This window comes from Tenrec ecaudatus, chromosome 8 (assembly GCF_050624435.1).
Source record: "Tenrec ecaudatus isolate mTenEca1 chromosome 8, mTenEca1.hap1, whole genome shotgun sequence".
NCBI lineage: Eukaryota > Metazoa > Chordata > Mammalia > Afrosoricida > Tenrecidae > Tenrec > Tenrec ecaudatus.
In genome coordinates, this window is record NC_134537.1 from 155,937,043 (window position 1) to 156,008,951 (window position 71,909).

General features: G+C 47.6%; 1 protein-coding gene across 1 annotated transcript; it reads right to left on the reverse strand.

Annotated features, from left to right (window-relative positions):
- Window positions 1-29,485: 29,485 nt before the first annotated feature.
- MYCN (MYCN proto-oncogene, bHLH transcription factor) lies at window positions 29,486-32,949 on the reverse strand. Its single transcript, XM_075555820.1, has 2 exons — window positions 32,160-32,949; window positions 29,486-30,090 (listed from the first exon to the last, which is right to left on the reverse strand). The coding sequence occupies exons 1-2, from the start codon at window positions 32,932-32,934 to the stop codon at window positions 29,486-29,488; spliced, it is 1,380 nt and encodes a 459-aa protein (XP_075411935.1). The 5' UTR covers window positions 32,935-32,949.
- Window positions 32,950-71,909: the final 38,960 nt, after the last annotated feature.

The following is a 71,909-nucleotide window of genomic DNA, read 5'->3' on the forward strand; positions in this document are numbered from 1 at the left end:
TCCTGGGGGGTTAACAACAGAAACCATGGAGGAGGGAGACAGTGATTGTGGTAAGATATGAAGGGGGAAGTGCAGAGTGGAGACCCAAGGCCCAAGTGTCGACCAATGGAGATCCCCTCATAGAGGGGCTTAGGAGAGGAGATGGGTTAATTAGGGTGCGAGGTAGTACCAATGAAGAACACAGCTTTCCCCCAGATCCTGGATGCTTCCTCCCCCCAACTACCATGATCCGAATTCTACCTTGCAGGACTGGATAGTGCAGAGGTTGTACACTGGTACATATGAGGGTTGGAGGCACAGGGAATCCAGGGTGGATGATACCTTCAGGACCAAGGGTGTGAGGGGCGATGCTGGGAGAGTGGAGGGTGAGTGGGTTGGAAAGGGGGAACTGATTACAAGGATCCACATGTGACCTCCTCCCTGGGAGAGAGACGGCAGAGAAGGGGTGGAAGGGAGACTCCGGATAGGGCAAGATATGACAAAATAACGATGTATAATTTACCAAGGGCACATGAGGGAGGGGGAGCAGCGAGGGAGTGAGGGGGGAAAAAAAAGAGGACCTGATGCAAAGGGCTTAAGTGGAAAGCAAATGCTTTGAGAATGATTGGGGCAGGGAATGTATGGATGTGCTTTATACAATTGATATATGTATATGTATGGATTGTGATAAGAGTTGTATGAGTCCCTAATAAAATGTAAAAAAAGAAAAGAGGAGAAAAAAAAGAAAATGATTAGGACAAAGAATGTACAGATGTGCTTTATACAATTGATGTATGTATATGTATGGACTGTGATAAGAGTTGTATGAGCCCCTAATAAATTGTTTAAAAAATCATTTATAATTTATCAAGGAGTCATGAGGGGACGGATGGAGGGAAAAATAGGAGCTGAGACAAAGGGCTCAATAGAAAGTAAATGTCTAGAAAAGAATGATGGCAACATACATGCAAATATGCTTGATATAGCTGATGATAAAGGTTGTAAGAGCCCCCAATAACATTTTTAAATAGAAAGACCATGAGACCCTTCGTCTTCCACCTCGCTGGGACTTTGTGTCTGCCTCCTGTGGGCTGCCTGACCTTGGTAGTTGTTGCCCTGCTGTCTTCCCATTGACCTTGGATCCACACAGCTCTGCACTCACTGGCTATGGTCTCTGTGCATCCTGCTTCCCCTTGCTGCAACATTGCCTGCAGCTGCCGGAGTCTGAAGAGTGCTTTGACTAGCACCAGGCCCATGGACTTGAGTTGAACTGAACTGGGATGCCTTCTCGATATGAAATTACTCTTTGATATAAAGTTCCTACTTATACATATATTAGTGTCACTGGTTTCATTTCTCTAGACAACTCAGTCTAACACAAATTTGAAGGTTTAATTATTAAGATATCAATTCTTCCCAGTTTGTTTCGTAGATTCAACACAATCCCAATCAAAATCCCAGCCAAATATTCTATGAGTATAGACAAACTCATTCTGAAGTTCAAATGGACAATAGACCTAAATGTAAAAGCAAATTCACACAATGTCTATGAGGAAAATCTACGGATCCTTGGGTTTGGTGATGACTTTCAGCTACAACCACAAAACGTGATCCATGAAAGAAAAAATTGATATGACAATGCATTCAAATGAAAAACGTATGCTCCGCAAAAGACATTGCTATGAGAATAAAAAGGCAAGCCATATACTAGTAGATAATAGTTGTAAACACATATCTGTGTTTAATAAACAGAAAAGCCCTAAGACTCAGCCATAAGAAAACAAACAACCCAACTGAAAAGTAGGTAAAACAGATGAACAGACTCCTTGTCAAAGAAAATATATGCATAGCAAATCCACAGGAGAAGATACTCAGCAACATGACATTAAAAAAAACAACAACCAACAAGTCGATTCCAGCTCACGGTGGCCCACGGCGCTTCTACTGGTTGTCACTGGCTCATTTTCTTAGCTGTTGATGGCTTTTCTTCTGAGGCCCTTCTAGTTCTGAAAAGGACTTGAACTAGCAGCCAAGTACCATATATACTTGAGTATAAGCCCAGTTTTTCAGCACATTTTTAATGCAGTTTTGTGGTAAAATTAGGTGCCTCGACTGATATTTGGGTCACCTTATACTCGCGTATGTATGCTGTGTATCAATCAATGCAACCCCGGAATTCCACGCACCTTGGAGAATAGGTAAAATCCACAACCCTGACAAAGCCAAATGCCGACAAGGAGGGGGAGCTGATAGAAATGCCAAAACGAGTTAGCCACCTTGGGAAAAACAGTCGGTTGGTTCCTTACAAACTGACACCGGAGCTCACCATACTCCTAGGCGCTCCCCAAAGTGATTTGAAAACGTTTGTCCACACGAAAGCACGATCGCAAATATTCCAACAGTTTCAACCATAATTGCCCCAATCAGACACCACCAAAATGTCCTTCAACAGGTCAGTGGAATCCTATGTATATAAATTACTAAGCAAAAAAGCTACATACTCTTATTATATGATTCCAACCGTAGAATATTCTGAAAATGGCAAACGTATAACCAACTGAAACCACAATAGAGTCTTTCTTGACTCGTGGTGATCCTCAAACCCTAGATTTACTCCCTGCTGTTGAGTTGGTGCCAGCTCACAGGGACTCAAGAGAAGAGGCAAAGTGCCCCAGTAGGCTTCCAAGACTGCAATTCTTTGTGGAATTAGGAAGGCTCGTCTTTCTCCCACAGAGTGGTTGGTGCTTCGAAACTGCTGCTCTTGAGGCTGGCAACTCAATCCATAATCCATATGCCACCGGAGTTTCCATAGAGACCTAGAGATAGGGAAAAGGTCAGCAGGTGCCAAGGGTTCCGGGGAGGATGGGAGACATAAATAGGTAAAGCCTAAATTTTTAGGATGGTAAAATGATTCTCTGCGTTTGTTAAAAATCCATAGAACTGTATCACTCAGAAGAATAAACTCTAATATAAACTATGGACTTTAATCTGTAGTAATGTATCAATACAAAAGGGCTTCAAAAAGTTCATAGAAAAAATCCACTATTTTTTTTCATTCCATTTTTTCCTGAGCCTTATGAAGCCCCATCATATCAGTTTATCAATTGTAACAAATACGTTACAATCATGCAAGAGGTAAGAGGAGAAACTGATTTGTAATCTCTGCGTATTTTTTTCTGCAAACCTAAAACTGTGCCAAAATTTATATAATCTACTTTTAAAATACACTGATAGAAATAATCATTTGGACCGAAGGAAGCAGTGTTTTATTAAAACCCCAATTAGATAAAACATGGTCAGATGAAAGAGAAGAGCCATAAGAGATCAAGGAAAGACTTCCATTGAGCCCAGATACAGAAGTCTGGAAGGGCTGGGGGAGACCTGGAAACAAGATACGGAACGGTGAAGGTCAAGACCTGGACAATGGTAGTGGGGACGGGGAGGAGGAGAGGCACAGGCAAGACAAAGAGAAAAATAAAAGGGAAGAGTTTCAACATTCGTCAGAGGAAACAGAATGATCTCCTCTCCGCCCTATAACTTTGTTCCTCAAAGTAAAACAAAAGGATCGGAAAGAAAGGAAATTATTGGTCGCAGCCGAGTCTCTCCCAGAAGAAGCAGAAGCTTTTTCATGAAGTTATTGAACCTGAAGCAGCTGAAGCCCTACCAGTTCTGCTAAGACACGACCGATGGGTTCACCTGCTGAATATCATCCATCAGTGTACAGAGGGAGAAAACTGAGGCCCAAAACACTACGTAGCATTTAAAAGTTTGAATTCAGAATATATGGACCTATCAATGGCTATCTTCCAGTGCTGGATCGAGTGCTAAACATTCAGAGAATAAAACAGAGTCCGGGGGGAGAAGTAAAGGTGTTTGCCAGGGAAACTAGCATGTGAAGAGAGAGTAATTCTAACACAAAGTAATTCTAACACAAAGAACCTCGATCTCCTGCTTCTACCAAGGCCATTTCATGTTCATGGTGAAAGACCCATCAGCTGAGGAACTCCTAGCTTTCTCCCAAGTCAATCAGTGACTATTGATCATTAACAGGACCAGGCGCCCATGGGTCTTCACAGTTGCCCAGGTGCTAGGAATTGTCCTATGGAATCCACATAAATTAACTACCTTAACTTTTTTTCTCTCTCATGTTCATAATTACAGGCAGCATTGATAGTTTTTTGGTGTGTTTTTTTCATGAGTCATTTTATTGGGGGGCTCTTACAGCTCTTATAACAATCCATACATCAATTGGATCAAGCACATGTGTATAGAGGTTGCCATCATTATTTTCTTTCTTTTTCTTTTAAATCACTTTATTGGGGGCTCATCCAACTCTTATCACAACCCATCCATCCATCCATCCATCGTGTCAGCACATTTGTACATTTGTTGCCATCATCATTCTCAAGACACTTCCTTTCTACTTGAGCTCTTGGTATCAGCTCCTCATTTTTCCCTGCCCCCCCCACCATGAACCCTTGATAATTTATAAATTATTATTATTATTTTGTCATGTCTTACCCTGTCTGATGTCTCCCTTTACCCACTTTCCTGTTTTCCATCCACCAGGGAGGCGGTTATATGTAGATATAACCTTGTTATTGGTTCCCCCTTCCACTCCACCTTCCTTCAACCCTCCAGTATCGCCACTCTCCTCACTGGCCCAGAGGGGTTTATCTGTCCTGGATTCCCTGTGTTTCCAGTTCCTATCTGTACCGGTGTACATCCTCTGGTCTAGCCAGATTTGTAAGGTAGAATTGGGATCATGATAGATGGAGGGTGGGGGCAGAAGTCTTAAAGAACTAGAGGAAAGTTGTATGTTTCATTATTACTACACTGCACACTGACTGGCTCATCTCCTCCCCACAACCCTTCTGTAAGAGGATGTCCTGTTGCCTATAGATGGTCTTTGGGTCTCCACTCTGCACTCTGCCTCATTCACAATGATATGATTTTTTTTTATTCCTTGATACCTAATACCATCAACACTTCGTGATCACAAAGGCTGGTGTGCTTCTTCCATGTGGGCTTTGTTGCTTCTCAGCTAGATGGCCACTTGTTTACCTTCAAGCCGTTAAGACCCCAGATGCTATATCTTTTGAAAGCTGGGCACCATCAGTTTTCTGCACCACATTTGCTTATGCACTTGATTTGTCTTCAGAGATTGTGTTGGGAAGGTGAGTATCGTGGAATGCCAGTTTAATAGAACAAAGTGTTCTTGCATTGAGGGAGTACTTGAGTGGAGGCCCAATGTCCATCTGCTACCTTAATACTAAACCTATAAATATATGCACATAGATCTATTTCCCCATCATCATATATAAATATATTTACATATGTACATGCCTGTATAAATGACCTTTGCCTCCTAGTCCTTTCCTTTATTTCCTTTTACTTTTCTCTTGTTCCATTATCATGCTCAGCCTTCATTTGGTTTTCAGTAATTCCTCTCGGTTACATTGCCCTTGATCAAGCCCTACCAGGACTCTTACACCCTCCTTGCCACTGATTTTGAGTCACTTGTTGTTCCCTTGTCCCTGGGTTTGTTAACACCACTTCCTTTTCCCCCACCTCCCCCTCTCCCATGTCCCCCTGGAACCGTAGGTCCCGTTGTTTTCTCCTCCAGATTGTTTATCCAGCCTGCCTTGTCTAGATAGACCTGCAGAGATAATAATATGCACAAAAACAAGACAGAGCAAAACAAAGCAACAAAAGAAAACAAAACAACCAAACCAATGACACACAAAAAAGAAAAGCCTGTAAATAGTTCAAGGTCTGTTTGTTGACCTTTAGGAGTGTTTTCTGGTGAGTCTGGGTGCCACGCTCTGGACCCAAAGGCTGTCCTAGATTTGGTGTGTCAAGAGCTCTTATCTGTACCCATGCACATGCTCTGGTCTAGCTATATTTGTAAGGTAGTACTGGGGTCATGATAGTGGAGGGGAGGAAGCATTAAAGAACTAGAGAAATGCTGTGTTTTGTTGGTGATATACTGCGCCCTGGCTGGCTCATGCCTTCCTTGTGATCCTTCTGTGAGGGATGTCCAATTGTCTAGAGATGGACTTTCGGTCTCCACTCTGACTCCCTTTGTTCACATCTATATGATTGTTTTTCGTCTTCTGATGCCTGATACCGGATCCCATGGACACCTCGTGATCACCCAGACTGGTGTGCTTCTTCCATGTGGGCTTTGTTGTTTCCCTGCTAAGTGGCAGTTTGTTTAATTTTTATTGTCTGGATCAGAGTTCTGAAAAGGATCAGAACCACTAAGGGAGAGAGAGACATACTCACTTTAAGAAACTGGTTCCACAATTGAGAAGAGGGATAGTAGTAATTCCAAGATTCTACAGTCAACTGACAGAACAGAGATTTCTGAAATCGTGTGTCTCAAAATCTGTAGTCAAGTTCCATGAAGATAGTTCTGCCATCTATTTCTAATGTGGAGACAGATATCAAACTAAACCAAACTCACTGCCAGCAAGTTGATGTCCATTCAAGAGCAACCTTCTAGAGCAGAGTAAAATTGTCTCTGTGAGCTTAGGAGACTGTAACACTTTATATGAGTAGAAAGCCCAGCCTTTCTCCCACAGAGTGGCTGATGGTTTCAAACTGCTGACCTCATAGTTTATTCTTAAGGTCTTCAAGAGGTTGTGCGAGGCCCTCTTGCATTGTCAATAGCAATCGGCTTTACTGAAGGACAACTGGTTTAATCACATATAAGTACTTCATAACAGCATCTGGACTAGTGTTTGACCTTACAACTGGCGCTATAACCTAGCCAGGTTGACACACACAACTAATCATCATACTCGTACAATGCTAGATGTAGGTGTTATTGATAGTTCCCCCTAACAGATAAAGAAATAGAATCTTGGAGAGATTACTTGGTCATAATCATGCATATAGTAAGAGCTAGAAGAGGGGCCCAGAGCTTGTAATTCTAAGCAACAGAAATATTGCTGTAGACCAGAGTTCCTGACAATCAACTTCCATGTAGAAGCCTGGTTGGATTCCTCTCCAGTGCACCTCATGTACAGCCACAACCTCTCTGGGTGCAGAGGCGTGTGGGTTGCTTTCATACTTAGCAGGTTTCCACAAAGCTTCCAGACTCAAATGGACTAGAAGAAAAGCCTGGCCACTGACTTCCCAAACCACTCCATGAAAGCCCTGGGGATCCCTTTACACATGGGGTCTCCGTGAGTCAAAGCTGAGTCAGTGGTCTCTAACCACCACCACGGCAAGGCAGGGAGTAGGGGGCTGAATCTCTCATCCAATACCAGCAGCGCAGGTGAACTTTCACCAGTGTGAGGACGGGACTCTCTCTGGGAAGCTGACCTGCCGCTCCCCTCCTGACAAGCCACGTGACCTATCTGCTCCTGACCTTCCTCCCTGGTGAAATAAACAGGGTCAAGATCTCATCCACGAATTACCGAGGTAAGGATAAGATACCATTTCATCTTCGAAAACCCTGTGCAATAGGGAAACGCTACAAATTCAAGTGGGTGTTCACCCAGGAAAAGAGAAAAAGTAGAATCTAAGCCAAGACCTTCTCTAACCCACCCCCCTTGTAGGTATCTGATGATTGTGTCCACGAAACCCACACTTTGGGGTTAGAAAAAAACCCACACTTTTGGAAGGGGGCGTTCGTAGTTCACATTCAAAGGTGGAAAAGGTACAATCGCATTTAACAATGTTTGAAAAAGGCCAAGCCGAACACACACTCCACTGAACACATTAAAGTTGTTTAAATTCCATATCCAGCTTCTTGGATGTTGGTGTGGGAGTGTCTGCTGGTTTCTTTTCTTTCACCTGAGGACGTAGGTGACTGAGGATCTAAGAAAAGACCTAAACACAAGCCAATTAGCCATTCTCTATAGGCTCAAGGATGGGAGAATTCGGGTGTAGGCAAGTTGCCGGGGTGATGAAGAGATAAAATTTTAGTGGGAAATCATCCCTAATCCAAAGTATCCCTTAGAAACCTCACATCCCTAGTTTTTAATTATTTCCTGCTTTCTTTTCATTTGATGTTTTTTCTACGCTTTCTTTTGTTATTGTTTGGGAATATTTATTTAATTCATTTTTGGTATATTTTTTCTGGACATGAAATTGGGGATAGATGAAACTATAGAGACCACAGTTGGATGTGTAGTTTCTAAGGATGCTGGCAGAGGGCCGTGGGGCATAATGGAGAGCTAATAATCCTGAGTACAAGACGGGAGAAAATGTTCTAAAATTGATTGTGGTGGTGAGTGCACAACTCTTTTTAATATGTTCCAACCACCGGATATTGCATAATGTGTGCATTATAAGTCGATAAAGCTTCCTTGGGCCTTCTGAGGTTCTCCTGCGCCTGTCTTCCAGGATGACATATTCTTATACTGTGTTATCAGAACCTGAGTGGGAACCTCTCATCCTGTTCCTTTCACTCTTAGCATCCTGGCCTCTTCAGACAGAGGCTGTCCCCTCTTTCAGGAATCCTGAAAAAAATAAAATAAAGTAAGCAGAAGCCTACCTAACCCCCAAACGGTTTAAACGCCCCCCTCTGAGAGCCCTGGTCGTAGTAATCACACTGTAGCACAGCATTTACTCCGTTCTGTGGTGGCTTGTATGTTGCTATGAGACTGGAAGCGACACGGCCAGTATCTCAAATACTAGCCGGGCCACCACTGCGAATGTGTTTCAGTGGGGCTCACAGACTCAAAGTAGGCAGGAAGGCTTAGAGAGAGATCGCCTTTGTAAAATCGGAAGAGGAAACACCCTATGGATTGCCACAGAATAGTGTCCAGTACAGTGTCTGAAGAGGAGGCTTGAAAGCCCTTCAGAGACCCATGTCTGCCCCCTTGGACTCAGGCACACCGATGACTGCGAAGCCGCGCTCCGCTCTGTTGTGAATGCAGTCCCCAAGAATTGCGGCCAGTTCATTGGCAACTCACAACCCACATTTGCTGCCGTGGAGTTGACTCGAATCCATGGTGTCTCTGTAGCACAGGGTAGAGCTACCCTTGTGGGGTTGGGGGACTGTAACTCTGTAAGGGAGTACAAAGCTTTGCTTTGCTCCCAAGGAGCAGCTGGTGGTATCGTGGGCTACGCAGGCGCGGCTAACCATAAGGTGAGCAGTTCAAAACCTCCAGCCATGGCACAGGAGAAACGTGAGGCGCTCTACTGCCATCAAGGCTCAGTCTCCAAAGCCCACAGAGGAAGTTCTACGCTGCCCTACAGGGTCCCTGTGCATCAGAATCAACCAGAGAGCAGCAAAATCCTTAGCTTGTTTGTAGAACAACAAAATCTCGTTGCTTGGCTATCGTTTCTTCAGTAGACTCTGAGCTCCTTGTCTACCTGTAATCCAAAACTGAGCCACGGCCTACCTAACCCAGCCCAGAGCAGATGCCGCATTAAAGTTCACCTCCCTAAATCATTCATCCTTCTTCATGAAGCACATCCAATCCCCCTTCGCTCCTAGCTCTCCCTTGAAAGCCGCCTTCTCCCAGAAAGCTTTCCCAGTTCTTAACTCCTGTCTGCTACCGGGGCCCGATGACTCATGCTTTCTTAGAGCACCTTCCCCCATGGAATCTGGCCTAGGAACACGGTGAAGGAGATTGGCATCAACTGGGTATTATTCCATGAGGATGGTAAAGATTTTTAACCTACCATCTTCCAAATGACCTTCAAGATGCTACCGGAATTTAAACCTCACCAAAAGCCGTGGTCAATCACGAGAACACCCAGAGAAGAACTGAGCTGTCAGAGAGCAGCCCCTCCCCACGTGTGCCTGACAGGGGGTGGGGGGGGGGGCATGGAAAGGCAGATTCTCCCTCTCCGCCTCCAAAGAGGATTCTCTGGTCTCCCAGCACGGATTGGCGCCAGGGAGGGAGAGCCCCGGTGCTGAGATGACAGGAAGCTGGGTGGTTTAATCTGTCCTCCACCCCACAAAAGACAGGAAATCCAGAGCCGAAGGTGGAAAATCTGACCCTGGGTCAGCCCTGCATTGTGTTCAGCCCAGAAGGAAAGAATGCACCACACAAAGGCCCCTAAAGAAAGCGATTTAGGCCCTGGCCTCATGGCAGGCAAGGGAGAAGGAGACCCAGCCGGCCCAAGCTGCTCGCTGCACAGGGCTGGAGGAGCCTGGTCCACAGGGAAGCAGTCTTCCAAGACTTCCAAGCCCTGCCTTCCCGGAGAGCGCCGTGACAGGGACACCACCAGCCACTCAGAGGGACCCTATAGCTGCCTTCAACCGCAACAGGCTCCTCAAGTACAATGGGTAGATTCCAGCTCCAACCTTTGCCCTCAGCTCAGCAGGCCCCAAAGGGGACAGGGCAGTGAAGTGGAAAAAGTGGAGGCAGCGCAGCCAGAGACCTCCACGCTATTCCCAGCTGGGCCGTCTGAAGGTAGCCTCCTTCATTTCTCCACTTGTGCTGTGAGACGAATCAGACCTCGGACTCACTGCCATGGAGTTCACTCTGACCCAGGGTGACGCTATAGGGCAGACTGGAACCGCCCCGGTGGAGTTCCAACACTGGAGCTTTTGGGGGGAGTGGAAAGTCTCCTCTTTCTCCCGAGGAGAGGCTGGTGGTTTCAAACTCTTGACCTTGTGGTTCACAGCCCAACATGTAAGCGCAATACCACCAGAGCACCTGTAAAAGAGGTGCCCGGCGACTGGCTGCTCACCTCAGGGTTAGCGGTTCAAACTCATCCGGAGACTCCTCTGGAGTCCAGCATCCATTAAGATTACTTGATGGAAAACTCTAGAAAATTCTAGAAAAGCCTGTGGAGTCACAGTGCGTCGAAGTGGACTCAGCACACCGCGACACCCCACCGCACACGAATGAGCAGTGGATAACCAGCCTCCCTAATCCTGCAAGGTGCTGTGCCTTGTACATAATCCTCTGAGGATTGGCATCTCCTCCAGTCCTCCTCACAGCGTTGTTAGGTGAATATTTCCACTTCCTTTTGCAGGTGGCAGCATTGACTTCAGAGAAGCCAGATGCGGATACAATCCAGAGGGGAGGCCTGGCAAGACCTGTGCACACTACTGTAGCCACCTCCATGAACTGGGGTGTAGTCCTAGGCCTGCCTGGTCCCCCAGGCTCTCAGTCCGGTGCATGTTTGAGATTAGGGACCCTTTCTGAGTCCTCTTCCTGGGTCTCCGTGCCACACACAAGTCTCACCCTCACCCACTGGACGCTTTGACAAAAGGGCTGTCAGTCACAGATGGAGCTGGTGACGTACGGCTTACCCGTTGGGCCTGCTCCCTGCAAGGCCAGCAGTTTGACACCACCCGCTGCTCCACAGGAGACAGATGGGGTTTCCTACTCCCATAAAGAGCTCCAGTCTCGGAAACCCACAGAGACAGTTCTTTCCTGTCTTATAGGGTCATCATGAGTCTGAATCGAATGCACGACAGTGAGTTGAAAAGAGATGGAAAACCTTGTAAGATAAAGCACAGGCTCCTCTCGGCAGAGTCAGAGACCTCCTTGCCAGAATGGGGGAGTGGGGAGGCAATGAACAAAGCCTGGAGTCCTAAACTGAGTCTGCGGAGTCATTATGTGCTAGTGGTCCTGTACGAGAAATACCACAAGGGGGTGGTTTTAAAGAACAGAAGTTTATTTTCTCACAGTCCCGGAGTCTTGCCATGCTCTGATCAGAGCCCTGGCCTCCCTTGGGAATACGTAGCCCCGTGCGCCTGGGCTCCTGGGCTTGTCAGCAGTCCTCACAGGACATGTTGTCCCCGCGTGTGCCTGCCTCTGGGTCTAACCTGTCCCTATTATAGGTCAGAAGTTTTAACACCACAGAGAAAGACCTGTTTTTAAAAGGGACCACGTTCACAAGCAGAGGGGTTAGGATTTCAGTGCATCTTGAGGAGGGAGGTGGCGACACAACCCGAGGGGCTATGAGGCATACACGGAGTGGCTGGAAACGGACCGGTCAGAATGTGGGAGCACACTCTTTCCTCCCAAGGAGCCCTGGTGGTGCACAGGTTGAGGGCTCAGCTGCTAAGCTCAGCCGTTTAAAACTTCCAGCTACTTTGCGGGCAAAAGATGGGGCATTCTCCCTCCATAAAGACTGCAGCCCTGGGAAGCCTATGGGGCAGGTCTCCTCTGCCCCATAGGGGTGACTATGAGGCAGAATCCATTCGATGCAATGGGTGCAGGCTCTTTGCCCTCCCTTCCTGAATACTTCGATGCTCTTTGCTGCAGCCTTCGAATGAATTCCCTTTAAGACGCAATCCATGTGTTGCAGGCTAGAAACATGCAGAAACTCTAGGACAAGCTTCACGATTTTGAATTGCATGGACTCTACTCACAAGACAGTCAACTGTCACAGCCGCGATGAACGTCTTGGTTAGCAGATATCCTTTTGGGGGGGGGGGGTTGTTTGATTTTCATATTTTAAGCCAGAAGTCGGCAGCCATTCTCTGCAGATGTTTTCTTCCATGGAGGAGCAGGAAATCGAGGTGTGGGAGTAGGAAAAAGAGGGGGTGACAGAATTTAACCTGACCCCCACCTAAACCCCTGGCTATGAAGCAAAAGTTGGGTCGCAGGTGAAAGAACTTCTCCTGTGGGCGGTTTCTGGTGAAAACAGCACACGCCACGCTCTAAAGCTCTGGAAAAGACCATCGTTACCTCTCCGTCCTGGGAGACTCCACTGGGAGGACACAAAAGGAAGGAGCGTGTCCCTCTTCTGATGGCAAATCAGACTCGTGGATCAGTAACGACAACCATGACTCACACGTTGCAAGCCTTTGCAGACTGGAAAGAATGCTCCACGGGTGCTATGTGGCCGTGTTTAGAAAGTACCGAACCCTGGACTCTGAAAACAGAAGTCCCGAGTTCAAATCCTCCTCCCACCACTTTCTAGGTATAGGCACTAGAGACTTGTGTTCTCTGCACCTGTGACGTAGAGGTAATGATGCCTAATCTATAGAGTGACCGCACTGGTGGCACAAAAGGTTACGCGTTCGTGTGCTTCTACTTAGAGGTGCTTTGGGAGTAAGTATGGCTGCCTGCTTCCAAAACGTCAAGCATGGAGATCCTAGGGGATGCGATGCCACCGGTACCTACAGGGGAACGGTGAAGCTCCGTGAACCACACAGACTTACAGAAACACAGGGGAACAATGACTAAGGCATGAAAACAGCTGACACAATGAACTTGGAATGCTGGTAAAGGGAATATATGTACAGGAAATATCCCAACATCTACCCCCCACCCCCACCCAATTGTTCCAAATAAACTCTAGGAACACCAAGTGCCACGTATTCACCACCATGTGGAGAGACTGGACCCAGAGATTAAATGGCAGAGCGAACCTGGAGATTGAGTCAAACCATGCCTCTTTTATGGAAGTTTCAGGGACAATAGAAGGTATATCATATAATTCCAATAGTCTAAGCATTATGATCATGTTTTGAGAACCCTGGGAAGGCATCTTTTACCATCTCTATAGGGTGACGTTAAGAAGCCCTGGTGGTATAGTGAGTATGTGTTGTGCTGCTGACCTCAAGGTCAGCAGTTCGAAACCACCAGCTGCTCCACAGATGGGAGAAAGTGAGCTTTCTACTCCTCTGAAGACCTACAGTCTCAGAACGCTACAGGGGAAGTACTTCCCTGTCCTAGAGGGTCACTATGCGCCGGCAGGGTGACACTATATGGCAGTGTGTGAGTTAGCCTTCTAGGGCCAGAAGGAATGTGAATCAACCTGAAGGCAATAATGGGTTTGGTGTTTCTAGTTTCAGTGAAGACACATTGGAGGCTTCGAAGGTTGCACGGCTGGGATGTGAACCCTCGACCAAACACACAAAGCCAACACGGGATGCACACTATAAGGAGGGTCAGATATGTACTGGGGAGGGCATAAGGAGGTCTGGACTCATCCTAGCAAGGAGAGTCGTGCATGTCTCTATGGGAGAGACGGCTTTTGAGCTGAGCCATGAACAACAGATGATACAGAAAAGAGTTGATGGGGCGAGCATAACATTGGGGAGAGGGGGAGGGGAGAACAGCACAAGACAAAACACAGACACTGAGGAGGATCTGACTTATCGTGGGATTGCTGCGAGCATTCACCAATGCTGCCTTGTTTTAGTATTTATAACTCATTTCTTGCTACTTTCTTTAAAGTAGACTCCTGAAAACAAACACTACCAAGCCCTGGGAAAGAGAAGCTCTCAGGTACATAGAGTACCTATGGGAGAGTCATGACCTAGGTGGGTACCGCTGTCTCCTACCCCCGTGGCTGCTGCTCTCCTGGGAGGGCGAGTGGTGGGTGCTGAGAGCCAGCAGGCACTCCGTTTGCCAAGCCTGGGAGACCAGAAAGCCTTGTTCGAATCCATGCAGAGATGTCCTTTAGTCTACTAGATGCAATAAGGAAGCCACAGGATTTCCAACAATTGGTGTTTCCCAGTTTTTAAGTGTCAACTGCTATCACAGGATGGGTCCACTGCAGAGAAGAAGGCAAACTGAAAAGAAAACAAAAAACTAGTCCACTCTGAACCCGAGCATTGGTAGGTTTTGTGTGGGTACAGCCTTGGGGGATTAAACTATTTATTTTTAATTTCTATTTTCACTTGGGCACAGAAGGACGTGGCTGAAGTCGTCGAACTTATAGGAAGTTCTGTTTTGGGAGGAAAGAAAGACTTGATGTAGACAGGTTGCAATAATAGCAGCTGCTAGCCATTTCAGGGTGCTTCAGGACACCAACCAGGAATCGCTTCCCATTGATTCGGAAGTTCTTTAAAAAAATTTTTTTTTATCTGAGCTGTGGTTTTAATGATCAGAAGTCCTGGATTGTTGGAACTGGAAGGATCCGAGTCAAAAACTATCCCAAGTGCTTATTTTACAGAGAGGCTGTGTGAGACCCATTGTGCCGTTCATGCACCACATGCTGTTTGCATGCAATGTGCGAAGCCTACGCTAGCCGGTGGAGAACACACAAAGATGAGGGGGCCCGTGCCCCTCCCACGAGAGATGAGACCCACAGACAATCCCTTACAATGCACAGTAGGACGTCACCAGCAACATAGCAAATCGGTGTACTGTGTGTACTCCTGAGCATCTGCGGAAACCGAGAAAGACCAAGAGCGGCATTCCAATGGGCCCGATCTCTGAGAAGTGAGTTACTACAGTAAGCTTCTCCTTTAAATGCTTCTTTCAGGTCTATTTTTAATTTTGTTTATAGTGATCGAGTAGAAGAGACTAGCATTTTCATTCTGCGGGTATGAAATAGGGTAGAGGAGAGGCAGAGGAGACACCATTCTGCACACGAGGATGTGAAGTTCTTAGAAAGGAGGTGCTCTGAGACTATGCAGATGGGCCTCAGCTGTGCGAGGCTGGGAGCTATGGCGAAAGTCACAGGACCAGCCAAGGAAAGTTTAAGGGGTGGCCTTGCCCAGGGCCTTCAAAAACCCAGGTCTGGACCCTCCCTAACGGGTCCCAGAGCAGCCCACATGCACCGCTGGAGAGCAAGCCCGTAACTACAGGTGACGGAGGCTGGGAGCATCGCCCAGGCCAGCACTGCAGGGCTAAGCATGTCCAAACGGGAGCGACTTCTGTCAAAGCCTCCGCGGACTGAATCAGGTGCTTCTCCTTCCAGACACCTGACCTGCTGCCTTTTACGAGACCCATCTTTCCACCTACCCGGCCAGTCTCTGCAGCTCAGGACACACTTCTGCGCCGCTCCTCCTCTCTCTTCTTCCTACCTCCATCCTGGGTGCCCTCACCTGGGCCTGTCTTTCTCTACCAGGCCGGCCTCACTCTTCCTCTCAGCAACGGCACACCCACGCTCAGCCCGCTTCCCCCGCCAAGTGGTTCTCAACCTTCCTAAGGCCGCTGCCCTTTCATACAGTTCCTCCTGTGGTGGTGACCCCTCAGCCATAACATTTTGTTGCTACTTCATCACTGTCACTTTACTACTGTTATGAATCGGCGACCCCTGTGAAAGGATTGTTCGACACCCCCCCCAGGGGTCGCGACCCACAGGTTGAGAACCGTTGCCCCAGCACTTGTGGCACTTCTTTGTGTTTCCATCTTCCCAGGTAAAAGTCAGGATAATCGCTCTTTGAATCTCCTCAAAAACCATCCTCCCACTCTCCAGAGGCTGCACTCCAGGGAGAACATGAAGAGACGAGGCAGATAGAGGTATGGGTTAGGCACTGAGCTGCCACCCAAAAGGTCAGTAGTTCAAACTCACCAGCAATTCTGCGTGGGCAAGAGGAAGCTGTCTGCTCTGCTAAAGACTTAGTCTTAGAATCCCTCTGCAGCAGTGGTCCGGAACCTTCTAAAGGCTGCGACCCTTTCATACAGTTCCTCTTGCTATGGTGACCCCCAACCATAAAAATTACATTCGTTGCTACTTCATAAGTCTACAAGGTCTCAACTCATTGGCAGTAGGTTTGGTTTTTCACGCTGAACTGAAATGGACTTGGCCGTGGGTTTGGTTTCTTAAGCTCGACCCTCCATGAAAAAGAGGAGCTTTGTGGTACAGTCATGAAAGTGGTCAGCTACTACCTAAAGGTTGTTCGTTCAAACCCACCAGCAGACGAACGATGGGTCCGTCTGCTCCTGTAAAGACTTACAGCATTGCAAGCCCCATTCTCCACAAAAAACAGCCATTTTCGATGAAGCAAATCAAATCAAATCAAATCAAAACAAAACAAGAAAGCATTTGATCATTCAGTGGGCTACCATTTTATTGGCGGATTGAGAGCAAGGAGTACTTGGAAAATTTGTCCTCCTATGAAGAGGGTACCCCCCCCAAAACTGCAGCCATTCTCTGCCAGGATAACTTTCTGGGGTTGACTCTCCCAGGGGTGTCTGGTATCTGATGTATAATAAGGGCAGCCATTGCATATTGAAGAGTCCCCCCAGAAAGGACTCTCATTTCTGAGCTCCTGGTCCTTTGTCCCTTCTTTTAATACTACGCACATCTCGTTACCGTGACAGACCCTAGCCCCTTCAGGGCTCAGGGGGCCTGGAAGGATCTTCAGCTGGGCACTTACTTCATGACCCTAAAAACAAGTTGGAAACCAAGAGCAGATTTTTCAAATGAGCTTCTCTAAGTAAACACAGACCTCTTTTAAAATTTCCTAAAAGGGATACGTAGAGTCCTGGGTGCTGCAAATAGTTAAACACTAGACTGCTAACCCACAGGTCAGGAGTTCAAGCCTCCTCCCCGGGGCCATCTGTATCTGGAAGGAGCAGTTCAACTCCGCATCCATGGGGTCCCTGTGAGTTGGAATGAAGTTGACAGCCACTAACAACAACAACATCAGGCACATTTGTCTCTCCATCCTGCTCCTTTAATGAAAAAAGTACACCTTTCCTTCATACCTCCACCTCCAGTAAGCATAGCATACACCCAAATCATTTCACAACTATCGATAAAAAGGAAAAATCCAACCAAGCCAAAGCCAGAGGTTACACAGTAGAACTGTATTCCATCCGGATTTCACGGTCTGAGTTTTCAGAGGTCAACCAACAGGCCTTTCTTCCGTGGTGCCTCTTGAAGGACCACCAACCTTCCGTGGGCGGCTGAGCATATTGTTGGTTGGTACCACCCGGCGTCACCAAAACACACACAGCACAGTCAACACAGAACTCCAATCTGATGCACTCCAATCAGGTGCAGCCTCAAAGCGAAGGCCTTGGTTCCACTTTAAAAGTAACTCACACCTGTAGGTCTCAGGTTCAAATGTTTGGTACGGAGCTGTGTGTTTTACTTCGGACTTACTTAGTCTTCCTTAAACTGACTTTAGTCTTGTTTGAACTCACCAACCGTTGATGCTCATTACATTGGGATGAGGTCTCAATTTCTAGTTTTATAAAAGAGGCCAAAAAGGGGAAATCCACCATGGGGAGTAGTTCCCCTACCTCACAGGGTGTGGGAGTTACATCATCTGGTGCCAACTTGAGCTATTAAGAGCGAAGGGGTGGAGTTTAGCCTATCTGACAGGTCGCAGCTTGATGACCTCATTTGGAGGCCCTACGGAGATAAATAGCTTGCTGGAGGCGGGACACACTCACTCTCTGTTTGGTATTCCTAATGACAAGACACATGGGGCTAGACTCGAGCCCTGGAGCTGGAGGAGCCATGTGGAGACCCTGCCAGTGCTGAGGTGCTTACACCCCCACTGGATCCACAAGACTTTCCACCCACTGGCCTGTGATCTTCCTGCATTTGGCGTTATTACATGTGTTGCATGAGTCTGAAGAGGAGTTTTTAGATTTGTATTGGACATATGGGCTAATATCAGATTTATAGGCTTGATCTGTCCTGGGCTGAGATGTTTTCTCAATATTCAATTGTTCTTGTATATAAAGCTCTTTCTTATACACATATGAGTGTCTATTACTTTGTTTCTCTAGTCAACTCAGACCAACACACAGGGTGTGTTAAGGGGGACAGCACCGGGCCTTCCACCCAGAGAGTGAAAGTCCAAATCCATTCCTAGGTACCTGAACTTGCAGCTTCTCAAATGAAATGCAGCGCAGAATCAAATGGGAGGAAGCTTTTATTCTGTGTGCTTCATTGTCTTTTCCCTGAGACAAGCCCATGTGCAGAAAGTTCAAGAGAGAAGAATTCCCCAGGCTTAAGATTGTTTTATAATTTGAAAAGAATTCCTTCCGGCTCCTTGCAAAGAAAAGTGGCCTCAAGAATACTTGATGAATGGTGCCCGGCAATCAAAAGAGATAGCATCTGGGGCCTTAAAGGTTTGAAGATAAACAAGAGGCCATCTAGCTCAGAAGCAACAAAGCCCACATGGAAGAACACACCAGCCTGTGTGATCATGTGGTTCCGAAGGGATCAGTTATCAGGCATCAAAGAACAAAAAATCATATCATTGGGTGCACAACTTGATTATACGATCACTGAGGACAAACGGGTGCATAAGCAAATGTGGCGAAGAAAGCTGATGGTGCCCTGCTATCAAAAGAGATAGTGTCTGGGGTCTTAAAGGCTTGAAGACAAACAAGCGGCCGTCTAGCTCAGAAGCAACAAAGCCCACATGGAAGAAGCACACCAGCCTGTACGATCACGAGGTGTCGAAAGGATCAGGTATAAGGCATGATCAGAACAAAAAAATCTTACCATAGTGAATGAAGGGGGAAGTGCAGAGTGGAGACCCAAAGACCATTTGTAGACCACTGGAGATCCCCTCACAGAGGGGTCTAGGGGAGGAGATGAGTCAGTCAGGGTGTGATGTAGCACCAATGAAGAATACAGCTTTCCTGTAGTTCCTAAATGCTTCCCCCCACCCACTCCACCCCCACTATCATGATCCAAATTCTACCTTGCAAGTTTGGATAGAGCAGAGGATGTACACTGGTGCAGATAGGAGCTGGAGGCACAGGGAATCCAGGGCAGATGATACCTTCAGGACCAGGGGTGTGAGTAGCGATGCTGGGAGGGTAGAGAGAAAGTGAGTTGGAAAGAGGGAACCGATTACAAGGATCTACATGTGACCTCCTCCCTGGGGGACGGACGGCAGAAAAGGGGGTGAAGGGAGATGTCAGACAGTGCAAGATATGACAAAATAATAATTTATAAATTATCAAGGGCTCATGAGGGAGCGAGGAGTGGGGAAGGAGGGGAAAAAAAGAGGACCTGATGCAAAGGGCTTAAGTGGAGAGCAAATGTTTTGAAAATGATGAGGGCAAAGCATGTACAGATGTGCTTTATACAATTGATGTATGTATGGATTGTGATAAGAGGTGTATGAGCCCCTAATAAAAAGTTGTCTGATTGTTTTTTAAATACTGGATGCGAAGTCCAAGGTTAGCTTCCCCGATCATACAACCTGAGCACGCAGGTGACATTATCATGCAGAAGGAAACCCAGAGACTGGGAGGATGTGTCATGTTGGTCCCTGACATTTGCGGGCCACCTTCAGCCTCACTGTCAACTGTGGTGCTGACGGCATCCCAGAAGGAAAACAGAGCTGTCTCCTTACAGTGCTTTTCAGGGCGCTTTGCTTGAATGGTCTTTCCAAAGATCAAATCCCTGTATTCAACATCAGAAGGATGTTTCATTTGCCACAACCCTCCCACGAGGGAAGAGGGACAGGATGTTATGCACTATGGTACATGTGTCCTCCCTGAAATCCTGGTGGAGAGTTTTGCACGGCTGTGTTTAGAGCGTTTTCAGCCTCCAACTCCGCGCTGGCCAGAGAGAGCCTTGTTAGTCTTGTAAAACTGCACTGGGGAAAAAGCAAACACGGAAGAGAAAAAATAATAGGGTTGTCATAGCACAGATTTTCCAGGGACCCAGGACACGGGAATTTTCGTTTTAAAAGTAGGACAAACGGTCACAGGCAGGCAGGCAAACTACGACGACTCGCTCGCTCTAGGTAAGAGGGAAAAAGAAACGCCGTCTCGCCTAAAGAGCTTCTTCCCCTTCAAATGAAAACATTGCGGTGAGAGCGGCCCCGGCCTGTCAGTGCACAGCGTCATCAGCATTCGGTGGAGGTTTACACTTCACTCGGCCCCCAGCACCCCGTGCCTCCACAGAAACCAGGGTGTAATTTGCACTTGGGCTAAATGCTGTTTCTTTTCTCCAACATGATCACGTTTGTGGTTTGTCACAGTGGGCAAGAAAGACAGCCTATTGAGGTTTCCCAGGCGGCAGACCCAGCGATGGCATCCTCCACCCGCAGCCAACCCCAGGTGATGGAGGCTGTAATGTCAGCGACACATTGACATCTGCACATTTATTACCCAGGGGAATTACCAAGTGAGGTGACCCTGCAGGAGAAACAACCTCCTCCAAGTGTCAAACAAAACGCATTCCCAGCCGTCCCGGAAGTTTGCGGTCCGAGACATCCAAGAAAACCTCCACACTCATTATGCCAGTGAGCTATCTTGGGGCGGGGGTGGGGGGGGGCCTTCGGAAATACTAGAAAGTAGTTCAGTAGATTCTGCAGAAACACCACGTCAGGACAGAAAAGATTTCTTCTCAAACCCGCAGGCAGCTAACGAAGTGATCGAAATAGTAAACTCGGATCTTGCCTCCAGCGCATGGGACTCTATCTACAGCTTGAGCGGTCTCAAATCTCCAGTCTCTGTCTAAATTCTTCCTGGCTGTAAGCCAAAGAAAAGTGACAAAACCCAAAAGAAAATTCAAAGTGTTCAAAGTCTCTGTTACATCTTCTGTTTTCATTTGGGTAACCTCATTAAAAACGGGACCCCAGTCTTCTCTAGCTCCAGAGACGAGCCTGTGCACCCAATCAGTTTGCACAGCTTGAGCTTCGCCGTCTGGTTTTGAGAGGAGCCCGGATGGCACAACGGGTTGTGTGCTGGTCCGCTAACCACAACATCAGCAGTTCAAAACCACCAGCCGTGAAAGCCCAGGCTCTCTATTCTGATAAGGCGTGACCGTCTCAGAAGGGACAGTTCTACTCCATGTCATAGGGTTGGCTGTGAATTTGATGCCACTCAAGGGCAATGAATGGAGTGCTTCTGGTTTGGAACAATTAGCCAAGTAGTTTTCATTGGGAACAATGGTTTCATAAACACGCTAGAGCAGCTCGTAAGCAGTTCTACACACTGTGGGGCAACCAGAGGTCTGCCTGTTGTCTTTAAAAGACTGGGAATATACCCACTGGAAGACTAATCCAGAATAATCCAGAAAAGAAACAGTGCTTGGAAGAGACAAGCTTACCGGGTGTTGGTTTTGGTAATGTTAGTAGAATAAGAATTCTTAGCTGTCTTCCCCATTTCCAAAGTGCTCCCACCTCGCTTATAGGTAGGCTTTTTTCCATCCTTCCAAGTTCCTTGGGACATGGTGTTTTAGAGGTTAAGAAACGAACGTGCAGAGGGAAGCGGGTGAATGGCAGTCAGATTTTGCACCCAACGCTTCTGACTGTAGAGGAAAAAGCTATCTGTCCGCCAAAGACCTACAGCCTCCAAACAGCGACGAAGGCTCCCTGTGAATCAGAGTAGACACCAAGACAGGGCGTGCAGGGGGGGTGACAGACATCTGCAGTGATCGCTTGTGCTCCCCCTGATTACAGATCCTTGGAAAGGAAAGGGGGCTTTGGCTAGCCCCAGTGCTGACCCATTCCATGTATGGACGGGGAAAACTGACCAAAAGGAGTTTCCCTCTCTCATCCAAGGTTGACAACAGTGAGTAACAGCTTAGAAGCCACCCAAGGCAGGGCCAACTGTCTCTACTGCCCTGCACGGGGCCTGCCAGGCCACTTAGAGCGCCAGAGCCCCAGAGGGCAGAGGGACTGTTAGTATGTACACCCTTGCGAGTGGGTGGAGGATTGCCTTAAATTTAGAAAACACACACACACACAACTACAGAGAACAGGGGAGTTGGTGGCAAGGATTTGTGAAGAATAGGTTTATTTTCCCACCCTACCCTACCTCCCCAAAGGCTCCTGAAAATCTTGGGCCTGACCTTCCTGATATGATCATTGAAGACAAATGGGTGCATAACCAAAGGTGGTGAAGAAATATGATGGTGCCTGGCTATCAAAAGATATTGCGCCTGGGGTCTTAAAGGCCTGAAGGCAAACAAGTGGCCATCTACTTCAGAAGCAACAAAGCCCACATGGAAGAAGCACACTGGCCTGTGTGACCACAAGGTGTTGAAGGGATCAGGTATCGACATCAAAGAGCAAAAAATCATATCATTGTAAATGAGGGTGAGTGCCGAGTAGAAACCCAAAGCCCATCTGTAGGCAACTGGACACCCCTTACTGTAGGGTTGTGGGGAAGAGATGAGCCAATCAGGGTGCAGTGTAGCAACGATGAAACACAACTTTCCTCTGGTTCTTAAATGCTTCCTCCCCCTACTATCATGATTCCAATTCTACCTTACAAATCTGGCTAGACTGGAGGATGTGCACTGGTACAGATAGGAACTAGAAACAAAGGGAATCCAAGACAGACGAACCCCTCAGGAGCAGTGGTGTGAGTGGAGATGCTGGGAAGGTGGGGGGAAGGTGGGGTAGATAAGGGGAAACTTATTACAAGGATCTCCATATGACCTTCTCCCTGGGGGATGGACAACAGAAAAGTTGGTGAAGGGAGACGTTGGGCAGTGTAAGATATGACAAAATAATAATGATTTATGGATTAGAAAGGGTTCATGAAGGTGGGGTGGAAAGACCAAAATGAAATCTCGGGCCTGCCAGGGAGCATGCTGAGTCGGTCCTGCACTGCCTCCCCAGAGCACACCCCACTGCAGATCATGTATAGTTCCTACAGGAGGACGTGCTGTGTGTGTGCGTCCTCCAACTGTGCATTGCGCCGATGGCTCTGGGTGCTTAGACCATAAAAAGGCTCTGTTACTTCTCCTGGTCAAAGGTTTCAGGATGAATGTCTTGTAGCATGATATGTCAATATCAAAAGGGATCAGGTAACCCTGGGCAGTGGCCTATGAAGAGATTTCCTTTACAAGTAAGGAAAACTAATAAACCATTGTAGAAGGCGGAGACGTTCGGCAACACTCACATTCCCTGGATCCGTCTTAAAATAGGCTTCAAAGCTCACATTCCCTTGTTTCCAAGGTACCCGTCTTCAGGTTTTGTAAGGCCTCTTTGGAGGAACAAAAGTCCACAAAGTGCTTGTTAAACTCAGGCTTGCAAATTTGTTCTACTGGTAAAGGCTTTATTTTTTGAGGTTCTTTGCTCTAGTAACATTTTGAGGAAATAGAGAGAGGAGGGAGCCTGTCAGCACCAAATGGGACGAGTGAACACAGACTTGACTCGCACCTACCCTGTGCCAGGCACTCTTATGTGCTTGCTGTAAAATCCTCTGTGTGATCCCCACAATAATCCCGTGAAGTACCAAGTACCAGTGGAAAAACTGAGGGTCCCAGAGCTCGTGCGTGTGGGAGTGGGATTCAAACCAGCAAGGGTCTAACTTCAGGGGCATCCTCTGAGTATGCGCTACACACTGTCTAGAGACACGAGGACAATGTGTTGGGGAGGCTTGACCAGAGGGGACTGAAGGAAGCTGAGGCCTGAACCAGGAAGGTTGAGACCTGAGTTCTGGTCTCTGAGCAGCCACAGCAAGGCTAGGGCCCCTCCCTCCATCCACCTTCAACATCCCCACCTTCCCCGACCAGGCCATTAAAATAGGGACCCCCTTCTCTCTTTCTGAGACATCCCCGAATGTCTTCCCCATTCTAACTTAGGTTCCTTAGCGCTCACCACTTCACTGAAAGCTATTTAATGTATTTGCTTGTTATGCTTATTTTTATTGGAACTCTCGTAGACGATACACTTTATTGAAGCAAGGGCTTGGGGGATTTTTGTCTCTTTTGTTCACCAAGGTCTCCCGAGCACCTGGAACAGTGCCTGGCCCATGGTAGGTACCCCACTAATACTTGTTGAAACAAAGGCAGGCAAGGCAAGAAGGAGGACCCAGAGAGAGAGACAGAGAGAGAGAAAGAGACAGAGAGAACTCCTGCACTCGGCTTTCCAACCCCTGAGATGGGAGGTTGAGCTAGGTGGTTTCAAAACCTCTCCCAACAAAAAAAAAACAACAAAACAAATTAGACAGTCATCACAGAAACAAATGGAAGTTAAGCTCAGATGAACTGGTCAAGGCTCCCAAGAGGTAGTGAGACTCCATCAGGAAAAGCAAGAAGAGAAAAGGAAAATGTTGGTAAGCCCCAAAGAGTGATTCACGAATGTCAGGGGGTTACAGCCTTGTCCCTGCGAAGCCTGGCAATCAGCAGTCTCAGGAGAGCGGAAGAGCCTCTTCCAGCCAGCCACCCCAGTGACCCAAGGCAGAGGCAAAAAAAACAAAAGGTCTTCCCCAGCCCCGAACTCTAAACTGGGAGCCTGGAGGCTCAGAAACCCACTAGCTCAGCCTTTGGACCATTCACAAGCATCCCCTCCCACCCCTTCCCTCCTCTCCCCACTCTGTGCCTTCGGCACAAGCCTCCAGACCTACACTCCTTTCCACGTTTAGCTTTTCCTGAAGACGGACGGGCCTTTCCTCGTGTCTCTCCAGAGCTTCGAGCATCGTCACAGCCTAGATACTTTTGGGAACCTAAGGAATGCCTATTTGGATTAGCCAGAGAGCCGTGGACCTAGGTTGGCCGGAGACACGCGGGATGGAACGTTGCCCGGCCAGTCCTCGCCTCTCTCCTCTCCCGCTGCCTACTCAGTCGCGCATCCATTCGGCCACTGTCTGCGGAAGCCCTCTCATGGGTCAGGCACCAGACCAGGGGCTGAAGGATCAGAGGTGAATGAGACTCAGCTCCTGCCCTTGAGGAAGGGATGATGAGGGCACCTCTCAAGTGACAGCAAGTAAGTGCTTTGGAACCAAGTGTTGGAAAAGCTCAGGATCCACCCATCCACCTGGGGCCACCAGGAAGACATCCTGAACGAGATGACTGCATTTGTCATTCAAGACTTGAATTTGTCATTCAAGGACTGCCAAAAAACAGAGGCCAGGTGGTCATACAGGAGGAAGGAAAGGGGGACGACAGGGCTGCAATGGAAAAGGACGGCTTCTGTCTAACGCGGCTAGGACGAAGCGCCCTTTAAGGGGCAGCGATGGTGGAGCCGGTGGCCCAGCGGAGTCAGCCTGTGTGCAAGCTGACCTGACTTGGTCCTGCCGGTCAGTGGTACAGAGCTCTTGGAAGTGCGGATGCAAACAATGAAAACCAAACTCAATTCCATCGAGTCCACTGCAGCTCCGCTGCCCCAAAGAACAGGGTGAACAACCCCTGTGTTTCCAAGAGTTTCCAAGACCGTAACTCCTGACAGGCGGAGAAGGCCCTTTCTTGTACAAATGCTTCAGCAGGATTGGGTATTTAGAAATATTAACATGGGCAGGTGGTTGGGTGGCAGCCTCCTTACCTTCAATACAGGACACCCAGGCTCAATTCCGGGCCAGTCTACCTTCTACGCAGCGACTGCCTGCCAATGGGAGCTTGCAGGTTGCTATCCATGACGCTGAGGGGGATTTGCAGAGTTCCCAGCCTAAGAGAGACTAGAAAGAAAGACCTGGCTCTCTACTTCTGAAAACCAGCAAAGGAAATATCTATGATGGACCACAACAGTCAGATCCACCACTGGTCATGGGGATGGTGCAGGTGTTTCCTTCCACTATGAGTGAGGATTGCTAAGTCTAGGCTGGCTAGGTGACAGCTAACAGCAGCCTGGAAGTTTGGTGAATGCATGGGTACCGGAGAGCAAGCAGGTAGGGTGATGGGCTCTCAAAGGAGAAGGAAGCGAAGCAGGGACCACGGCAAACAACACAGGACTATAATCCTGGTTCGGTATGGGGGTCCCTACACCCCCATTCTGTACAACGAAGCCATTTAATGAACTCCATGCTCCATCTAAGCTTCATCATCGACTGACTTAACTCAAAACTGCCCTTGGAATGCAGGATGGTTTCGCACGCCCTGACAGCAGTCATTCGTTTAGAAGTAATTGCAGAGCTAAATTGGGTGGCATTTTCCCCTCAGCTTGGTTGGTAAAGACAAATGTGTGATTTTTCACCTTGGTTTTAGGGTTTTTTAAATTTCTATAAAGAACATTTGTAGGATTTTTAAGGACATATTTAGGTCCCCCAACTTCTAAACAGCGCTTGCTGGAGTAGAAAATAAAGAGCATTTACAAGACGTTAACTACCAAGGAAAACAAGAAATCAGGAATACTCACTTAGAAGGGGGTTGCCGGGAATGACACTGATGGACAGAATGAAAGCGTGGAATTTGGTCCTGAGCTTCCCAGCAGCCGAAGCAAAATAGAGCACGTTAGAGATCAGAGTTTCATTGCTTCTTGGCCTTTTGGCTAAGATCAAGTGAGATCAGCGTTTCTCATATTGCCACAGAGTCCGTTCTGGCTCATAGAGACCCTTTAGGCTAAAGAACTGCCTCTGTGGGTTTCTGGTTCTGAGACAGAAACTTACCAGCACATCTTCCTTGATGGGAGGGCTGGTGGCCTCAGAACGCGAACCAATAACCCACTTTGCCCCCAGAGCTCTGAGGCACTCTAGTTTGGGTCAAGTTATTCTCAAGTTAGACTATAGTTTGGGTCCAAGTTAGTCAAATGGCTACTTGCTGAGGTCCCACCAACAAGACAAATTGCAACGATGGAACTAGGCTCGGTCCCTCCCAGGGGCTCAGTGAGCATGAGGTCCCTTAACTGTAAGCATCCTGGTAGCACAATGGTTTAAGCATTTAACCACCAACCAAAAGGCTCGAATAAAAAAGGATTGAACCCAGCAGCCATGCCATAGGAGACCATGGCTTTGGAAACCCTGCGGGGCAGTTCTAACCTGTCCCAGAAAGGTGACCCCCAGAGTTTCCGTGTTACTCTCTTGCTTTCCGATGACACAGGCTAGGAGAGGCCGCTGAAGTGTTTGGGGAGGGGGGAGGAGGACACAGACCGACGGGAAGTCCCTTAAAATGTGAGGGTGGCCCTGTCCTTCCAAAGTTTCCAGGGAGAGGTCAGGTCAGAGACTTCAGAAAGACATTATCACCCACCTCACAGCTCTGAGCTTTGGAACTATAAACCAGCACGAGGACTCCCAAGCGCTTGCCTCCCCCCCCTTGCCTTTGTAAAAGGGCCTGAGCCCGACAGGGTCTGGGATCTCTCACCTCTGCCCCTTCATCAGCTACGGCCTGCTAAGCAGACCCTTTTCCTCCACGGAGCTGTTTTCTTTTCTGTAAATCCAAAGGTCTTCTTTAGCTCAGGGTTGTAAAGAGATGAAGGCTCTAGACAAATGAACCCAGTACATACAGCCCTTCAACCCGTAACCCGCGGCTGTGCGCTTCATCCAGAGAGCAGAGTGCCTGACACGGGTGTTGGCTGGTATCACGACAACTCTCAGAACTTGCTTCCTAACCTGCAGCTGAACTCTGCCTCCCTCCTGCCCAATCATCCTGACCCTGGGCTCGAGGCCTGCAATCGGAGTCTGCTTCCTTCTTTCAAGTCAGAACTACAAGTATTCAAAAGACCAACTGGGGTGTAGACAAAGCTTTACTATGCCCAACACACGGCAGTGGTCCCTTCTCCGAAGGCATGGCACTTGACCTCCACGACTGTCACTTCAAACCATGGACTAATTAATTGCGTGTTTGTGAATCAAGATTGTGAGTGCTGGGGGGGAGCCCAACCTCAGAGCTCTACATGCAGCCCCGCATAGGTGCTGGTACATCCTCAAGGACTCCCTATTTTTCAAAGACAAACTAGGCTCTCCATTAAACAAAGGTGTCTGCCAGGGACCCCAGGAGTGACTTAACATTCTTAAAACTGGGCATCTGTCGGTTTAGCATAATTCCATTAATTGGCCAACAGACTCGCGGGTGCTTTATAAACTGCTGTGAACTACTGCTACCATACAAAGTTGTTCACTCAAGAGTCAACTAGTTCGATGTCATTTTGGAGACTTGCCTTAATGTCCCTAAGCCCAGCCTCCTAACGGCCAAGTGAGGAAAATGACCTCCCCACACAGGACTGCTCGAACGGAATGATAACCCGGTTGGCTGTCCCCATCTACATAGGGAATCTACAACTGAGTGGACTTCTTAAAGCCACGCCGTGTTTATGGCTGTTGCTGAAGCGGTAAAAGTGTGACGAGGACGATGAGTGGAATAAAACAGTTCAGAGGATCATTTAATTGCTATTTATTTTCATAAACATGAGGTATTTCAAAGTGCTATAAGATGCAGCACTAATATATACATTTTGAAGAAATTAAACACAGAACTTTGCATTTACCCAGTTCTATGCACCAAACATGAACAAATACATTAACAGGAAGAGACAGGCTAGGAAAAAAGGCATATATATATATAGTAAATTTCTTTACAAAAGTTTCTTAGTTCAAAAAGTGATAAAGTAATATCTACTCAAAACTTTCACAACTCATTTTCATACGAAAATATAAGTATCAAATTTAGTTATGTATCAGCATCATACTAAAGTATACAGGCAGTGTAAGAATTAGTACAGTACATAACAGAGATTAACAATATATTTGTATACAAAACATGCTCCTCAAACATTGAGGTATTACAGTACTTAGGTATGGACTTCCAGTCTAATACTGGCCCAGAAAGCCACCTCTCATTACCCAAGACATGTACAAAAGGCAGTATTGTCAATGGTATTTACAGAGATCTCCCCCAGGGGTATCAAATGGCAAACCCCTTTAAGTGACATCTGCTGGGACGTAAGCACCATTTAAAAAAAAAAAAAAGAAGGAATGACTTTGTTGTTTGGAAACTTGGAACAAGGTGACTTCAACAGCCCCAAAGGACCTCAACTTCTCACGACCTTCTCCCACATCTCAGATGGGAGGTGGAGGAGGTTAACTGCAACAGGGCCGCCATGCAGGGCCCGGCAAGCCCAGTCCTAAGATCCTGGCAGAATCCCCATTCGTCCTGCTTCCCCCACCCAGACCCAAACTCGCCAACAGGAGACTGATTTGAAAGTAAACCAACATTCTTAATGTCAACACAATATTTGTCCTTAAAAAAAAACAACAAAAAATCAAAATGTGCAAAGTGGCAGTGACCGTCCAGTTTTGAGAACCGTTTAGCAAGTCCGAGCGTGTTCGATTTTCTTTAGCAGCTGCTGCTGTCGTGCCTGCAACTTCTCCTTCTCCACCAGGAGCTGGTGCTCCTCCGCCTGGAGGGCGTGGACGTACTCGGTGGCCTTTTTCAAAATGACCACCTTGGCGGCCTTCTCGTTCTTCACCAGCTCTGGCACGTGGTCCCTGAGCGTGAGGAAGCTGGAGCGCAGGTCGTTGCGTCGTTGGCGCTCCAGGATGTTGTGGTTGCGGCGGCGCTCACTGTCCTCCGAGTCAGAGTTGCGGGGGCTCAAGCTCTTAGCCTTTGGGGGGACGACGCTCTTGAGGGGGCGCGGGGACACCTCGCTCTTGATCTTCTTCTGGGGGGGCGCCTCCTCGCTCTCCACGAACGGGGAGGGGGCGGCGTAGTTGTGCTGCTGGTGGATGGGCACGCAGCGTTTGAGGATCAGCTCAGCTGCCTGAGCCCGCCCCGGGCCCAGCGCTGCGCTCTTGGGGCGCACCGTGATGGTGAACGTGGTGACAGCCTTGTTGTTGTTGGAGGACCGACGCTTCTCCACGGTGACCACGTCGATTTCTTCCTCGTCGTCTTCCTCTTCGTCGTCCTCATCGTCTTAGAGGGAAAGGGGACAGGTTATTAGTGAGGTGGGAATTACCAACGCTTTGGGAAGGGGGGTGGAGGGTGACACACCGTTGGCTATTTTTTATGGGCCTATCACCGTAAATATGGGCATTTTAGGGCTTCCTTAAAATCAAATGATCTGGAAATGCTTTTCTCCTCCTCCTCCTCAGGACCTATCTGAATTTCCCCGCCCCTCCTCTGATCTCAGCAGGCGGCAGAAATAGAAAAAACCTGGGCTTTCAGGTTCCTCTGGCCCCAGTTGCATGACCCTCCAAAAGCAAGTTCTGTAACTTTTCTAAGCCTCAGTTTCCCTCAGCTATGAAGGGGGAGAGATGGCTCAATTCAACCAATAGCAGCCTATTACCATAATCAGCAGTCAGCTTTCATAGACCTATGTGCATTCCTGGTTTCTCATTTAGGAGATGCACAGATTAACCCAGGGTGGAGGACAACTTCTGAATTCTTAACAGAAAAAAACGAAGGAACACTTCATTTAATTAAGCATAAAACCCCATTTAGTTCCGCGAATATGAATCCTATGTAGAAACCATTTTTGCCCTGTAAGGACGAGCAAGTTTCGACTGCAAAGCTGTAAGTCCCAGTAGCTGGGAACCCAAACAATGCTCGCAGCTCCTCTGAAAGTCGCCAGTAATAACAGGAGCGAGCAGAACGCGTCCCATCCTGCCCGCCCTGTTCCCTCGCCTCCTGCCCCAGCCATCTCAGGCCGGGATAGAAAATGATGGCTTGCAACGCAGGCATGGAAATCAAAACACATCTTCTGCTGCATCTAAAGGAGACCGGAAAGCTGAACAATTGCTGGATTTGTTCTAAAGCCGAAATGTGAGGCTGTTCCAGTCTGTGGGTCCCTTTAAGCCAATGTTTTGGTTTTCTGCCAAGAACACAGCTGTTGGAAGGAAGTGCTCCCTCACCGAAAGCTGTCATGGCTCAGACATTAAAGGGACAGAGAGCTTTTTCAACCCGGAGGCTTATCACTAAGTTTTCCTCCCAGGAGCCTCAGATGGAACCACAGTGAAGGAAACGCAGGCTTTTCAGACACCTTACCTACACTCTGGATTTTGAAAACATTGGTTTTTAAGGCCCAAGAGAGGGGCCCCGCTCCAAGGAGGAGGGCAGGATCCTCTGACCCCCCGGGGCCCAGGACAAAGTCCTGATTTGAATCGTTCCCTTTGGTTTTAGGCAGACAAGTGCACACAATAAAATCCCTATCCTGGGAGCATTCCCGAGGAGCCTGCTCAAGGCAGCTCCTCGATGTGAAGGGCGCCGGGTTGGTACAGGCCACTAATCGGATCTCCGATGAGCCCAGAGATGCCGGCCAAGGGAAGGTCCGGCCATCGGCACCCGGTCTGCAGGGAACTGCACAGGGGGGCTCCTTCCGAGGAGTGTATACAACCGCGGCGGTGCTGGCCGCCAGCTGCTGCGTGGCGGGAGGGGTGCCCCCCACCCCCAGTTTCTCAGGGGCTCGGCCGGCCCTCCACACCGCCGCCTGCTGGCCACACACCAGGGACAAACAGCCCACCGCCCTCCGAGGGGAGGTGGGGAGCAGAAGGGAGGTTTGAAAAAACACAAAACCATGGTTACTAGTAGCCATGTGTACAATCTCACGCCAACTTCCTGCGCCCCGAACAGGATTGTGCAAAGTCCGTGCGTTTTCTAGGGGTCCTTTCTTTCCGGTGCCCTGGGGGGCCGCGTCCTTCTCCAGCCTTGTCTAACAGGTTTCTGTCCAGCCCACTGACCCGGCGCTCCCCCCTTGGCTTTGGCCATTAACTCTTTGTCAGTGTTATCGCTCCGACTTGGCTGGCAAGAGGCGCGGGCCAGGTGAGCGCTTCCACTCATGGCCTTTCCAAGGAGGCCGTGGGAGGGCCTTGGGGGACCGTGAAGCTTTAGAGAACGCTGGGGGTGGGGTGGGGTGGGGGGCCTGGGGCGGAGGGGGCTTGGAAGGAGCGGGGCCTCTCCGCCATTCAAAATAAAAACACCACAAGCACCAGCGCCCCTAGCTCCGGTATTCCCGCGAGGCCGTCGGGGCGGGGCATGGTCATTACCTGAGTCGCTCAGGGTGTCCTCGCCAGAGGTGCTGAGAGCCTTCTGGTCGCCGCCGGCAGCCGGGCGACCTCCAGCGCGCGGGGGAGCGGCGGCCGGGGGGACACTGCCCGGGGCTGCAACATTCGCCCCGGAGGGGGCGGCGGCCCCCGCCGCGGGGACACCGGCCGGGGCCGCAGGCACAGGCGCGGGCTCCCGTTTGTTGACCGGAAAGGGGAAGACCACCGCGGGATCCACGCACTCGGCCGCCGGGTGGGCGAGCTCGGCCGGTAGGGCGGCCCCGGCGCGGCCCGCGGCCCCGGACGCGCTGTGCCCGCGGCCCGGCGGGCTGGCCGTGGCCGCTCCCGGGGCCGGGGCTGCGGTGCCGGCGGCCGCGGGCGCCCCACGGCCGTGCTGCAGCTTCTCGCTCACGGCGCGCTCCAGCTTCTCCCGGGCAGAGAAGCCGCTCCACATGCAGTCCTGGAGGATGACCGGGTTGGGGGTGAGGCCGCCTAGTCCCCCCAAGCCGAACGCGTCCTCCTCGGCCGGGTTCCCCCACAGGTCGGCCTCGGGCAGCAGCATCTCCGTAGCCCAGTTCGGGGGCTCCGGGCTGTGCTCCGGGAAGGCACGGCTGGGCGACAGTGGGGGCGTGGGCAGCAGCTCAAACTTCTTCCAGATGTCCTCCCCCGGGGGTGTGGCGTCGGGGCCGCCGAAATAGAAGTCATCTTCGTCCGGGTAGAAGCAGGGCTGCAGCGAGTCGAACTCGAGGTCCGGGTTTTTGCAGATCATCCCTGGCATGGTGGCCGCGGTGCAGCTCGGCCGTCGGCTCGCCTCGGGACTGCGCTCTTTTCAATCGGCGGGGAGCTTCCTTCCCGTGGGGGGCCCCCCGCTCCGACCTCCGACGCTGCAACCAACAGATACAACCGGAGAGAGTTGGCAAGCGGAGCCGAGTGGGGTGCGGGCGGGGAGCGCCCCCCTCGAGCCGCAAGCTGGGCTGCAGAGCTCGCCCGGGGCTTCAAGCCGCCCTGCAAGCCCTGCGCTCGGCCCCGCGCCGCCGAAGGTGGAGGAAGTTCTGTCTCTCGCCCGCTCCCTCCCTCCTTTTGTGTACAAGCTGTCTACGACAGGGGTGGGAGGGGGCATGCAGATGTGGGGGGGGGGGGCATGGCGTGGCTCGGCAACTTTGGAAACTGCCGTTTCATTCACACCAGGCACTGGCGTGGGGGAGGGGGCTGGCAGAGGCTGCAGAACGCCCGTTCGCACCCACACACCAACCCCCCGTGGCACCCGTGCACCTCAACTCCCAAGGGCGCCTGCCGCCCGTGCAACCCAGGTACCTGGCGGAGCATTCGGAGTGCCCCTTCCCTTCCCCTTGGAGGGTCGAAAGACATTTTAAAAAACTGTTTTTTAATGCAACCTCGGGAGTTCATAAGACAGTCGAGGATTCAGGAAACTTTGCAAATGAAAAGCTATCCTTTCTCTAGATAGGCCAACAGGCGCCCAAATGGACGAACCTATCACCCCCACCCCCACCCCCCAATTATTTTTTTGAACAGCCGCCCCCCCCCCGGCATTCAACCGCTACCGGGATATTCTTGCCAGTAGCTCCTTTGCAAGCTCCCTAACCCCCATCTAAGCCTCGAACAATATCCTCCGATTAGGGGGTGGTCTGAACCCCTAATTCCTGAGAATCCTGCAGGGGCGCAGCGCGCAGGGGAGGGAAGAGTCGGGAGAGCCGCGTCTCCAAGCTGGAACAGCCGTGACCCAGATTACGACCGCGGCGGCCTCGCCCTGCCTAACCCCTTCTCCTGCCTCCGGGGCGCCCTTGGGGCACCCCAGCGCCGGGGTGGGGACGCACCGGCTCCTGTCAGCGAGTCCTGTGGAGAACGAATTGCCCCCTCCGAGGAAGCCCTTCACCCCGCAAGCAAGGGCAGTCCAAGGATTAGGGTGGGTCTCTTCCAGCCGCCGACATTGGCTTCCCCGGGGAAAACCCCGCAATCATTTTGTTTCGGAAGCGTCAACAGTCCCCGGGGCACAGCCGGGCGCCCAGGGCGCTGGCCCGAATCCCGTCCAGGCTTTGCCTTCCTGCGCGCTCGCCGCTCCCGGGGCGCCGGGCGGCGGCAACCCCCCTCTCCTTACCTCCCACCGGCTGCCGGGGGTCCAGCGGCGATCCTGCGCTGGGGTCTCCGGGTGCACTGGGGGGCGGGGGGGTCCTCGGACGGCTCCCGGTGCGCGCTTGCGCCTGGCTAGCGCGAGCTCGGCTCCAGCCCAGTTCCCAGGAGCCCCCCGCATCCACCCAGCGCGTCCAGACAGATGACAGTCACTGGCTACGCTTTGAAGCTCGGGGATATTATTAACTGAAAAATCTGACACACCCGGGGGGCGGAGAGAGAAGGGGGCTGCGGCGCAGACGAGGGGGAGGGAGAACGGCGGAGGAAAGCGGATTTACCCCGCCCCCTTGATTTCCATAAAAATCAGGGGAGGCGCCAAGGCTTTCGCGCCAAAAGCCACTTGCTTTTCTTCTTTTGCAGAGAGCAGGCTGCAAAGCTGGGAAGCCTGGGGTGCGCGCCTCCCGCCCTTTTGGACCCCCGGGCTTGCACCCGCTGCACTCTGCTAAGCAGCTGCGCGCCGAGCGGTGCAGGGCAGCACCCACCCAGCGGGCCTGGCAAGTGCTTGGCACAGGGGAAGAAAAAAAAAAATTTCCGGACGGCCCCGGGAGTGGGGGGAGGGCGTCGCGGCTCGGGCTCCGGCCCCAGCCCCCGCCTTGCCTGCGTTTGTCTGCAGCTGAGCGCGGGGCCACCGAGGAGCCCGCGATCTCCGAGGAAGGCTAGACCCGGGGAGCAGAAGGGGAGGGAGAGGACGCGCCCATTGAAGAATAGATGTTTCCAGTTGTAAATTAAAAGGAGAGGGGCGCCCCCCTTGTTTGAAAATAAATAACTGTGGGCGACGAGGGTGGCGCCGCGGAGGTTTCCTCGGCCGAAGGCGACACCTCGCGGAGACCGGGCAGAACGCGGAGCTGCTGGGCTTCGACGCCCCGCCGCCGGGCCAGCCCCGCACGGCACTCGCTGCCCTCCGCCTGCGAAGGAGCCGGCGCCTCCCCGGCTCAGGAAGCCAACGACCCCGTGGGCCGTCGGCACGGCTGCCAAGTTTGCCTTTCGAAATCCGGGCGGGGGATTCCCCCCCCAATGGTGGGGTGGGGTGGGGGTCGGGCAGATAGAGGCTCACTTAGGAGGTATGGTCGCCACCCCCATAAAGACCGATGCACCGAACAGAAACACCGCAACCCCAAATGTTTGGAGGCAAAAAGCAAAACGACTGCCACTACTTGAATCTCTGCGCCACGGTGTCCTTAATTTTCCAAGGGCGTTCATGATGGTGCCTACTTGCGTCTAGAACGGTGCCCAGGACACCGTCAACTTCCTCTAAAGTGTCAGCGCTTACGATGGCTGTCAGGACCTGATCTTGATGGATTCTTCCAGGGAAGTGAGCCTCCGCCCTCTCCCAGCCCACCACCACCAACAACCTCGCTCCGTGAGCTGAGGAGGCCCGCCCTGAGACCACCGCCCGAACCGCTTTCCTTTCCCGGGGACATCGCATTCACAGTGAAATGTTGTGCCGGGAAAAGCCTTCCTTCCGATTATTAGGGGGAGGGAAAGCTAGCCCCTGGATGGGGTGGAAAAGACTTCCTCACCAACCCCCTTTTCTCTCCAAATTGGAAATGCCGCTCAGGCCCCCCATTCACCTCTGCATTCAAACAAGTTAAAGATGAGGATGCAAAGGGTCAGGGGGGCAGCTCATAAAATGCTCAAATATTAGCATTTGTGAAGGCCGTGGCAGCCCTGGCCTTGGGTGCCTACTAGATACTGGGGAGCAAGGCAAGGCGGGTTCCCATGGATGGAGGAAGTGGCCCTTGAAAGAAAGAGCTGCCCTTTATTATTAGTTATTTCCCTCACATATGCAAAACACTTCACCCTGGCAAAAGCCTTTAACACTCCCTCTCCTGCTTTTGCCTAACCCCCAAACTATCCCAGGCCTTCCCACCGCATCCTCTGCAAGCATGCTGGATTTCCTTCAAAACATTTACCTCCATTTGTAATGATAAATGCCTGAGAATACTTGCTTAATGCCTGTGTTCCCGTGAGACTGTGCGGAAACAGGCTTTGTCTTCCTCCCCAGGCTCTGGGGTTCCCCTTAGGAGAGAGTTCATGTCTCTTTCGCCCAGGATGGAATCAGTCACGCAGCAGGGAGCTTGAACGCAGGAAGCACACCCGCACAGTGGTGGAAGGCGGAGAGCTCAGAAGGAATCCTTCCAAGGTGGCCCCTCTACAGACTCTCTAGTTCTGCAGATTACCAATACAGGCAGAGGCAATTGTCACTTCTGAACTGACTTCAAGCCCAAGAGGCCACTCCGAACGGCTGGCCCTGCCAGGTTGCCACAATGGTACCGTGATTGTTAAAACGGGCCAAGATGGGCCTGGTGGCTGCATTTTAAAATCCTGTCCTGGCTGACCCTCACCAGCCCTCATCCGGCACCTTACCATTTGTGCTTGGTCAAGGACCACAATGCAGCAGACAATGAGGACAGACAAAAATTAGAGCAGAAAAATACGACCAGTCCCCAGCTCCGGCACAGGGCTCTTGAGCAAATACTGTAACCTCTCTGGGCCTCTTCAATCTCCTCCTCCTAATTCAAGCCAATAATAAGCGATAAGTCTGAATCCAAAGGTTCGCTGAATGATAAAATTCAGCAAATATTTATTGGTACCTCCGTTTGCAGAGGGCATGATAAAAGGCCTTTGTGTGTGGCGTTACCTCAGTTTGCCACTTCCTAATCTGTTTGTGGAGGAGCTTGCAAATTCCTCTTTTAAAAATGTTGAAACATTTCAGACTAGATGCATACAAAATGGAGCGTCAGATAACTTTAAGGTCAAGATTTTCAGTCAACATCGAATCGGGTAGGCACCGAACAAAGGCTGAATGAAGGCTCTCCCCTCTGTTTACAGGGAGACCAAGAGGAGTAGACAGCCTCATCCTTCTCCTGGGAGCAATTGGTGGGCTGGAACCGATGGTCTTGTGGTTAGCAGGCCAGCACTTAGGCCACAGTGCCATTATGGAATCATCAGTTGATAGGAGAAAATTATATGCAGGATTTGCCTGATAAATAGGATTTTTGAGGGGCAAGACTATTTTAGTCTACAAATCCCTTCTTTACGACAAAATAAAACGCTAAAATGAAAAGCTAAACAAAAACAAAATAAAAAACTAAAAGATACCACACACCGAGATCTTAAAGGGTCCGACCCATAACTCGCTAGGAAATCAAAACCACTCCTGGATATTTGTGTGATCATAAATCCAAGAACTGCAGGGTCCACCCCAGAGCTAACTGGTCCCCAGTAATGCCATACAGCTCCTCCCAGGCATAAACTTTGTCTGATTAAATCATTAAAAAAAAAATTTGTGCTCAACTGAGGGGTTGCAGGGGCACTGTGGGCTGTGTCAGGCTGCTTCAAACCCACTAGCCCAATCCAAGGGGCAGATCCACATTGGCTATTCCTGAAAAGATGTACAGTTGCAGAAACCCTAAGGAGGGAGCAGTTCTGAGTCTCAACTCTGACAGGGATAGGTGATCCACTGATTGGGATAAATAAAGCTAGGTCCCTGCCTTACCCAACTAAAAGACCCAAAAAGGCAACATTAAAGGTTTTCACGTTGGAAATAAATAAGACTAGAAAAAATGTAGAGAGTGATATATGAGTCCTTTCTAAGTAAAACAAGAAGGAAAAACAACATGTTTGGCTACAGTAAAAAGTTAAAACCCACCCTAAATAACAGAGTGGTTGAAACTATTTGTCCCAAATATGAGAGACAAAAGAGGATCCAGGGTATACAAAGAGCTGCTACAAGTTGATTAGAAAAAGAAAAAATGATTGAAATCTGGACCCAGGATGTGAGTAGAAGATTCGCCAAAAAGGAAATGCAAATGATCAATAAACATATGAAAAGATGCTCAACTTCACTAGAAGTCAGAGAAATGCAAACTCATCTTAAAGAGATTAGCATTTATTGGCCGAGCTGATTAGCCCAAGATGTTGGCCAAACAGGGGGTTGGAGAGAGGGCTTCTATTTAGTTTGTGCTCTGGCCCCAAGTGTAAAATCCATCCTGCAAGAAACAGTGGCAGAAACACATGCAAACTTATACCTGGGCCTATGTGGTTTTCTCAACAGTGAAAATACAGTAAAGAATATTATAAATGAGTAAGAGGATGGTTGGGTCCACTACCGCTTAACAGCCATTCAGTGAAATAATTTGCAATAACCAAAAATTACCCGTTAAATCTATCAGTGCCTACTTGGGAAAAGTTCATGAGTATGAAAAGAACTAAGCAAGATCGAGGTCAGCATGTCTGGCATTTTGGACACATGTGCACGTCGATATGTCTCCATAAACCTGGTAACAATTTGGGAAGAATGTGCAACAAGTTTAGTTTCCTTTGGAGAACAGAATCAGACTGGTAGAGGAAGGATTTTCTTCTCTTTATCCGCAAAATATTGAAGCAGTAGGGTTATGAAAAAATGTATTTGGGGGTGGTGGTTGTTTTTTTAATAATCATTTTATTAGGGGCTCATACAACTCTTTTCACAATCCGTACATACATCATTTGTGTCCAGCACATTTGTATGTGTGTTGCCCTCATCATTCGCAAAGCACCTGCTTTCTACTTGAGCCTGGGAGCTCATTTTCCCCCTCCCTCCACACTCCCCCTTGATAATTTATAAGTAATTATTATTTTATCATATTGTTTTTGGTTTTTTGTTGCTTCCCGATAAAGCTTACCCTGTTGAGGGAGTAAAAGGTACTTGTCTGTGTCTAAGGTCATTTCCAAAGTTCTCCCTTGTTTTTGTGGGGGGTGTTCATTCTTTCAGACCCACCTGGTGCTGGACTGAGTCTGCTGAGTTGGCCGAGAATGGCTTGTAAGAGACCAAGCTGGGACAGAATGGGAACTGGTATCATTAGGATTAGAACTAAGTCAACCCAAGCCATTTAAAGTGTCCGATGTTGGATGTGTGCAAGGCCCAAAGATATAGCCTTTCACGAAAGCCGGAGACTTGGGAACCGGACATTGACAAAGTTGGGGAAGATGGGGGGAGTTTAACTGGTGTGGATACAATCCCATGTTGTCCGTGCTCTTCATTTACTATCAGGGATTTCATGGCAGATCGCGTAAACGCGAGGGCTCCCTGGGTCTGTACTGTGCTCCAACACAGACATTGTAATCCTTCGAGGCAGCTCGAGCATCCTGTCCTGTGACGTTTTATCGCTATCTTGAGTACACTGCAGAGAGCTGGGGAGAAAATAGGATGAAAAATAAACTGGGATGAGAAATAAGAAATGTATTGACTTTATCAAATAAATAAATTGGAGAAAATTTTTTTAAAACTCATGTTCAATCTTGTCCTGATGGCAATGGACTTGACCCGGTAGGGAAGAGGGCCGGGTTCCAGAGGGGTAGGAGCAGGGCGACAGGCCTCCCCTTTACAGACCTTAAACTTGAATTAGTCACACAGAAGGGTTTGCACACGTCTTAGCAGGAGACTGTAACAAAGAATTTGGACTCTAGCTCTTGCTCCAGGTATAGCCAACCCGTTTGGCACTGACTCTCTGAAGGAGCTGGGCTCCCTGCTTTTGGTCTTTGTTTACCGGAACTCATTTGCCATGAGTTAATCTCCACAGTTCCCAGATCCTTTCAGGTGGTTACCTGACAGCTAGATCTCTGAGAACAGCCACTGATTTGGGGGAATTTTATCAGCGAGAGCGACACTTCGCCGGACTAACTGCCCTCGCCCATATCAACAGCTGAGTGGAGTTGTTACAACTGCCTGGGGACCCTTTCAGTTTTCTGGTGCTTACAGAGTGACCAGTGACAGTCCCTTCTCAATCTGTCCCCTTGCAGAAGCGGCTGCTTTCCTAGAAAGTCTTGTAGTTTTGCAGCCTAAAATCCATTCCTAAAGTTCAACTGTAGAGACTCTCCTTCCCGAAGGAATCCTGTCTTCCCTTCCCCAAGCCCCGCTCCTTGCCCTCCATTGATCTTTTACAGCCTGTGGACAGCTTGGACAAATCTACCCTGTGCTCGCTTATCAGATTCCCGTGACTGCGTGACTTTCCCAATCAGATCAGCAGTTCCTGTGCTGCGGGAACCTCCCCATCTCCCAAAGAACGGATCTAGTGCCAGGAAAGGCTGAAAGGATCAACTTTGGAAGCCTGATACACCAGCGATCGCTGACACTTCAGACAATCCAGACGGCCACTCTGCGCCTCATCGTGGCTCTATCTATCAGGAAATATCATGTGAGGATTCAGCGAGATCGCATCTATAGGGTAGTGGGTCACGGGCTGGGCTAATAGTGGCAAAGAGAGCAGTTCAAACCCACCAACCGCTCTGCGTGAGAGAGATGAGGCTTTCCGCTCCTGTTCAGCCCCAGAAACTCACGGGAGCAATTCCACTCTGCCCTATGGAGTCGCTATGAGTTGCAAATGATTTCGGTGGCCATGAGTTCGGTTTGGCTTGGGGCCCTTAATGGTTGTTGCTGTGGTTCGGTAGAAGTCAGTCCTCTCTTTTTGTTTTAGCCCCTACCCCCCCCCCCACCTGCCCTCTAGCAGGGGCTTAGCAAACCGTGCAAGATGGGCTCCGGGTGGAGCCGTCTGTTGAACTGATGCTTTAGTGCCCTGTAGACAGCAGAACACAACGTTGCCTGGGCCCCCTGTCATCCTCAGCCATTACTGTGCTTGAACCCATTAGTCCAGCCCCCAGTGACCATCATCCTCTGCGGCTGTAGAGGAGTCCTTCCAGGCTAGTGCGGGGCATTATGTGTTGGAGGATCATAGACGAGATAATTGCTTCCCTTGGCCACAGGGTCCCGGTTCATGAAGGAGGGATGCATGTGGAGGATTATCTGCAAGGAGGAGATGGCAGCGTTAGAGCACCGGGTTGAGGTTCAGAAATGGAGTTTAGCATCCTGATTGTATAAATTCCCTACAGTCACAGACACATCAGCTTCCATCGGCCTCGGTTGTCTGATCTACAAATGCTGCCTACCAGAAAGTTGACTCCATGGATGCGAGAGTAGAACTGTGCTCCCAAAGGATTTCCCTGGCTGATTTTTCTAAAGGAGATCGCCAGGCCTTTCTTCTGAGGTGCCACGGGGTGAATCTGACCCTCGAGGCTTTTGTGCTAGCAGTGGAGTGTGCTAACCTCTTTCACGGTGTCCAGAAACCATCACAGGGGCAGATGGGAGACCCAGAATCAAAATGAGACTGTGTGTTGTGCTACATTATGAGCTTCAAGAAAGCGTGCAAGCCAGGGAGGGGCCTTGTTTACCATTTGAAAAAGGGTTCAAAGAAACCCTCTATACAAACACGGTGGGCTTTGGCGGGAAAGTTCTTAGACAGGGTTGTTTGGAATGGACACTTTGGAATCATTCTGCAACACACACCCTGAGTGGTCCGATTTCCTGGTAAGTGGCATCAAATCCAAAAACCTGTCAGGGGACAGATGGCATTCTTAGCACGAACGAGGAAACCAATTAGAAGTTAAAATACATACAAATGTGAACTTATAAATGCTAGCAAATGGTCTCAGTTGGGAGGGACCACGCTGTTTTCCCTGACACTTGCTAAGGAAGGTTTTCTTCTGGTCAGATAATGATCACAGGTCACTGACCCCTAGAGACTACAGAAACGTTATAGCCCCTCTTATTCCTACCACCTGGACTTCATGTCTATTCCTAACCCTAGTCAGAGCCTGGGGGCAGGTGATGACGGGGGTGGGGTGGGGTGGGAAGGCGGGGATCACCAGGTTACTGACATGATAGCCAAAAAGTATCGTGATAGAAAATCCATAGACACTTTCATTAACCAGAAGACCAAAGCATGGAATTATTGTTTCCTGGTGTAGCTTCTACCTAGGTCTGTACTGGAGGCCTGGTGGCAGGGTGGGCTACGCACAGAGCTGTTCATGAGAGGTCAGTGGTTCAAACCCACCGGATGCTCCACAAGAGGAAAAATGAGGCGTTTTACTCTCATCAAGATGGACAACCTTGGAAACCCACAGGGACACTTCTATTCTGTCCTAGAGGGTCGCTCTGAGTGGGAATGCACACGACAGACAGCACGGAGTTTGGATTTTGAGGCCCATGCGTGACCGAAGGTGCTGTTTCCAGCTCTCAAACCTTCCTCTAAGAAATTGGCGCAAATAAAATAAAATAATTCGTCGCTTTCCGATTGATACCATGTCAGAAGAGCAGTTCTGGTACCCTTGAGGGACCCAGATTGTGTTCTTGTGAACTTTTTTTGTTTTTAATTGGGGGAACAAAGAGAAGCATCAAGGAGCAAACTCAGGGTGGCAGGATGGCTAGGATGAGGTTTCTCAATAAAATCCTCAAGGAGAGCCTGGCACCTTGAAGGAATGCACGCAGGTGCATTGTTAGGATGGGAAGAGAGTCCTTGGCACAGCTTTCCTTACCACTGACTTCCCAACGCCGTTTCCCATTGTCTTGCCACATCTCCATAATAAGCTCCCACGGTTGTCCTATGTCCTTCCAGGACATCTGTCCAGATGACCACTGGGGAGGCTCAGCAAACAGTCGCTGTAGCCTTCTGAGCTAATCCCTCGTGAGTTTTACAGGTCCAGCACGACCCCTTGGGAAGCCATGGGACTTTGGTTTCGGAAGGCACCCTAATGAGAAGAAGGCAAGTACCTTCCTGAGAGCACTTGGGGCCATCCAGCCACTGATCACAGACATACATTCAAGGCCATCTTTCCGGGGAGGATCCTGTGCATGGAACCCGAGCAATACTTTCGGACTGAGCCTCGAAGTGTGACTAGCTTTCTTTACAATTCCATCGAAGCTGTCTATCGCTTGTATGTGATCAGTGAGGGGCAGGGCAGGAGAGAGACAAATAAACAGGTGGTTTCAAACTGCTGACCTTGCGTGAATCGGCAGCCCAACGTGACCTAGGCTGCCAGGGCCCCTCCACTACCAGAGGCAGCGCCGACAGTCTCCTGGAGGCATTGTGTTAGGTCTTGTGCTTTTCTGTGATGCACGGCTATACCTGGGACAAAGGAGGTGCTCACGGTATAGTTGTGAAGCGAGCGAGCGAACGAGGTTCTCTGGACCCTCCCAGAGCAAGGCAGATCTTCGTGTTCATAAGTGGCATGTCGGGATTAGCATTCCGTTTTCAAATCGGTTGCAGCAGCAACCCGTTCAAAGAGCTTGTAGATAAACCCAAGAAGCACACCTTTGCTGAAAGAGACAAGAGTGGAATGGCCCTGTCTGCCGTGGGGAGAGGGGCTCGGAATGCCACTAGCTAGCTCTTCCGCAGTCTTCCCCTAGAACAGGCAGGTCTGGTGGACCGTCGGGGTGTCGCTCGGGTTTTTCAAACGCAGGTTGGAAGTCCCACATTCCGATAAATCAAACCACACACATAACAAAACTTCAGCACTTTCTCAGGAAACCAGCAGATGTGTCTGGCTTTCATCTTGGCGTCCTGTTGAAATCTGCAATCCGTGTCTCCACGCTCCTTTGAACGGGGGTGGGAGGGTGGGAGTCACAGTGGCAAACACTTCATTTCGTGACGAAGGAGTGATAGGCCCGGAGGAGGAGGATGAGCTGTTCTCCTGGGAAAGCAGAGCTGAGAGAAGCCACGGCCTCCAGTACCTCCCACACAGCCCACCCTGCTGATGGGGGTGGGGGTGAGGGACTGGGGGTTGCCAAGAGGTCCAGCTTAACTAGACAAAGTTCCCAATGTCTCCTGAAGGCTTGAACCCTGGTAGATGTCACCTTTACAGCAGAATCTGCTTCGTGTCGCAAACAAGACTTTACCGTTCGCTTCATCTGATACTCCCTTCTCATAGGCCAGTTGGTGGAGGAGCCTGGGCAGAAGAAAGAGGATGCTGGGTTCTGGCAGTCAGTTTGCCCCCTCCTGCAGCTCCCTGCACTAGGCTGAGCTCTTTAGGAAAGCAAAGCCCGTGATGCTTGTATGTCTGTAGAGTGTGTCTGTACAGGTCAAGAGATGGCTCTCACCGTTGTAGAAGTAAATCCACTTCGGTTCAAGGCTGTGGCTCGGATGGAAGCTGACGTCTTCTTCTGCCCCCTGTAGCTGTAGGAGCTGGCAAACCGGAAGCAGGAAGACCACAGGCTGGTAGATGCCAGAGCTGGATGAATTGGAGGTTTGCCAAATGACTCCAAGGTTGGCAGTCTGGCTGATGGCTCCTGGGATTGGCAGGTGGTTATAACGGAAAGCCAATGAATCAGATGCAGGATCCAAATCCAGCAATAAGAATCTGCTAGCTTCCACGTACCGTTCATTTCTACTACGAGGAGGCTAGACCCTGAATGAAACCTCTCTCAATCGTATCAAGGCTGTGACCAGATTAAGGAAGTCCATTCTCCCCACAACTGCTTGGCTGCTTCACAAAAGAGCCCATCATGGAGTTAGTCACACCAAGTTAGATAATATCATGGGAGAATGCCGCCCACGTTGACATAAAACCTCTCACACTGCGTGAAGCTGACCCTGCTCCCAGCACTGGCAACCTGAGAGCAGAAACACTGGGCCTTCCAGGACCCCAAAATCCCCGTCAGCGGGAGGCTAGGACAGCTTGTTCTTCCACCTGGAGTATCTCACCTCATTTCCATGAAGTGATAGAACTGGACACGTTTGGTAAACCTTCTAAGTGTCACTATTCAAGGCCAACCCACCCCAAAGGCTGCACAAGAAAAGTGGGCTCTCTTGTCTGTCCCCTGCTTTCCTCATTCTCCATTAAAAGGCAAGGTCAGCCTTGGACAATTACAATTCTCTCTGAAACCCTAAGAATGAAAGAGGTGGGGAATTCTGTGGACTGTCAGAGCCAGGTCCCCTTTCCCCAGAACAACTTCTCCTGTGTGCAGAGAGTTCAAGAGTCCCTGCGCTCTCTGACATGGGAGAGCTCACCCAGGCCAAGCCCCTCTTAGGCGGAGGAGGCACCAGCCTCCTGGTGGGGAGTGGGCTTGTCCAAGTTGGGATGGAAGCCCGATACTTAGCCCACTGCAAGGCCCACTGTCCCCACACATTGAATTTTGTCACAGTGCAGGCCAGTGCTCCTTTAAGGAAGAAGACCAACCAAGAGAGCCTGTGCTGGTCTCTGCATATGGACAAGATTACACATCAAACTCCTGACCTTCCGGAATCATGGGGAACAGGAATTGAGGTGTTAGTTGGGATTGGATATTCCTTTTTACGTTAGCAAACAGTTTGTATTTGTACACAATGATGATGCTCAAGTAGTGCTTGTGGACGGCGTACAATTTTGTTTGGAGGGGGGCTTAAGTGGAGAGCAAATGCCTTGAGAATGATTGGGGCAGGGAATGTATGGATGTGCTTTATACAATTGATGTATGTATATGTATGGATTGTGGTAAGAGTTGTTGGAGTCCCTAATAAAATGTAAAAGAAGAAAAGAGAAAAAAATGATTAGGGCAAAGACTGTACAGATGTGCTTTATACAATTGATGTATGTATATGTATGAACTGTGAAAAGAATTGTATCAGCCCCAATAAATTGTTAAAAAAAAATAATTAAAAAAAACAAAAAAACAATTTTGTTTGGAGGAGGAGCGGCCCAGAGCAACATCCCTCCGTAATTGAAAAAGTGACCTCAGCTCAGATAAGAGAGGGGGTCAGATGCCACGGGGCCACTGCACGCCTTCCCACGGTCCATCTGTTAGCCTAGGGGCTTGAGGAGTCAGAGCAGGTCTCGTGGTCCCCATTCCTGGATTCACACAGCATCACTGAAGCCACTTAGAGCCTCAGCTTCTTCAGGTTCAAAGTCCTTGCAGAATTGCTAGCACTGCCAACCATGGTATAAATGACACAGAGTGCCATGTAATTGGAAGGGGCAATTATAAATGTTGCAAAAACAATCCCGGCTCATTTACGGTTCCCCACAATTGTTTTATTTGAAGGATCTCCCCATCTGCTCTCTGGATCTGTGCCACATATTAGAGATGAAATAGATGTGAATCTGAACTTTGATGATTTCACCTGACTGTTCAGAATCACAGACCGGAGGAAAACATCATGTTTCCCTGGAATTACTTCTTTTAAAACTCCTCGTTAGAACCTGTCAGAATAAGTATGACTGGGAAGAGGAATGAGTGACAGCTCAGATTGCAGCCTGGAAAAGCTCCATCAAATCGTGCTGCATGAAAAAGGAAGTCGATGGGTCTAGTTGCATGCAGAGCTTGAGCTCCTGTTTAAAGGAAAGGCGCATTTGCATACCTGGAAGATGGTGCAGCCAAGGAGGGAGCACACCTACTGGGGAGAAGGAGGCAGGGCCAAGGCGAGCAATGGTAAGGGGATGCTCACTCTTTGTTCTATTATTTATTCGAATTCTTTTATTAACCCTGATTGGATATTGATTTTTAAATTAACAGATAATTGTAAACATCAACAGACACTTGAACCATGTGACCTTGAAATAGGCTTTAATAGCTTTTGTCTGCTCTGTTTATTTACATTTTCTAAAGAAGTTCCATGGGCACTGGGTTTCAGGTTTAAAATGAAAATCCCAAAGCTTAGCCACCCTGCTGTCCCAGGCAGAATGGCAGGCGCTTCCTAATTGTTTCTGCTTGTAATCCATGCTCCCTTACAAGGTTAACCGTGTTCACACCCATTGTCCATATGAGGAAGCCGGAGCCCAGGGCCATGCAATGAACAGATAGCACGGCTACAATTCTAAGCCGGCACAATCAACTCCAAAAGACACAGTGCCAACTCACCAATAAAGCAGGTTTCCCGATGTCACCTGCATGCAAGTTAGGCCACCCCTCAACCAAGAATCATGTACTCAGCAAAATCGTCCCTCAAATGTAATGGTGACTTAGGGTATTTCCAGATAAACAGAAATGAATTGAATTGTTTACACAACAGATCAGCCTCAGAATGCATGCTGAAGGGAGTCCTTTGGATCGGAAATGAACAGCAGAAGTCAACCACCTGAGACCAACACACACGACAATGCCATCCAGAAGTCATGAGAAAGAAGGATCCTAAGTAAAACAAACTTTCAAGACTGAGAAGAGGGGATCAATTTGCATCAGAGATCATTACAAAAGAAACAAGAGGGAGTGGTATCCTGGTATCATTGCAGAGCTTCCAAATGGAGAGGAAGTCAAGAAGAGGTAACGTGTGTAAAGTGGAAGGCCATGCCCAGTGAGCGGGAAGTTGGCATAAACCAGATGGAGGCAGGAATAGAGACCAGCAGGAGTGCTAGAGTTAGGCGTCCCAGAGGTAAGTATGTTATTGTACACTATCTGGCAGTAACAGTGCCTGCAAGTAGATGTGGAGACAAACAGGCTGAGTGGCTGTGGGAAGGAGGGTAGGAGAATCCCTACACATAGATAGAAGTTTGACAAAGGCTGTCTGTCCATGCGTATGTACCCCTGAAGCAAATGCATTCATGCATAGATTTGAGCAAAAAGGGGGCGGGGCGGGCATGAAAACTTCTTAGAAATAAACAAACATCTTCACAGACAAAGTCAATGGGCCTAGGGACCAAAGACCATGGACACAGGGTTCACCGATGCCAATGGTATACGACACCATCCACAAAGACAATGGTCTACATCCCGATTTGGTGAGTAGCAACTTGAGTCTTGAAAGCACTAGAGTGGCCATCTAAGGTGGAACCACTGGTCTCTTCCTGACCAGAGGGAAGAAGAGTGATAAAAATCAAAGACATATCGAAATTATTAGTCAAAATGTACAAATGCATGAGTTGCACATCAGCTTCCACAAATCCTGAGACCAGAAGAACTAGATGGTGCCCAGCTGCTCCTGCACACAGTGGGAGAAGAATGGGGAACAAAACTCAAAATCATAAAGAAGACCAGGCTTACTACTCAGAGGGAGACTAATGGCACTCCAAAGGCCATGGCCATAGCCTTTGTCACCCTTCGGGTCTGGAAATGAACTCACCCACATGGCTCAATTTTCAGCCGAACAATAGACAGGTCTATGAGGAAAACAATGAACACCAGGGATATATGCATCTCTTAGAATCACGAACCATTTGTTGTCAAAGGGCAGCACTTACCCAAGGACAAAGTTCAGAAGGTTAAGAAAGGAGGAATAAAAACCAGGAAAAGGGGAAAAGTGGGATAAGTGATGTTATACTTAACCAATTGCTGATAATCAAGGAGTTGAAACAAAAGTGTATGCCTTGTTGAACGCAAAACAGATGATCTGCTCTGTAAACCTACACCCCTCACAATTAAAAGGGTTTTTTAAAAAGGAGAATTATAGGAAACTTGATTCCAGCAGAATTTAAGAGACTTTGGTAACGGTGAAACAAGCCAACCATAGATGGGGTTGCCTTGGCAGGTACTGACAGGTTAGCTATAGTCTTGCCATAGAAGAGATCTCTGATATATAGCCCCCCACCCAAGGGGATGAATAACAGAAAAGTAGATGAAGGGAGACAACAGATTGTGTAAGATGCGAAATAAGAATAACAACATATTCTTGATCAAGAGCTCATGAGGGTGGGGAGGTGGGGGAGGGGAGAGGGGAAAAGAGGAGCTGACACCAAGGGCTCAAGTAGAAAACGTTTTGGAAATGATGATGCCAACATATGTGCAAATATGCCTGATACAGTCGATGTATGGAATGTTATAAGAGCTGTAAGAACCCCCAGTAAAATGATTTATTTAAAAAAAGAAGAAGGGATCTCTGCTTCCTAAGGGGAATGGACTAAATGGTTTTACTTCCATGATTCTCCGCAGTGTGTTTTACCTCTGCGTTTCTTAAGACTCTGGGAGTGATTAAAGGAAAGCAAGAGATGAATGAAGGCCGCGTGGTGCTGGCGAAGAATATTGAAAATACTGTAGACTGCTCAAAGAAGTCATAAATTCATTTTAGAAGAAAAACAACCAGAATTCTTCTTAGAAGCAGGGAGGCTGACACTTAGGCTCACTTACTTTGGGTATGTCATCGGGAAGACCAATCCCCCCTCCCCCCACAATGGACAATTTATTTGGTAAAGTGGAAGGAGGGTCAGCAAAACCAAGGGAAATTCTTTCCGGACGCCATGGCCACAACTGTGGACTGACACGTACCACAATGATGAAGACGGCACATTTCCCCTGCAAGACATGTAACGTCACCGTGATTCAGAGCAGGCTGCATCGCACCGACACTGACTGAACAGGGGACTGTGGGGGAGATAGATCATCACCCACTGAAGAAGTTCAATTGTCCACATTCGCTCTAGCGTGGTAGTGTTGGGTTCTGAGACAGCTGAGTTTCTGAAGCTTTGGGTTTTAAAGGCCATCAATCAATTTTCTGGTCCTAATTAATTTCGCCTGAGAATATCTGACATGTTAACAGAAGTAGCAATTAAAATTGAATGGCGGTGTAATCACCATCTCAAATATTTAAACAATGTGATTATATAATATCTACCAACAGCTTTAAAAACTACGCTTCAGGGAAATAAATGGAAAGGGAAAATAAGCATTGCTCGAGGCTCCTCTTGGGTCTCCCAGATCGTCAAGGTAGAAGACAAGGTCTTGCTAGTCCTTCATGCGGACTCCCGACAACAGTGTGCCCCGCGCGGGCCTCACACACCTTGGGTATGTTAAGCTGGAATATGCCCTCCAGTTGTCTGCGTCGATCAGAATCAGACAAAGGCTGTTCTGTGTTTTCTCTCAGCATCAGTCAGTGTGCGGCCCTCCCACAGTCAGCCTCGAGCCCGGAGCTGCAGTGTTTGTGCTGGGTTTCTCACCCAGCCTGGGGGTGTCTGCAACCCCAACCCAGGGCAGATTTATGGAGGGCCTACTATGGGCCAACGGATACCTACAGGTCGCGGTTTGCATCCCCGTCTTCTTTCCTAAGAAATTTACGCTCAGATATCCAATGTTCCCAGCCTTTTCCTCCTTCCCAGACATCCCAGAGTCACTTGATTCACATTCAGTATAGGTCCCTGACTGAGCTCAAGCTTACATACCCTCAAGGGTATCCTTCCTACTGAATTCTTTCAGGGAAGGTCACCAATTGTTACCCTAATCAGAAACCTGGCTATTGGATTTGCTGTCTCCCTTCCTCAACTGGTATCTCTGCAGTCCCGCGTTTGGTTATATTTCCCTCCGCCCAGAGCTGATAGAAAGCACCAGAAGGCCTCTGTAGCAAAAGGCCGCTTTTGCTTGGGGGCTGCAGCATTACTCTTTGTCCCTCATGCTCAGAGCTACTTAACCTTTAGGCCAAGCAGGCAGAGGGCTTGGGGTTCGTGATCCTTTTAGGGGTCCACGAAAAGTGTGTTAATTTCCCTTTCTATCAGAACAGGAGGAGCCCTGGTGACCTAACGAGTTTGCGTCGGCCTGTGAGCCACACGGTCTGAAACTCGGAACCACCAACTGTTCCATGGGAGAAAGGCAAGGCTGCTCGTTCCCCTAAAGAGTGACCGTCTTGGAGACCCATGGGAGCACTTCTACCCTGCCCTATAGGGTCACTATGCCCCCAGCATCCACTTCGTGGCAGTGACTCTCAGAAACCAAACCAAACTCACTGGTGCCAACTCATGGCAACCTTTTAGGACAGGGCAAAACCGCCCCTGTGGGCTTCCAAGACTGCTCACAGTTTGCTCACCGCCTAAGAGGGAATGAAGATGCAGAAGTCACCAATTTGAATATGGGGCAGTGGGTGTTCCTAACGGCTAATGTACTCAACTGTTGGTGGTTCGAGTCCACCCAGAGTTGCCTCACAAGAAAGGTCTGGTAAGCCATTCAAATTCTTATGATTCACTGTTCTAGTCTGTCATGCGTGGGATCCCCAGGAAGTGGATGTCTACTCAGTAGTCACTGGTGATGGTGTCCCATGGAAACCTACAATTACCTGCGGAAGAGGGAGGCCCTGCCCCACATGCAAAGAGCCATGCAGAAGAGTGGTTTGTGAGCATCAGGGACAAGTGTCACCTGAGACGGGGCGGGCCAGAATAAGGAGATCCTTTTGGTGTTGGAACTTCTCCCTCCACCCCTGATGGCCGCCTCATTTCGGGTCCCAGTGTCTGTCTCCCACGAACCCCCTTGACAGGCCATGCTTTCAGAGGGCTGATGGGCCTCTGCTCTGGAGAGTGTTTGGTCTGGAGGAAAGCCAGCTTCTCTGTGACTCAGCATTTAGAAGAGTCCTCACTGCCCACCTCTGAGAAAAGCCTCTCTCGCAGCTGCTGAAGAATGGACTCGAGGTGAGAGCGGGAGAGCAGGGTGCAAACCCACGTCAAGGCTCCAGCCCAGAGGTGCGTGCTTTGGCAGTGGAGGCCGCTTTGATCCCCTCGCTTGTTGTGGCTCACTCTTGCTTGGCTGGAAGCTGGCACCACACCCTTACCAAGTACTTGGTCCAAGGGAAGACAGGGGTGAGGCTGGCTGGCCAAGCGAGGCGGCAGCCCGGTATCCCAGCCGTTCCTTCCCCTTGTCCTCACCCACCTCCAGTACCAGTACTCTTACTCCAAGCTTGTCACATCTCTGAGCCTCCCTTTCTCTTCCGGGGAGTTTCCACTTGGCCACCAAAGCCCTGAAAGTTCTTCAAAGAAAGAACACGGTGTTCTTCTAGTTGGAATGACTTGCGACTGTCTCTGTGCTCACCAACATGTGGCCAACTTGCACAGGTGTTTGTCATGGCTGTGAGGTAGCCATGAGGTAGTGTCCAATCCAACAGAATGCAGAAGTTATTAACCCATACCGTGACCAGCACACACGAGTACAATGTCACTGGAGATCATTCAAAAACAGTTACATCAGTACACCAACAGGGACCTGTCAGCGATTCAAAGTCATTTTCAGATAATGTGGACCAAGGGACCTCATGGCTGATTTCAGATGGATCTTGGTTGAAAGCAGAGACTGCCAGATGTTTGCCCGCATTTTAAATGACTATGCAAAGGTATTTGACTGTGGATTTTAGCATTTATGGGTGACATTGTATATAAGGAGAACTCCCAAGCACTTAATTGTACTCATAAGGAACCTGTACATAGACCGAAAGACAGTCGAGAGAACTGAAAAACAGGAGGGTATTGTGCGGTTTAAAATCAGGAAAGGTGTGCGTGAACATTGGATCTTTTCATGAGCAAATAATTCCAGAAGCTGGCTGATATGAAGAAGGGACGAGGCATCCATGTGGGAGGCAGACTCCTTAACAACCTGTCATGTACACACGATACAACAACTGGAATCTGGAGACTAAGACCTGCCGTATGAATCACACCTCAAGGAGCACAAAACCCCCTCCTAGTGAACCCCTAAAGCAACATCATGACGCACGGCAAAAAAGTTGGGTGCCACTAAGGATTTCGTTGGACTCGGGGACCGGTGACACAGTCATGGAAGCAGCAGTGAAGGCAGCAAAGGGCGTTTTGTTTTAGACACATCTGCGGAAGACCTCTTTGCAATGGTTCAGTGTCACCTTGAGAAGGAAGGTGTGCCTGCCTGGAGCCATGGCATTTCCAATCACCTCATATGCATGTGAAAGCTCACCGGGGAAGAAGGAAGCTGGAAGAACTGGGAAGCCTTTGAATCAGGGTGTTTGTAAAGATATTTAAGGGACCCGCTGCTGAGGAAGACATTATGCTTGGTAAGGTAGGGAACCAATCAGCATCAGATCACGGAACAGCAAGGCAAGCGCAGCGTCACCGATGTCTATCTACTCGTCTGTAGTGAATCGTTTCATGACAGCAAGGATTCAACTTCCAAATGTGGTTAGCATCTTTCTCCTCTCCCTCATGGGACCTTCCTAGAGAATCGAAGCCTCTTTTGAAATGTACAGTCCCTGACAGGACGGAGATCCAGGTCAAAGAGGTCAGGCCAGGCTTACTGGCTCATCTGTAGTGAACAGTTACATGGGGCCCTTGTGCAGTTGTTCACTATAGACTAGCAGGTAAACTCATTCTTATTTTGCTTATTGGGTAACCCAGTCCCAGGGTCAGAGAAAAAGAAGAGGCCCTTCATGGAGATGGACTAGCATAGTGGCTGCAAAAATGACCTCAAATAGTAAAGAGTGTGAGGAAGCTGTAGGACCAGGCAGTATTTCATTGTGCTGAGCAAACTGATGCCGCAGCACCTACCAACAGCAACAACAGTCTACTGTATGTATCTGGATGCTCAATAGGTTGGCCTCCCTGAGAGCATTGACCGTGGCCCATCAATGAATCACATGCTTATTAAAGGACTCACTTCAGGGCCTAAAAGTGGACTAGATCCCAGACCAACTTGCTCCCCGCCTCATTTACCGAGTCTGCAATCGACGCGATGGCGGTGAGTTTGAGTTTGATAAGCATCCTCATTGCTTCTCCATCGAACAAATCAGAAAAACAGAAATAGGACTGAATTACTGGCACTCAGGATAAGAGAGTCTAATCCAGAACATTCCTGAGTTTGCACAAAGCAGGGCTAGCGTCAGATGAGAGTTCCCATTGGCGGGAGTCTCAGTTCCCAAGAGGTGGGCGTACATATCTGTTTTCTGCTCCACCCTCTTTGACCAAAGATTACAACACTGCTTTTGCTCCACCCTTCCCAGTTCCGGAATCTTCTACCTGCCCTTGAAGACCCATTCCAGGCGCCACCTCCTCCAGGAAGGCTTCCTCAGCTGTCTGGAAAGAATGAATCGTTTCCTCCTCTGGTCTCCCATGATACTTGTTTCTTACCTCTACTGTGGTGTCCAGCAAGCTGCATGAAAGACATCATCCTGCCTACTTGCTTGTCATCCCCGACAAAGAGGTAATCAAAGAGGGCTATCAGTTCTGGAAACGATAATTTAAAAGGAGACAGACTGCAAGCCATCCAAAAGAGAGCAGTCAGTGACAAGGTCGATGTCCCACAAGGCCAGCACATGTTTCAATTGGCCTTGGACTTGCGTGGTTTACTCCTGGTGTTTCAGTCTAATTATTGAGAGCACTCAATTTCACTCAACGGTGTCGTGTCGTGGTTCGGTCCATACATTATATAATCATCCATACATTATATAAGGAGAGAACCCAAAATCATTTCACTCAGGAAGCCCTGGGGGAACCCAGCACTGTCTTGAGCTATGTACAGGGCAGTCATCCAAGAAGTAGCCAGGGTGCTCGGTGTAGTCTCACAGGGGAGCCAGGACCTATAGGTGAAAATGATGTCATGAAAACGTTTCCTGCCATCTGTTCTGCTTAGTCTTGGGCACCTAGGCCTTGGCACTGACCCTGGAATATATTACTACCTTGGTAAATATTTGTGCAGGACAAGGGGGCAGGCGGACAGGGGAAGAGGGGAACATCAACAGCACTAGCCCTGATTGCCCGCGTCCCCATTAGTGGAAGAGTCCCATCAGAGGTGAAATTTCACGTTGGTAGGTAAGACCTGGAGGGAATTCTGCTTTGGGTGGGAAGATGGATGAAATCATGCCTGGGATCTCTCTCCTAGTGGACTTGCTGGACATACTATCTGAACCAGACAGCAGTCCCATGTCACCATGTCTGGGTGAGCAGTCTGCATCCAGGTGGCACCACGCAGATTCTTGGGGATCAACTGCAAAACCAGGGTCCTAAAGATTTCCTTCTGTGTCCAGTGGGACTCACAGTCTGTCCTGCCAACACAGATCTGCCTGGACCTGACGACTGTGAGGCAGCAAAACACGCAGAAAATGGTGAGCAGTTGTGTGAAGTGGCTCTGGGTGTAGCCCTGTTGAATAACAAATAGCCACCCTGTAGGAGCAAGCAGGGGCCATCAGCAGCACCCTGGGCGCCTCCTCTACAGCCCAAAGCGATGCAATCATTCCTTCAAGACATCTCATTGAGCTTCTTTGCTTTATTAGACCCCCCTGGATAAGCAGACATTCAAGTCCTGACATTTCAAACGGAAAACCTGTCTCCTAGGCATGGCTCCACTATGAACACATTTGCTCAGGGTGCTGAGTGTATTTGAATCTCCATCTCCCCATCTAGACAACTGGGGTCATCTTGGCACCCATCTACCTCCTAATGCTCTTATCAGTATCATGTAAAGTAATGTTCCTGGTCTTTCATAGGTGCTCCGTGAATGGCCGTTATTACGATCAATAACTATCATGATGTTGGCCTCACAGTAACCCTTGTAACATAGTAGGTCCTCAATAAAAATACGAGGCTTGAGACACCAGGCTAGAACAGCTAGAGCTGGGAGGGTTGGTATTTAGAAATGTGGCATCTAAAAATATCTATTCTTATGTCAGATTTTTTCCCCTTTCCTGCAGCTGTCAGAGGCTAGAATTACTTAGTAACCGTGGCCAGCTTTTTGAAAGATGGGCCTATGAGGGAGCGATCTTCCACTCAGATGAAAAAGATAGCACACCAAACAAGCGATCCCATCCAGTGATTATGTCATCTGGCTCAGCAGCCTCTGTGAAGAGGAATTTCCCCTGTATCTGACAATAACATTTTTTTTTCCAAAATAAAATATGTGGAGGCTGAGAAGTTTATCTTGGCGGAGCATTGAACCATTAACTCAAGATTAAATGCATCCTGTCCAAATTCTTTTGCTACTTGTAATGGGCTTCAGGCTGGAGGCCTCCAGATGTTGATTGTACGGAGGAGGCCTGGGGAAAAGAAGTTAATTGTTCTTTGCCTTCGAAGTGTCTGAAGTGGGGCTGTAGTGGATGTTGTTGAAATCCCATTGGGACCAAGACGCTCTCTCCCCCACATGCCAGGTGTGTTGTCGGCTGTTGGCTCGGAGCTGAGTTCCTGCCTGGGTTTGGCTGATGGCAGTTGCCCCCTCTCAAAGTTGGGTCACCTTCCCTGAGACAGCCAAAGCCAATAATCGGTTGATGTGGAGGAGCAAAATCCCAGGCCTGTGTTTTAATTTGGAGCCACTCTGCAGGGTACCCCAGCCCCAGAGCTCCCCACGAGGCTGGGCAAGGCCCTTGCTGCAAAAGCATCAAAATCCAGCTCCTCTTGCTTCCTTCACTCCCCCACAATGGCTGATCTAGAGGGAATTCCCCCATAAACTTTACTGCCAGGAATAGTTCGAAGCGGCAGATTGGACGTGGGGTTTTGGCGTTGGCTCAAACGTACCAGCCAGTTGGCCTTGAGATGAGGACCCCGTCACCTGCAGTAGGTGGAACAATGATTGCCCAGGCATGCCATGCGATTGTTAAAAATTCTGTCCTCGATGAACTTGGAGATAATGCCTAAGGAAAGAAATGTGTTTGGGATGGGGTGAGGAGGGTCCGTGCGGTTCACCGTGGTGTGGGAGAGGAGCGGGGATCACAAGAAGGGTGGAGAACAATGGCTGACACTATTGATGCATTTGAGAAAGACCGAGAAGAAGTCAAAGGGCCTCTTGCGTAGTAGCTACATGAAGGGACACGTAGAGCCCTGGTGGTGTAGTGGTTACACATTGGACTTCGACCCACAAGGCCAGCAGTTCAACACCACCAGCCACTATTCAGGGGAAAGATGAGGCTTTCTGCTCTAGCAAAGAGTTAGAATCTCAGAACCCACAGGGGCAGTTCTACCCTATAGGGTCGCCTCTAGGGCCCCAAGAGTTGGAATCAACTTGATGGCAATGAGTTTATAGGAAGAGACTCTCATCACCTGAAGGCAGAAATTGAAGTTAATTACAAGGGCAGTGAGATCTCCAGAACTCCAAACTGACTGCCATGCTGTTGATTCTGGCTGATAACCACAGGGTCAGCAGTTTGACACCAGCGACTCTACAGGAGAAAGGTTCGGCTTTCTACTCCTGTAAAGCTGGACCGTCTCAGAAATCCACAGAGGCAGTTCTACTCTGGGTTGCTAATAGTTAATGAGACCTAGAGATAGTTGAATTCTCAGCCCCATTAAGTCTGCTAAGTCAAGTTCAGCATACTTGCCTGAATGCTCGGCACAGTTCCACTCCTGCCTCTGCTGGGCCCTGCCCCAAGGGCCCACTGGATCGCCTCTCTGCACAGGGATCTCAGCTCAGAGATGGCTCCCCAGGCAGTTCCACCCAGACAGGGCAGACGGCCATCCCAGTGAGTGTGCGGGCAGGATCCCCAGGGCCCAGCACGGTTTGGTGCTGAGAGGATGGAGATGGAATTGCATAGTTCCTTTCACTTTCACCTGACAGGGTGTATACGCTCATCTCTGCCTCCAACACTCAGCCCTGAGATCATTAAGGGCTTCGTTTGGTTTAAATATTGGCTTCTCTGACAACTTGACCTAAAGAATCCCACAGGCCCCCGGCCCCAGGATGTCTTAGTCATCGCCCTGTTCATGTGCTTCGCAGCACTACCAAGTGTCTAAGTTATTCTGTGCGCTGAGCTACCTGGCTCTCCAGGTAGCTGTATTAGACCCAAGAGCAAAGGATTTGGATTGGTTGGTGATGAATTCTCTCGGATTCCTTCCCCCTTCTCCGTCTAAAGAGGATAGGAATTCTTTTTAGAATTCAGTGGGACGATAAACCTCTAGCCTTTTCCCTCTAGACACTTGGTTCCTTTCTTAGTCCCCCCCCCCTTTTGACATTTCCCCTCTCCTAAAGAAGACATTTCTGGAAACCTCAACTTATCAAACAGGAAAATGTTTGCATGATTAAGGGTGGTCCACAGAAGGCAGTGCCACCATTTCTGTAAGCACCGACAGAAATCTTATAGAAACCTTCCACAGTCTGAGTGTGTGTGTGTGTGTGTGTGTGTGTGTGTGTGTGTGTGTGTGTCTTTTCTTTTGAAGGATGAGTGTGGTTGGAAGAGGCAGGCAGGCAGCCACTTCAGGCTTTAGAAGCCTAACCCTTTCAGGAATCAGCCCACATCAGCCTCTCAGAAAGTCAGGCTTCTCTCCTGGGGTGATAGTATGAAATCTTTCCCAGGGGAAGGCTGCTCCTACTCACTGCTGATCAGGAAAATTGCCAGCTTCTCCCAACTCTTGTGGGACCTCTGGGTGGTGCAAACAATTAATGCACTTGGCTGCCAACAGAAAGGTTGAATGTTTAAACTCATGGTGGTAGTTATATGATTTTATGTCAACTTGAAGATGTATGATAATGTATGGGTAGAATCCAACCTGTCAATCAGGCCAAGTCTGATGGTGCTTCTTAGGGGGGGTGGCCTTCTCAAAAGGAGGGTCCTGGAATTTTCTCTCCCTCTCTCTCTCTTCCCTTTCCCTTCCTGCCTGCAGGAACTCTCTGCCACTGACACTGAGAGCTGCCAGAGCCCTGTGATCTTACCACCACCACCGGATCCACAGGACTCTGCTCCGTCCAGCCTGGGATCCTCCTGCATTCTGCATCATTGCATGTGGCTGCATGAGTCTAAAGAGGGACTTAGGGCCTAGTATCAGACTGGCAGACTTAAGTTGAACTGGGTTGCGTGTTTTCTTGATTATATAATTACTTTTGATATAAGGTTCTTTCTTATACATAGCATGAGTGTCCCTGGATTTGTTTCTCTCCTAACACAACCGCCCAAAGGAGACTCGGGACAAAGGCCTGATGATCTGCTTAAGAAAAAGTAGCCAAATGATCCTAAGGAGGATCACACTGCTCTCATTCCCCTCTTTGCATCTGCGTGGGAAAGGACGAAGAAACACAACGTGAATATTTTCAGCACTTTTACATTGAGTTGTAATCCATAGTCAAGGCTGCAAGCCTTGATCTTCATCAGCAAGAGCTTCAAGTCCTTCTTGCTTTGGGCAAGCAAGGCTGTGTCACCTGCATATTGGTGATCGCTAAGAAGCCTTCCTCAAATCCTGATGCCACATTCGTCATGCAGTCTAGTTTCTTGGGTGATTTGCTTACCAGACAGATTAATAAGTATAGCAAAAGCATACAACCCAGACACACACATGTCCTGATTTTTAAACCTTGGAGCATTCCCTTGTTCTATTCAGACAATTGCTTCTTGGTCCATGTACAGGTTCTGCATGAACCCAATGAAGAATTCTAAAATCCCCATTCTTTTCAAGACTAGACATAGTTTGGTAAGATCAACACAGCAAAACGCCATTGCATAGCCAATAAAATACACATAAGCATCTTTCTGGTGTTCTCTGCTTTCACCCAAGATCCACCTGGTGCCAGTAATGATATCCCTTATTCAACGTCCTCTTCTGAATCCAACCTGATCCTCCAGCAGCTCCCTTTTAATAGACTACTGCAACCATTGTTGGATGATCTTCAGCCAACTTTTACTTGCATGTGATAGTAATGATATTGCATTTTGGGGTGGGGAGTCGCCTTTCTTTGGAATAGACACAAACATGGTTCTCTTCCAATGAGCTAACTGGGTAACTCTCTTCTAAAATTTTTGACATAGACCAGTGAGTGCCTCCCAGACTTCATCAGCTTGTTCAAATGCTTCCATCGGTATTCTATCAATACCTGGAGCCTTCTTTTTCACTAATGCCTTCAGCATGATTCAAATATCTTCCTCCAATAGCATTGGTTCTTGATCTTGAAACAGCTGATTGTCAGCCAATACTTTTTGAGACAGCGGCGCTGTATTTCTTCCATCTTATTTTGATGTTTTCTGCATTGCACAATATTTTATTCATGAAACCCTTCCATTTTACAACTGAAGGCTTGACTTTTTTTCTTCAATTCCTTCCGCATGAGACATACAGAGAGTGTTCTTCTTTCTTGGCTTTTAGCTCCAAATACAAATAAGCAAAGAAAGGAAATAAAACTAAGGTAACAAAAAACAAATCAATACGAAATCTTTCATCGAAGATCTTTGTGCCTTTCTAACATAGCTATTTAGTTCTATATATTTCCTTTAGTGTACTGCCTAAAATGTACGCAAGGCTTCAAAAAGTTCAAGAAGAAATTCCATTGTCTTTTTATTCCATTTGTGTATCAACACTTTGAATCCCCTTCCTACAAGTTATGTTGTTTTTCTTTTCTTTAAGTGAAAAATAAGTTAAATTGTACCTTGAGATGTTCTCTGTAAACTATAGGTAACTTAGAAGTATGTAATTTCATTTCCAAATATTTTAGATTTTTAGCTATCTTTCTGTTATTGATTTCTAATTTCACGTCATTGGGATTCAGCAACATATGTCAGAAGATTCGAATCCTTCTAAATGGATTGAGGGCTGCTGTATTGCCCAGCTTAGCGTCCACCTTGGAGAATGTTTCCGGAGCACTTGAAAAGAATGTGTCTCCTGTCGTTGCTGGGTGGAGTTTCTGTAGATGTTAGGATGATTGATACTGTTTCTCAAGTCTCTGAATCCATGTTGATTTTCTGTCTTCTTAGTTGAGAATTATTTTGAGGAAGGTGTTGAAATTTCAGACGACAGTGGTGGATTTGTCCTAGTTTTTCTTGCCTTTCTGCCACTTTTTGCTTCATTTATTTTGAAGCTCAGTTATTATGTATAATCCATTGAGAATGCTGTATCCTCTTCCTGCAGTGACCCCTTGATTCCTGATCACATTCTCTGCTCTGAAATCTGCATGGAAGGAGGTCAATATCGCTCCTTGAGCTTTCTTTTCATCATAGTTTTCATAGTATGTCTGGCTCCCCTCTTTTATGCTTTACCTATTTGTATCCGTATATTTAAGATAAGTTTCTTACAGATACAATCTTTGCATCTTGCTTTTTTGTCAAGTCTGAGAATACTTGTTCTTTATTTTGGTTTTGTATTAGCTATCTCACGTCATTAGTGTTCAAGAGTCAAATCTATCCTGGTGATTAGCATCCCAGCAAGTCGCCACTATGCCACCCAGGTTCCCCTTGAAATCTATCCTTGAGATGAATGAAGTCTCAATTCAGCGGGGATTTACTCAAGGTCATACTTTGACTCTCATGAACTTGTTTCAATTTTCTTCAGCTTGAACTTGAACTTACCTATGAATAATTGATGGTCTGTTCCACAATTGGCCCCTAGACTTATTTTAACTGATGATGTTGAGTTGCTCCATCATTTCTTTCCACAGATGTAGTCAATTTGATTCCTGTGATTCCATATTGGGAGGTCTATGTGTGCACAGTCACCATTTATGTTGTTGAAAAAAGTATTTCCATTGAATACATTATTGGTATTGCACAGTTCTATCATGAAATCTCCAGCGACATTTCTATCACCAAGCCATATTTTCCAACTACCGGTTTTCCATTGTTTTCAAGTTTTGCATTCCAATCACCTGTAATTTGTATACACTGATTGTATGTTTGATTATTCTCCGAGGGCAGAATTTGATTAAAATCATCAATTTCTTCTACTTTGGCATTAGTGGTTGGTGTGCAACTTTGAATAATAGTCATATTAACTGGTCTTCCTTGGAACCTGATGGATATCATTCTCTCAGTGACAGTGTTGTGCTTCCAGAGAGATCTTAAAATGTTCTTTTTGACAATGAATACAAGTCATGCCTCTTCAACGTGTCATTTCTGGCAGAGCAGACTATAATTGTCCAGTTCAAAATGGCTAGCTCTTTCATTTTAGCTCAGTCGTGTCTGAAATATTAATCTTCACGTGTTCTAGTTCATGTGTACTACTTACTTCTGGTTCCCCTAGAATCATACTTCATGCTTTCTCTGTTCTGTTTTTTTTAAGATTGTTCAACTCAGTTTTATAACATAACATACATCCCCTAGACTTCATATAATCATTATGCAAAACACATAGACAGCGGGAGGGGGAGGGAGGGGAAAATGAGTAGCTGATATGATGAAAACGACGAGGACAACATATGTACAAATGTGCTTGAGACAATGGATGGGTGGATGGATTGTGGTCAGAGTTGTATGAGCCCCCAATAAAATAATTTTTTTAATAAAATGATTTTTTAAAAACCCACAGATGAATCCTGTCTTCTTTTAAAGATATAAAATAACTAAGCAAGACATGTGAAAATAGGCAAGTTCTATCAAATGAAAAAATTTTAAGTTTTGCTTTCTATTATCATTTGAAAAAAGGAAATCATTGTTTAAACAAAATTAAAGTTTATTAGACACATTTTAAAGGTATTATAAAACATTTCACTTTCATCAGCATCAAGGTTTTTGTTACTGCCAAATTTTGAATATAACTGAACGTTCAAGACTGCTAACACCCACTGAAGCGACTCTACTCAGCCTTCTAAGGCATCAATTTCTTCTTGCACTTTTTTCCTTGCATCTACTACCCTCTCTGCATTTTCTCTTCGGAGTGGCTGATGAAGTCATCGCCGACCTGACCCGGAATCATTAGACAGTGGTCGTCTGCCAGCAGGACATCATCGCCAGCATCTCCTAAGTTCTGGAGTTGTTTCTTTTTAACTTATCTCTCCCCCTTTAGCTCTGGTCTTGAAAAGTAACAGACAGCTAGCTTCTGCAGCCTCCTTCTTCGCGATGGCCAGCCTTCTGTGGCTCGACTCCCCGTTCTAATTCTTAATAGACATTGCCGCTATTTCTTATTATTCTGAAATGCTCCACACCAACAAATGCAGAGCCTGAAAGCTTCCCTGCATGTGGTGAACGCTGACTCAGATGCATGTGGGGCGTCTTCCAGTCTGCAGGGCTCATCTCCCAGCACTATCATTCAGGCAATGGACATTCTTATTTATAAGACTGTACGATGAATAAGGAAGATCGCGAAGGAATTGATGCACCGGAGCTCTGGTGTTGGCAAATCTGTCTTGGCCTGAATGCTATTTAGAATTGAGGATGGTGCAGACGCAATTAGTCTCATGTACTTTGGACATGTATCAGAAGAGACCAGTCCCTGGAGAAGGACAATGTGTTTGGAAAAGTAAAATACTCATTGCCAGTTAGTTGATTCCAATTCATAGCAACGCTTTAGGACAGAGTGTGTCTCCAGGGCGGTCTAGCTTTACCAGAGTAGAAAATCCACTGTCCTCCTGCAGAGCCACTCCTGGTTTCAAATGCCTGACCTCGCAGTGAGCAGCCCCATGAGTAACCTGCTCCGCCCCAGTGTCCCACGGAAGGCTACGAGGTCAGTGAGAAAGAAGACCATTACAGAAAGACTTTCTTTGAGAAGGATTAGTACTAGATTGGTCCCAATGAAGTGAAGGTGAAACTATCCAAAATGCCTCATTTTTTCAAAATGCGATACCACGCCATTGTCCCCAATATCAACCCCAACTGTCCTTCCTCACACTACCCATTCCAAAAATATACAACCAAACTCCCAGCAATCTAGTGAATTCTAACTCTCGGCAACTCTAGAGGATCCAATAAAATGGCCTCTGTTTGTTTTGGAGACCATAAACCTTTTTGTTTGTTTGTTTGTTTAGACTGTAAATCTTTATAGAAAGTGAGCGCCTCATGTTCTCCCTCAGAGCAGCTGGTCATTTTGAACTGCTGACCCTGCAGTCAGCAACCCGATGCATAACCACGCCACCAGGGTTCCTTCCTCGTATCTCAGGATTCTTCAATTGGCTCCAACCTCTCACAGACTCACAAATCCTCAAGGAGCTAGTTCACATGGCTGTGGAGACTGGCTAATCCTTGGATACATCTTTGACGTTCCCAACTCCTTCGAATGGTACTAGACCACTTCGTGGACAGTATGAGAATCTGATCACAACAGCCTTCCATTTCTTTCCTCTTGACATTTTAAATATTATTATTATTATGTATTACTTTTAAATATGCTATAATTAGTAACATAACGTATAGTTAGTCTCTGCTTTAATTGGTTTAATGTCTTCTTTATTTCAATCATCTGCACTGATTCAGATGGGCCCCATTTCTGACCCTTCTTATTCTTCTGTGCCGGTCTAGGTTTTCACCTACTGTCATCTTTCTTCTGCTGGATGCACGTCACTCAACAGTGCATAAAGCTCAGGTCTGCCTGTGAGGAGTTCTTTAAACATCCGAAAAAGTCTTTTTATCATCTTTGTTTTCTGAAAGGTATTTTCACAGCTTAGCGGATTCTCGACTGAGCATCCTGCATTTCATTTTCTCTTTTCTTATTTATAAGACGTTGTTCCACTGTCTTTGATTTCGCACTGTGTTTGATAAGAAATCTGCCATTCTCTTTATCTTTTGCATATAATGCACGTTTTTGTTTGATTTGCTCTTTTCATCTTGCCATTAGTTTTAAGCGAATTGATGAGAACATGCCTGAATGGAGTTTTCATATATTTGTTCTAGCTTCTTGGATCTGTGGGTATACAGTTTTTATCACATTTAGAAACTTTTGGCCACTATTTCTCCAAATTTTCGTCAGCCCCCGCCCCTTTCTGTCTCTTTTGGAGACACTGGATTTCAAGTCACAAGCCATCATATCTTTCTCATCATATCATATCTTTCTCTGGATTTCAAGTCACAAGCCATCATATCTGTTTTGTGAGAGTGAATCTCTAAGCCCAAGTCAGTCAATGGGAGGAATTACACAATGGCCTTAGTACCAGGAAGTATGGATCATTTGTTGGTGGAGAATATTCTGTTGTGACATTCTGCTGTGTTATTGATATTTATTTGCTTGAAGTTGTCTTACATTTCATGGATTGCTCACTTTTATTTCTGGCTTTCTTTGTCTGTGCCCCCCACCCCCACCCCCACCCATAATTCTTTTGGCTATTGCCCATCGCTGGGCATTCAACTTCACTCATCTTTTCTTCTTCAATGTGGAGTCTGCAATTAGCCTCACCCAATGCACATTTTATAGTAGAAATGATTCATTTTCATGTTTATAAGTTATTTATTAATATTTTTATTTCATCCATATCTCTGCTAAGAAGCCTTAGAAGTACAATAGTTAGGTATTCAGATACTAACAAAAAGGTTGGAGCGGAGCCTACGAATCCCTCTGCAGGAGAAAGACCTGGTGATGTCCCCCATAATACTTTCTGCCTAGAAAATCCTATGGAGAAATTCCACTCCGTCACACAGTGGTGCTCTGAGTCAGAAGTTGACTCAAGGTCACCCAACCACAAGATCAATGATGTCTCCATTAATATCTTTAGTCTCACTTCTTGCAGATTTTAAAAAAATAATGTTAATGTTAATGCCTTTATCTGTTATCTCTATCATGTCATGTCATTTCTGGATCTGTTTCTCTTGATTGAGTTTTCTCCTTATTACCACTTGCATTTTCCTATTTGTCCCGTGTAGGTAGTGCTTTTGTTGTTAGTGTTGCTTTCTAGCCATCATGACTTTTATTAGTTGTTGGATATTTTTGCATTTCTAAATTATTCTTGAGCTTTTCTCTGGGATAAGGTTAAGTAACTTAGAAACACATTGATCCTTTTGGGTCTTGCTTTTTAGGTTTGTTAAACAAGAGTAAAGCAATATTTAGTCTAGGGCTATTTCCTCCCTCCTCAGCCCTGGCCCTCCTTAGAACCAATATAGCAAAACCCTCTAGTTAAATCCTCTTGAATTATGAAGTTTTCCAGTTTGACAATTTGGAATAAACACTAATCCCAGCATGTTTCCTCTAATCCTTTTAATGGCTCCTTTCCTGACCTGAGTTTCCTCACACGTATGCCGATCACGTGCTCAATCCTTGAAAGGATCTTCCACGGTCTTCTATCTTCCTGGGCTGCCCTCTCTCCTCGAGTACTCTGACCTGGAAAGTCTAGGCTTCCTCAATCTTCCAGCGCCAGCTCCTCAACTCAGAGAAGAAACGGCCACATTCTGCCTGGGTGTCCTTTCCTTGTATTTGCTTCTTATTTCTCAGAGATCTCTTTCTTTGTTCCCTGATGTACAAGGTCTTGAGAGTCACTGTTTCATATATTTTGTCTGGCTTTTTTCTTTTTTAATCAAGGATCTTGTTTTATTTGTATCAACAATCCATGCCCATGGGAACAGCAGTCAGGAAGTCAATGATGTTTAGCATTGGGGAAATCTGTTGCCAAAGACCCCCGTGAGGTGTTAAAAAAAAAAAAGCCAAGCTGCCACTTTGAGAGCTGTCCTGTGTCTGAGCCAAGCCATGGTGTTTTCAATCGCCTCATATGCAAGCTAATGCTGGCCAATGACTAAGGAAGACAAAAAAAGAATGGATGTCTTTGAATTGTGGTGTTGGCGAAGAGAATTCGCTACCCCATGGGCTGGCAGAGGGAGGAACTCATCTGTTGCAGGGGGTCTACAATCACGATGCTTCTTACCATACTTGAGACAAGTTATCAAGAGAAACCAATGGCTGAAGAAGGACATCGTGCTCAGAAAAGGTCATTGGAACAGAAGACCCTCCACAGAGATGGATTGACCCACCTAGTGGCTACAACAATAGGTTCAAAGACTGCAAGGATTGGGAGGAGCGTGCAAGGCTAGGAAGTGCTTTGTTCTGTCGTACATAGAATCACTATGAGTCAGAATTTATTGGACTCGCTAACAGTGAGATATTTGTTTCAAGCGAGTTCCTGCTGTTTCACTCCATCTTTACCCCTGCTCTTGTATTTTACTTTAAAACGTTTCAATGTTATGGAGCCTATTCTGCAGTAAGCTCTAAGGAAAAATTTGATGTCATTTAAAGAAGAGTTTTTGATATCTTCAAAGCCTGACTCCCACCCCAATCTGTATTTGATAGTTCACTAGGTATAATATTCTATATTGGAATATATATTTCTGTTAGAATTTTTCAAGCGTGGCTGTTTTATGGTTTTTTGCTTCCCTTTTCCCTTGCAAATGTTTAGGATCCCATCTTGTACTTACTATTACTACATTTCATTATAATGTGTTTTCTCCATATATTGTGCTAGACATTAGACTTTTTAAAAAAAATTTACTTATTTATTTATTTTTTTGCATTTTATTAGGGGCTCATACAACTCTTATCACAATCCATACATATACATATACATACATCAATTGTATAAAGCACATCCGTACATTCTTTGCCCTAATCATTTTCTTTGACATTAGACTTTAAAAAATCTATGAAGCCATAATCTGGGAAACTTTTTGTATGCAAGTCGTCTGATAATTTGCTATGAAGTTCTTGATTGTCAGATAGGGCCTTCTGATTGGCTTGGGTTCTCTTTCCCAGGTTGTGTGAATTTTTTCATCTTGCTAAAGACTTTCTACAAGTACAGGGTGAATTTGGCAGTTTATATCGAAGGACGAGAAAGTAAAAAGTATTAAGCACATGCGTGAAGGGTGTCAAGTAGCATGCTAGCTGGATCATTGCATGAACTTTCAAATATCAGTATTCATGGACCTTGTTTTGGTTGGTCGAGTTCTGCAGTGAGAATTTTTCCCCTTCTTTTGCCAAAGTGTTCTGGGGAGATGTTGTGAAAGCTGGGTGCCTCATAGAACCAGGCAGTGAGAGTGGGAATGGGGATCCATGTTCAGTTGAGTAGACGTTTACCTTGCTCTCTTATTTTCAAGACCACACACATTCCTGCTTGTCACCTTTCACCTGTGGCTGATAACTCCTAAATAACATCTGCTATGGGTTGACTTCTGTTGACAGTAACCCATCAGCATTCTGCTAAAATGAGCCCACAGGCCATCTGCATGGGCAACTGAAGATCCTTATGAAGACGTTTAGCTGATTCTCTTGTTTTCAGCCCCCTTCTGAATCCTCTCCTTCAAAGAAACCTGGAGCCTATAATTCTGAGCTTTCCTACATTTCCAGGGTTCACAGCTTATTTCTAGTTGGTCTTACTAAAGGAAGTCAGATTCATTTTGTTTCTTTAATTTAGACTGTACCAGTCCATCTGTTTCCTTGCTTTAAAATCTTTGTTGACATCTCGTCTGCTGTCTCTCTCTGGCTTGCTCAATTCACTGAAGAAAGATTATACTTCTCTCTGCGAAATCAATTCCTTTGAATGCGCCCTGTTTTCCAGTTTCTAGATTTTTGTGGATGTTGCTTCCTTGTTCCTGTCTCCTCTCCTGTCCTCTCCGTCTTTGTGGTGTTTGCGTTGTGCGTTCTTTTCCGATCGTTTTGTTGGCATTCCAAGAGGGAGTGGAGATAACATACATGTCCATGGAGGCCTGAAGCATTCCCTGGAGAGACAAGGCAGGAACTCACATAACCCACCTGGGTAGTGGACACCTGTGAGAGTCAAGAAGATCAGACAGAACCCATCCTCCTTGGCCAGAGCTAGTTCAAAAATAAGCCAAAGGCAACTGCAGAGCCGCAGCAGCGACCACGGAAGGGACCGGACATATGTCACGGAGACTGTGAAACACCCAAGAAAGCCACCGGGGAAGCTGACTTCTGAGTCCCTATCGTTAACCACTTTCATTTACTCCGTATTAAGAGAAGGAGCCCTGGTGACATAGTGGGTTACACTTTGGGTTGCTAACAGCAAGGTCAGCAGTTTGAAATCACCAGTTGCTTCTTGGAGAAAGAAGAGGCTTTCTACTTCCATTGAGTCACAGGATCAGAAACCCTCAGGGGCTGCTCAACTCTCTCCTATAGGGTCACTGAGGGGTGGAATCAAATCGATGGCTGGCATTGAGTGTGTTTGTTGTCTTTTGTTTTGTTTTGTGAGATATTAAGAGATCAGAGCAGGAACTTTGTCTGATGCCTTGTCAAGATTGGCTCTTGCCTTGAGCTGCTCAGCTAAGAAGTGCCCAGAACCATCATCTCCTGCCCACATTGACAGAGGTTTGATGTTAAAGGCTGATGAGGGTGAAATTTCAGGCTAATTTAGGATTTCTGGTGATGCACTTTGGATGAATAATGCCCTTTTGATCTTCAGAAGGAGGCCACTGTCTGCTGCCTACTTGTGACTTGGAATGAGCTGTGGGTCATTGAAGGTCCTACACAATCCACTTTCCCTTACTGCAAGCTGAGTGATTTGCATTTCAAAGGATCCAGATAAACTGCAAAGGAGGTCACATGGAGAAAGATTGCTTCTAATTCCTAATGACTCAGAAAGGCTGGGTAAATTTGGGCCACCAGATGAAACCTGTCCAAGGATGAATTTTGGAGTGCAATAGCTCACAAACCAACTTACTACCATGGACCTGACTCCTCTCAAGCTGAGAGGACAGAGTAGAAGTGCTCCTGGGGGTTGGGAGGCTGTAAATCTTTTCTAGTAGGAAGCCTCATCTTTCTCTCACAGATCAGCTGGTGGTTTTGAACCTTGGACCTTGCGGTTAGCTGCCCAATGAGTGAAATAGGGAAAATAAAATACATCCAGGCATAGAGGGAAGATGTAAGGGGCATAGACGTTAAAAGGAGAGGAAAAGGAAGTATTAAGATTCAAATTCAACAGTAATATTCCTTGTATTTCCATCAATTTCATTTCATTTCCGATCTAAGGGCAGGAAAGACCTTTTATAATGATCTGACCAGTCTCCTAGTTTTACAAAGGGAGAGACTTTGCTCCAGAAGGCCAAATATCTTGCCCAGTATTGCTATGGGCTCAGCCAGGATTAGAAGACAGAATTTTAGTTCTCTTTCCTGCGGTCTTCCTCTCTACAATTTTATTTGTCTCTGAAAGTCAAAGGTATTCAAACAGGTAGCCTCTTGGGGCTTGGAAGAAATCATAAGGAGATACAAAGTGGGAACTAGATGGGAAAATATCTGGAACTACATGCCCACCCCTTGATCTTTCTTATTTTATATTCCTTTTGAAGTTTTAGAATTTTCACAATGACTGTTAACAACATTTGCTAAGACTCTTAAAAGTACATGTCCTTTCATCTGCAAAATACACAGAATTTTAGTTACGGCAACGATCCTTTTTGGTTTTTGTTGTTTCTAACAGCAAACAATTAGAAAGAAACATCTAGCAATGGGAAGTAGCTGTGCAAATTGTGGTTATATCCGTGTGATAAACTCCCATAACCGCTGTTAAAACTCCTCGGTAGGTCCAAGTGAGCAGAAAACAACAATGCTGGCGAAGATGTAGAGAAAACAGAACTCTCTTTCACTCCCCGTGGAGCTGCCCATTGGTACAACCACTATGGAAAATGATCAGACACTTCCTTAAAGAGTTGGAAATAGAACTGTCATGTGATCCAGCAATCCCAAGGATACTTATCTACCTTAGAGAAATAAGATTTGCCACAAAAGATATATGCACACCCATGTTCATAGCAGAATTATTCAGAATAGCAAAGAAGACAAAAACAACCTAAGTGTCCTTCAGTGGACGAATAAATAAACAAACTCTGGTAATCACACACAATGAGATATTACACAGCATTAACGAATAAGGAAATCTCCACCTAACACCTCATCACACGGGTGAAATTAGAATACATTATGCAAAAATATGTCAATCACAAAAGGATAATGATTAAATGAGACTATTAGGAAAGTCCTTCCATGATCCTCATGCCTGGGCCCAGTGTAGCTGCCATGTGGCATTCCAGCCAGCTCACGGAGGGCCCAGGCCCTCAGTGTTGCCTTCCGGGTTGCTATGGGTTGGAACTGACTCGATGTCACCTAACAACACAAGACAACATTACAAGAGTCATGCAATTGATCACTGAGTGATGGTGACCGGGGATGGAAAGTGAAGGAAGAAGGGTAAGTCACTGACTAGAAAGTAGACATGTCTTATAAAAAGTAGACATGTCTTATAACACACCGAAGAAACAGACTCCTCAGACTAATCAACCATGTCAGGCCCAAAAGACAGCCTTTGCCCCAAACACAGCTCTGTAGGCAGGGTGGACCAAGGAAAGGATGAATGGTAAGGGGGAACCCAGGGAAAAGGGGGGAGGGTGCTGTTCCATCGAGAGGGTGCACACAGCATCATGAAGCAAACTGTGCAGAAAGGACTTGATGGAGCGCAAATCTGCTCGGCCACGTTCACTCACACTTCAACCCAAAATGTTCAACACAGGAAAGGATTCTATAGGAGAACTCCAATCCGAAGGTCAAAAATGCAGAATGAAATTTCAAACTCTAGCAACGTCCAGAGTTTCTGGAGCCATGGAGGCTGAATGGGGCCCCGAGACTACTTCCCGGAAATAATCTTTCAAATTTTATCCAAAAATATCTCTGAAGTTCTCCTAAAACCAAATAATCATTTAGCTTAGCTACCTTGAGCCCTGTGATTTTTAAAGAACTGTCTATATGGAATCAAATGGACAACAGTCATTCTAAAGGCCAGGTAAGAAAAGTCGGGGGTAAAGAAGAATAATTCAGAAAAATCAATTAATCAATTAATTTAAAAGGTGGGGAAAAAAAGGATTGCACAATTTAAAGAATGTGATCACTGTCATTGATTGTACATATAGAAATTGCTGAACTGGTGCACATAGTCTCAACAACAACAAATAAAAAAATTAATTGCAAAAAATAATAAAGTAACTTTGTAGAATATATTTCTTTTTTTAGTTTTTTTAGGATATATTTCATAAAATAAAGTTTTTATTAGGTAAATGAGAAAAGGTAAATTTTCGAAGCGGATGTAGCCCATGAGCCTATAAGTTGTTGTTGTTCGGTACTGGCCACACAGCTCTGACCCAGGGTACAAACACAATACAGCACTGCCCTATCTTCCATCAGCCTCACAATTTTTGCTCAGATTTTGCCCCTTGGTGCAGTCACCGTGTCCGTCCATCTCGGTGAGGGCCTCCCCCTTTTTCACTTCCTCTCCCCTTTAACAAGCATGTGTCCTTCTCCAGGGACCGGTCTCCCCCGGGAACATGTCCGTGATCCACGAGACCCGTCCCCCAACCTCATTTCAAGGGAGCATTCTGGCTGTCAGTCCTCCAGGACAGATTTATTTGTTCTTCAGGCAGCCCACAGGACTTCCATATTTTTAGCCACCACCTTAGTTAGAATGCATAAGTCCTTCCCTAGTTTTCTTTGTTCATTGTCCTGCTTTTACATGTATGTGAGGCGATCCACATTACTACGACTGGGTTAGGCACACCTTTGCTTTCAAAGTGACATCTCTGCTCCTTT

Coding starts and splice junctions, on each gene's coding strand:
- MYCN (XM_075555820.1), bottom strand. CDS start 32,934: ATGCCAGGGATGATCTGCAAAAACCCGGACCTCGAGTTCGACTCGCTG. Junction 30,091..32,159: donor GGACACCCTGAGCGACTCAG/GTAATGACCATG, acceptor TTTCCCTCTAAG/ACGATGAGGACGACGAAGAG.